Below are 70,324 nucleotides of genomic sequence, written 5' to 3'. Positions count from 1 at the left end.
ATGCATATGTACTGTCAAAAAAAAGTTATAATTATAAAATAAAATAAAAATTAAATTATAAAAAAAAAAAAAGAAATGAACAGCAAGATGACTACAGAGAGGCTTGGAGAGTCTTACATAAACTAATGCTGAGTGAAATGAGCAGAACCAGGAGATCATTATACACTTCAACAATGATACTGTATGAGGATGTATTCTGATGGAAGTGGATATCTTCAACATAGAGAAGAGATAATCCAATTCCAATTGATGAATGATGGACAGAATCAGCTACACCCAGAGAAGGAACACTGGGAAATGAGTGTAAACTATTTGCATTTTTGTTTTTCTTCCCAGGATATTTTTACCTTCTGAATCCATTTCTTCCTTTGCAACAACAAGAACAAAAAAATTCAGTTCTGCACATATATATAGTGTATCTAGGATATACTATAACATATTTAATATGTATGGGAATGCCTGCCATCTAGAGGAGGGGGTGGAGGCAAGGAGGGGAAAATTCGGAACAGAAGGAAGTGCAAGGGATAATGTTGTAAAAAATTACCCATGCATATGTACTGTCAAAAAAAAAATGTTATAATTATAAAATTAATTTTAAAAAATTAAAAAAAAAAAAAAAAAAGAAAATCCCTTGGACAAGTTCATGGGATCACAAAGAGTTGGACTGAATAACAGCAACATTATATTTTTATTTTGTTAAATATTTCCAAATTACATTTTAATTTGGTTCTTACAGGGGGGCTTTTGGGGTGGGCTTGTGGGTGGAAGCAATGAGTCTCTATTATAGATGATTGGGTGGGTGGCACTTAGAAAAGCGAAATATGGTTGAAGTAATGACTTTCTGTGCCAGCCTATGAAAGAGCCACCAGACCAATCTCATTTTCTCCTTTCCCTTCTCTTCCTCCCATCTTCTCTGTTCAGATTATTATGGTGGATGAAAGATGAAATGACTGAGGAAAACAAAGGTTCAATCTTTCAAGTTTATCAGTTTATTAAGTGATATATGACAATTGCTTAACAAAAATCAGGACCAGACCTTCTCAGCTTTGACCTGGACTCCAAATACAGGAGTTAAAAATAATAAAATAAGTTTATTAAAAGGAAACAATGCAACTCTAGGTAATCTGATTTCTAATGGGAAGAAAGATAGGGACTTTTCAAGTTGTGAGGCAGAGTTAACAAGTACAGTTTCCTGAATTCAGAAAAAGAAGTCTCCCACTTAAGCACAGTGACTAAATAAATTAAGGAGCATGAAAATAACTAATAAATCAATATGAGGCTGTGGGCTGCTTGAGATGTACACCTATGAAAAAAAACTCCTTAAATCAATCTTTAGATCTGGATAGGTTTCTCATCAGTGTAACCTAGGTGCTTGGTTAAAGATCTCTAAGCTGAGAGGTAGGTGGTCTAATTTCCTAATGGTGTAGGGCTGGGTTCAAATAATGCAAAAAAGGTTTTCTCCCAGTTCCTACGATTGAATAAGCTTTTCTCACAAGACAGAAATTGGACCAGACCCATAATTGAATCAAACTAAGCTAGCTCCAGAACTGAGTCACAAGAGGAAGTCAGCGTGTTTCACCCAATTCCCACAACTAACCCAGTTGCTGTTCTAATATCCTCAATTCCTTCAGTAAAAACAAAGTGCCCAGAACTGTAGCCTGGAAACAATAGTGTATTATGCCCAGGCATTCTCCTTCCTCCAACGTCTACCTTGGGCACAAGCTTTGGGGATTTACATGCACTTATTCACAGCTTTCTGAACCAAGTTCAGTTACCTTAGACTAGATCTCCCCAGTCCCCGGAAATGGTAACAGCTGAGACAGTAGGAAAAATTCCTTGAAGTGGCTAAGATAGACATATGCTGTCCACAGGACTCGGAAGGAGGGTTCATGGACGATGTTTCTGAATCCCTGTCTCCTGGGTAGAGGAGGAAGGAATTTCCTTAAACGATATCATTCCAGAATCTAACCCAGAAGGCAAGGGAGATTTCAGGGACTGAATCTGTCCTAGGGTTTACCTCAAGGGTAAGTCAAGAGCAATCAGGCACTTACTTCCAAGGAAATAATTCTGGCTAGGAAGTAATGTTTTAACCTACTGTTCTCTGGCTCCAAATAGAACATGAGCAATCTGTACTCCATGACAACCCTTCCTTGGAGGTAACTGTAATGACCCCCGTGAGACTTCTCTTCTTCAGGCTAAGCTTTTTTAGCTTCTTCAGCTAATTCTCATCTGGCTTGAACGTGAGGTCTTCCACCCTACTGATCACCTCCTTTGAATATTGTTTAATTGATCAATTTCCTTTTTAAGCTGTGGCCCGACACTGGACACAGCCCACCAGGTGTGGCCTGGCATAGGACAGAATAGAGAGGGACTGCTGCCTCCCCAGTTCTGGAAACGACACCTCTTTTAATGCAGTCTAAGATTGCATCAGTTTCCTGGCTGCCATATCGCCCTGATGACTCACGTTAAGTTTGTAGTCTCTTGCAGAGGTTAATCCTGTTTATTTGGCCTCAGAGGACAGAGCTAGGACCATGGCATGGAGGTTTCAGAGGCAATTTTCAAGAGGATGTAACAGAAAACTTCTTAACAATAGTTTGTCTCTGGAGGTAGCGAGTTCCCTTTGTTAAAAGTCTTCACAAAGAGATTGGATGAGCAATCAGTTATCATGATATGGAAGAATAAATGGTATCACTTGGGCTACAAGATGTCTAAGATTCCTTATAACTCAGATTGTGTGATTCAGAGAAATAAATTATCTGATACAAATACCATTCCCCGTGTGGTCACAGTGAATAGAGTAGACTCATCTTCATAAGTTCAAATCTGTTCTCAGATGCTCCCTAGCTCTGTGACCCTGGGCAAATCACTTAACCCTGTTTGCCTCAGTTTCCCTCATCTGTAAAATGAGCTGGAGAAGGAAATGGCAAATCACCCCAGTATCTTTGCCAAGAAAACCCCAAATGGGGTCATGAATGTTATGAAAAGACTGAAGAATAACAAAGTGTGGGTTCTCCCTTTCCAAAGTAAATGTCTTTTCTAAGAGCCTCCCTCTAGAGCCAGTTTCTGGAATTAATTTTCTCTCTACTTTTGAGGTATAGAATTTAAAGCAAATATCTCATGAGTGACCCTTTTCCTACCAGAGTACTGCTTCTCTTCCTAACCTAGCATCAACTACATCCCTCAAGCCAAAGCTAAGAGTAAGAGAAACTTTTAAAAATCAACAGATTTACTTTAAAACATGTCCAGCGAGTTATTTATGTAACATGACGGTAGCCAATACATCTTTAATAGACATACACAAATATTTCTTCGATCTTTCTCCACAGGCTTCTATATTCTTCTCCTTTCTATTTCCCTCTCTTGCATATTCTCAGAACTTTTGCTGCCCTTTCTATTTCCTGAATTTATTTCTCAGAACTACAAAGTTCACCGGTACATGTCCTTTCAGTAGGTCTGTTTTATTACTGGCAGAGAGGCCACAATGCTGTTTTTGAGGTCAGAAAGGTTTATATTTAAACTTTTGCTTCTGCTGTATACTATCCTTGTGACATTGGGCAAATTATTTAAACTTCTCTTACTCCCATTTCTGTTCATGTAAAATATCAATAATAATTAAGTCTGCTATTTAACTTTCTAGGGTTGTTGAGAATCTCAGATTAAATAATGTATATTTATTTGTGATTCTGGCTCCCCAAAATTCTGGGCTTACACAGACCAAGTCCAGTCCTGGAGGCTGACCCTCAGAAGGTCAGTGTTTTTCTGCTTATTACCCTCCCCTCCAGTTATACTATAGGGAAATATTCAAAATATAGCTCACTTCTTAGTTTCCCCAAATGTGGTCAAGGCTTTCAGCTTCTGCACAAATACTCAATGTATAATATGGGCATTGGGTATGTGACAGCCTTTATTGCCCACTTCTCTCCCACCCCTAACCCCATAAAAAGGATACAAAAGACCCATAGATGTTCATGAACAGATACTGAAAGATAGTCCCTCTCAGAAGGAAAATACAAGGAACTAGTTTTCATGTGGGACCTGCCCAGAATGAGCGTCTCATTACAGATTGAAAGAGGAGGGAGGGTTAACAAGGTCCAGATCTTCTTTACCTCTGCCCACAATAACATGACAGCAGTCTTCCAAATACAGGGTGATCCTCTTCCTTGTCCAAAAAGAACATTGTGGGAGAGCTCTCTCGGCAGTGCACTGGAATCAAACACATGAACTTCAGAAGTGGGGTTATCTGTGAGACAGTTCCAAAGCTGGTGCTGCCCAGAAAATCTAACCTTTCTCTAGCTCAAAGGCTAGTTTATAGAATGATGGTTATCAGTCCAAGTATTTATTAAGGGCTTACTGTGTATGCTAGATACTCTGCTAAACTCTAGGGATATAAAAAAGGCAAAAACCTAGTCCCTGCTCTTAAGGACCTCATAATTTAATGGGAGAGACAATGTACAAATGATATATACATTTTTATGTGTTTAATATGTGCTTATTCATATTCAGATCCAACAACAATAATAATCCTCCAAATAAATAAAATACAAAGGGCTCAGAGATGTCCACAAATGGATACTAAAACATACTCCTTCCCAGAAGGTAAATGCACCAAGCAAGAATATAAAAATTATATAATTATATGAAAGACATAATTCTGTATATATAATCATAATGTACATTGCCTTCTTAGAGAAGGGAGATTTTGAGTAGATGTAGATAGATCTATATATATATATATATATATATATATATATATATATATATATATCTGTCTCTCTAGCTATCTGATTATGAAGAACAGTTTTCCCTTCCACATTGTGACTTTCCCCATCATGGTTTTGATATCTCACAAATTGGCATAAGAAATTAAATGGGAACTTTGGGGTAGTTTTTTGGAAGGTGTGGACCACACGTGAAGGCCAGCAGATGACACAGAACCTATGCCCAAATACTTAAGCCAAATTTTACAAAAAAGATACTATAAACACCATAAAAGAAAAAGAAAGACTTCTATTATGAGGGGAGGAACAAAAATTTTTACATGGATTTTCCACATTGAAGAAGTGGTAAATGAAATTTCAGAGGAAAGATACTAGCTAGGAAATTAAACCCTCCTTCCATACACAAAGTTAGGATTCAAGAACAATTGAACTCTCTTTTCAGGCCTTGTACAGGGACATTGGTTTGATATGTCTACTGTTAGTTGCTCCTGGGAGTAGGGGAACTATTACAAAGGACTATTTATTCTGCAGCAAGTACCAGGGGGAAGGGATGAAGAAACTGACCAGTTCCTTTTATAGGCCACAGGAAAGGAGGCAGCTCTTCCAAAAAAGAGTCTAATTCTACTTCCCACCCACTCTTAGCTGGCAGTCATGCTGGAGGCAGTCCCTGGGAGCCAATAAGAGGCGTTCGTCTTAGCCAGGTGCCAGTGTGCAAGCTGATCTTCCTGGGAAGTGTGTCCTTTACAAACCTCCCAGACGTGGGGCGATGAATAAAATAAGCATTATGACCCCATCAGATAACAGGTGGCACCAGAATGTACAGAGTACAGGCCCTGGAGTCAGGGAGACAGGCCTCAGACACTTACTAGCTGTGTGACCTAGTTTGCCTCAGTTTCCTCATCTGTAAAATGACCTGGAGAAGGAAATGGCAAACCCCTCCAGCATCTTGGCCAAGAAAACCCCAAAGGGGGGGGGGGCAAATAATCAGCTACAAATGAACGGCAACAAGCATCTCCTCAAAGTGATGGGGAACTCCTTAGTTTGGTCAGAGGTTCCCCCAGTACTTGTTGTTATAGCTTCAGTCCGGTGGGGGAAGGAATGCTTATCGAACCACTTCAGGCTGTTAGCTTGGATGACGGCAGCCATTCAGAGAGAGAGACGCCAGACCCAGCTCTCCACCTCAGCCTGTTGTCAGCTCTATGACTCCCTGCTCTCCTGGGAATAAGCCTGAGTTGTAGCTGGGAACAGCAAAAGGGAAATTAGTGCTCTGCTCCTTCATTAGCGCTAAGGAAGAACATGCCCTCACTATGGAGGTAACAGGACACCTGTTTGGGGCTAACTAGCAGGAGAAAAGAGTAGGAACTTTCTCTGCGATCTACCTGTCCTGGGTTTCTTTCAGGATATTGACGATTAGAAGGGATAAATTCTAATTATGTGGAGAAAATACATTTGTGATTTCACTGGGGGGGGGGGGGAATATAATTGTCCAGTCTCCAAGAAAAACCACTGAGGCAGAGCTCTGAACCAATGGCTTTATATAAATGTCCACAGTCTCGTCTAAGGAAATGGAACGCAGACCCTCTTCATGGTCTAAGATGCTCCTGGTCCCCAGGACTTTGTTTTTTATAGGGCTTGACATCCAAATCTACCAAAGAGACATGGTAAAATGCAGAATTTCACTGCTTGATACACCTTGCTTTTGAAGGCCAAAAATGCCATAGCAGCCAGGAAGGTGGGGAGGGAAGGGGCAGGGAGACTGGAGGCAGGAGTGTCACAGGTTGGATGAAGCATGGAGCATCTCCACTGACTAAGTGGTTCATCTACTCATGTTGGGCAAGAGAATGTTGTCCAGAGGTACAAAAATAAGTTGGGGGAACTTTCCAAAGAATCAAGGCATCCCACCCGTGTTGAGTTTAGACGTGGAATTTGAATAAACTGGGATCTGATATCTTTGTTAGCATTCTTGTAGTTATGCAAATGAGCCTCATAATTTGGTAAGCAAATAGTAAACACTCTCCTGCAAAGTTTGAGGTCTATGAAGGTCAAGTAAGAGAATCTATCTTATCTAATTATCCCTTTATGATTTATATAAAATATCAAACTGATTAATACTGATTAGAATAGAATAAGAATAGACTAGAATACTGACTAAAATTAGAATTAGAATAGAATAGAATTAGAAAAATGACTATCTAACAGGTATATTTATAACTCCCATCTTTCACAACTGTTCAATCACTCATGGATTGGTTGTAAATTCTATGAAGACCACGGCTTAAATGGCTATAATTTTTCTAGCACTTAGCACAGTGATTGGTACACAGTAGGCACTTAATATATGATTGCTAAAGGAATAAAGGAATGACTTGGGGAAAACTTCTTTACCTTATTGCCTCTTCTAGCCCTGACTTTCTGATTATCTCTGTTCTCCAAACTCTTCCATGTTTAACTGTGGTCTGATATGTCAATGCTGTCGTTGGTCCTCAGAGCTTCTAATTCCTTTCCTCCTCCTGCAGGCTTCAAATCCTCTGTGGCAATCCCGGGGTTCCACTACAGTGTCCTCAGGGGGACGGTTCCGCTGCCCATCCTGTAGGCATGAGGTTGTCCTGGACAGACATGGTGTGTATGGACTGCAGCGCAATCTGCTGGTGGAAAACATCATTGACATTTACAAGCAGGAGTCTTCACGGTGAGTCCTAATTTTCTCCCTTAATGTTCTGTAGATTCATATTCAGCACTTACAAAGTACCTACTGTATGCTGATATTTGTGTTAGGTCCTGGGAAAAATACAGTGTTTAAATAAGTCCTGGTATGGACTTCATAGAATCTGGACTAATGGAAAGTTAGCCACAAATATAGATGTCATTATTCATTCATTAAATAAATATTTACTAAAGCACCTACTACATGCCAAGCACTGTACTAGGTTCTGGGGATACAAAAAGGTAAAAACATTACCTATTATCTTTTTAATTTTTTATTAATTTTTATTTATTTAAAATTTTTATTTCCCCCAATTATATGTAGAAATAACTTAATTTTTTTTACATATTTCCTTATGAATCATGTTATGAAAGAAAAATCAGAACAAAAGGGAAAAACCATGAGAGAGAAAAAAAAAAAACAAGAAAATGGAAAAAAAAAAAAGTGAACATAGCATGTGTTGATTTACATTTAAGAACTCCATAGTTCTTTCTCTGCATTTGGATGGCATTTTCTTTCTAAAGTTTATTGGGATCACTGAACTGCTGAGAAAAAATAAATCCATCATAGTTGATCATTGCACAATCTTGCTGTTGCTGTGTACAATCTTTTCCTGGTTTTGCTTGTTTTGCTCAGCATTCATGTAAATCTTTCCAGGTCTTTCTAAAATCAGCCTGTTCATCATTTTTTATAGAACAATAATATTCCATTACTTTAATACACCATAACATATTCAGCTATTCCCCCCAATTGATTGGGCATTTACTCATTTTCCAGTTCTTTGCAAAAAAGGAAAAAGCTGCAACAAACATTTTTGCACATATGGGTCTTTTTCTCTCTGACAGTCCCTATTCTCTTTTTTTTTCTTTTATAGTAAATATTTTTTATTTATAAAACATAGGAATGGGTAATTTTTCAACATTGATCCTTGCAAAACTTTCTGTTCTAAATTACTCCTTCCTTCCTTCCACCCCCTCCCTTAGATAGCAGGTAGTCCAATACATGTTAAATATGCTAAATATATGTTAAACCCAATATATGTGTACATATTTATACTTATCTTGCTGTACAAGAAAAATATGATCTAGAAAGAAAAAAAAAAACCTGAGAAGGAAAACAAAATGCAAGCAAATATCAACAGAAAAAGTGAAAATGCTATGTTGTGTTTCAAAACTGAGTTCCCACAAGCCTCTCTCTGTGTGCATATGACTTTCTTCATCACTGAACAAATGAAACTGGTTTGAATCATCACATTATTGAAGAGAGCCATGTCTATCAAAATTGATCATCATATAATCTTGTTGTTGCTGTGTATCTCCTGGTTCTGCTCATTTCATTTAGCATCAGTTTATGTAAGTCTTGCCAGGCCTCTCTGAAATCATCCGGTTGATCATTTCTTACAGAACAATGATATTCCATAATATTGATATACCATAACTTATTCAGCCATTCTCCAATTGATGGGCATCCATTCAGCTTCCACTTTCTAGCCACTACAAAAGGTGTGCCACAAACATTTTTGCACATATGGATCCCTTTCCCTCCTTTAAGATCTCTTTGGGATATAAGTCCAGTAGAAACACTGCTAGATTAAAAAGTAGGCACAGTTTGATAACTTTTTGAGCATAATTCCAAATTGCTCTCCAGAATGGTTGGATCCATTCACAGTGACAGTCCCCTATTCTCGAGGAGATTACAATCTAGTAGGGGAGAAAATATGCAAGCAAATATATACAAAGCAAACTATATATAAGAAAATAGGAAATAATAGAGGGAAGGCATTTGAATTTTGATGGGAAGGCTTCCTTTAGAAGGTGGGATTTCACTTAGGACTTAAAGGAAGCCCAGGAGGTCAGTAATCAGAGTGGAAGGGAGTGGAGAGAGGTAAAGGGGAAAGCCAGAGAAAATCCCTGGAGCCAAGACATATGAGTTCTTGTTTATAGAATAGTCTAGTGGCTTTTTATTAAAGAGTATATCCAGGAATTAATGTGTAAGAATAATGAAAGGTTAGGAAAGGACTAGGACTTTGAGTGTTAAAGAGAGCATTTTGTATTTTATTTGAGAGGCACCGGGAAACATCTAGAGTTTATTGAGTAGGGGATTGGGATGACATGAATGGACCTGAGTTTTAGGAAAATCACTTTAGTGACTGAGGAAGGCTATCTGCTTTTGCAGGTATAGCCTGCTATTGTAATAATGTGGGTTTAAGGTGTTGAGGGTTTGTAGCAGAATGATGGCATTGTCAGGGGAGAGAAGGGGACATAATGGAGAGACGTTGCAAGGGTAAAATTTGTAACATCTCAGAGATGGTGGAGAATGAGAGAGAATGGCGAATCCATCATGACTTCTAGGTTTCAAGCCTAGTGTTGCCTTCTACAATAACATGGAAGATAGGGAGGGAGGCTGGGGAAGGAAAGACAATAAGTTTGGATTTGGAGTTTAAGATGTCTGATGGATATGTAGTTGAAGATGTCTGGAAGATAGTTGAAGATGTGAATCGGAGGCTATTGTACAGATGGGGAAGGGCAGGTAGAAGGACAGAGGATGAAGACAAGTTTAAATCCAGCCTCAGACACTTAAGAGCTGTGTAGCTCTGGGCAAGTTATTTAACCTGTTGGCTTCAGCTCCTCATTTGCAAAAAAAAAAAAAAAAAAAAAAAAAAAAAAAAATGAACTGGAGAAGGGAATAGCAAATAAGTATTTGCCAAGATGTGACTGAAATGAGTGAACTACAGAGAAATTGTTGCAAGACAGGCAGATTTGAGTCATCAGCATTAAGATGGTACTTAAATGCAGAGGAGCTGATAGTTTATCAAGTGAAGTATAGAAGAACAAAAAAAAAAAAAAAAGAGGGCTTAGAACCTTGAGGAACACTTAAGGTTAGAACGCATGTGATATTCTAAACAATCAGATAGATGAAGAATGTCTATTGAGTTGATGGACAGTTGGATGGACAATCTATAGATCTGATCCATCAGTACTTATATTTGTATGCACTGCATACACTGCATAGACAATAAGCTGGGACCAAAAAGTGAACAAGCTAAAGGAGAGCAGGCTAGAATGCCTTTGGGAAATTGTGCAGTGCCCTTAATGACTCCCAAGTGTCTCCCTAAAAAGGACCCACTGTTTAGTCTCAATATTCTTCTGGCAATCATTCCTGGTGATGACTTGAAGAATACCATATCCTCTGAAGAATTCATTTTGAAGATTACTCAAAGGGTAATGGAGAGAAGTATGGGGAGCCTAACACATTACCATCCCAGAACTAAATGAGAGAATGATATTGTCAGAGATGAAAGGCTAGAAAAGAAGATGGGCCTGACATGTACTAAGAAAGAAAAGGATAAGAGAATATGGAGGAGCTAGGCGGCACAGTGGATAGAGCACCAGCCCTGAAGTCAGGAGGACCTGAGTTCAAATCTGAACTCAGACACTTAACACTTCCTAGCTGTGTGACCCTGGGCAAGTCACTTAACCTCAAAAAAAAAAAAATACACACTATTCCTCCATTGCCAGCAATACAATCAGGGAAAATTAAAAAAAAAAAAAACAAACTTGAGGAAAGAATCCAGTGAGTTTGGTGGATCCCTAAGAAAAGATTGACAGAATTCATGGACAAGAGACACCCAAAGTTGAGGGTGACTTGTGCATCGTTGGAGGGAGTATACAACCAGGAACTTGAGGATCCATTGAAAAAGTGTGCACGATAGAGAGACACTTTTGTGCCCAATGGCACATATTTGCTAGGAGGCTAACTTGAATGATTTAGGAGGTGACCTCAGATTTTAAAACAAGGTGAATACAATTGGCCCATGAGGAGAATGGATTCATGTGGCAATCTCAGCCCTTATTTCTACTCATAACTAGTAGACAAAAAGAGCAGACTTTGCATCCAGGAACACCTAGGTTTAAAGCCCCCTTCTGAATGTCTTCTAGTTACGTGAGCCTGGACAAATCATGCTCTGTTGCAGAAGTTCTAACCTGTACCAGTAGAGAGAATTTTCTCATATGAGAGTTCCCTAAATCAATAAATCACAGATCCAGTACCTAACCTTTTCCTCCTACGCAATCTGTTTGACTCTTTGAAGACCTGGGGAGGGCCATTGTCCATGAATTGTTTAAGAGATTAGACAAAGGTTCGAGACAGATAGCCCAGCTCCCATCTTCTGTTCTGGGTGGTTTCGGCAGTCATTTTTTGACTGCTAGAGGCAACCTCCACTTTCTCATCTGTTCAGACCTGTCTTTGTTCACCCTCGGTTCTCTCCTGATGATCCCTCTGCTACCACCCCCCAGGCCTCTGCATTCTAAAGCAGAGCAGCACCTGATGTGTGAAGAGCACGAGGAGGAGAAGATTAACATCTATTGCCTGAGCTGTGAGGTGCCCACCTGCTCCCTCTGCAAAGTGTTCGGTGCTCATAAGGACTGTGAGGTGGCCCCTCTGCCCAACATCTACAAACGCCAGAAGGTAACAACCCCCATTGTGGGCACAGAGACATGGTCTGAAGGTCCCTATCTTACCCAAACTCCCAGCTATGGAATCCATCCTCTACCCAGCTTCCCACAACTGACACAATTTGGTTCAAAATCCCTCCTTTCATAGCCTCTGAAAACAGCTTCCCTGGGTTAGATTTTCTGAAGTAGTTTCCTAAGGATACCCTCCCCAGGCAAGAACCCTTTCCCTGCTTCTGTTGCTGACCATCATGGCTATCTGTCTAAAGGGTGGGGGAGGGCCTGGAAGTGGGAATACCTAGGTATAGAATCACTTTGCTCCTGACATACGTGGCAGAGTGAGCTGAGCGACGGTATCGCCATGCTGGTGGCTGGAAATGACCGGGTCCAAGCAGTCATTACTCAGATGGAAGAGGTGTGCCAGACTATTGAAGTAAGTGGGAGGCATCTTCAGGGGAAGTGGTGGAAGGAGTGGGGGACTGCTGCTATGGTAAATGGGGAATCTGGTGGGGAAATGGGCAGAGAAAAGCGTTTCTCTGAACTTTCCGTCCAAGGCAAGGCTCAAGACCAGGAATTCCTTTGTGTGTTGGAAGAACTGCATGCTTGTGCCTTTCCCTGGCCCTCTTCAATCTCTCCAGGTCTCCTCCCTCCCTCCCTCCCCCCCTTGGAGGTTAGACTATTAGATGGGACCAATTCTGCATGTGGGTATGTGATACCCCTCAGCTCTGTGACTATCTGTGGTAGCTGACAGGGCAGGGCCCTGACAGCATAGGTTCTAGGAGTCCCTCTGGGCTTTTTCGGAGTGCCTGAGACCCTGGGCCCTCGGAACATCCACCTCCAACATCTCCACCCCAACCTCAGGACAATAGCCGCAGGCAGAAGCAGTTACTGGGGCAGAGGTTTGAGACGCTGTGTGCAGTGCTGGAAGAGAGGAAAGCAGAATTGCTTCAGGTCCTGGCCCGGGAGCAGGAGGAAAAGCTTCAGCGGGTTCGAGGGCTCATCCGTCAATATGGAGACCACTTGGAGGCCTCAAGCAAGCTTGTGGAATCTGCCATTCAGTCCATGGAGGAGCCACAGATGGCTCTCTACCTCCAGGTGGGGCAAGTATAGGAGCAGAAGGTCTTCCTGACTGTTGGAGAGGGAGTGGGGTGGGACATAGGCTGGTAAGAGAGCCAGCTGTTAGCCTCACTTTTGCTTTCCCTTTCCCCCCTGTAGCAGGCCAAGGAGCTGATTAAAAAGTGAGTCTGCTGTGTTGGATTTCACTCTTAACTGGGCTGCAGAGATTGGTAAAGAGGAAGAGGGAGGGAGAGGGTATATGTATATGTGGTGATCTGTGTCTGAGATGTCCTGCCTGGAGCAGGAAGGGATGGGGGTCCATTTTGGGGCCTGGGCTGAAGGATCAGGGCAGGCTCCTTGAGGGCATCTCAGGGTTGAGTCGAGCCCACTGTCGTAGGGTTGGGGACATGGCAAAGGTGGAGTTGGCTGGTCGGCCAGAACCAGGCTATGAAAGCATGGAACAGTTCTCAGTGAGTGTGGAACATGTGGCTGAGATGCTCCGGACAATCGACTTCCAGACTGGTGAGAGACCTGGGAAGAAACGGATGGGCTGAAATGCTTGGACCAAAGGAAAGGGGAGGGGGGTGAATTGGAGGCAATTTACAGAGATATGATCATAGATTTAGAGAGAGAAGGGACCTTTCAGGTCATCTACTCCCACTCTCTTATTTTCCTTTTAGGAAATTGAAACTCAGAGATGTGACTCATCTAAAGTCACACAGATAGAACCAGAATCATAAGATGATAACTCTAGAACTAGAGAGGACCTTAAAGGTCATCTAGTCCAACCCCCTCCCTCGTTTTACACCTGAGGAAACTGAGTCCCAGCAAAGTGAAGTGAATTGTCCAAGAGGCACAAGAAGTAAATTTCAACAATAGGATTTGAACCCAGGCTATCAGATGGTAGGCATCAGATAGATGGATAGTTCTTCTCCCTCTAAATCATGTTGTCCAGTTGGGTTTGGAGCTAATTAAGGGACATGAAGGAGCTGAGGATTCGACATGATAGAGTCCGAGCCTATGTAATTAGAACTTTTATATTTGCCCCAGGGGGTTCTGGGGAGGAAGAAGAAGAGGAGTTGGTGCTGGAAGGGGAAGATGGCAGTGCCGGCGCTGAGGAAGAGAGATTGGAGGCTTCTACTTAGGGTAAGTGAGCCCTAATAGGTTGTGGAAATGCCTTTCGAAAGACTGATTCAGTAAAAATAATAGGAGTTCAGAGCTAAAGCAGGTGGTAGATTGGCCCTTCTCGACTGGTTTCCAGCAGCCATAGAGCTAAAGTATCCGGGGAAGCTAAGGTATCTCACCCTCTGGGATGCAAGTGCCTCTCTTGGGCCCCTAGATTCCTTCCAGAGCCTGAGTTCCTGAAGAATAATGTCCTCTCTATCCTTTCCCTCTCCCGGCCTTTCCCAAAGCGCTGGGTGTAGGAGATGCTGTTCAGGAGCTCAACCAGCGGGGAGGCGCAGTAGCTTCTGGTCTAAGCGGAGTTGGGTGCAGCCTCTGGGGTCCTCTCGGCACCTCTTTAACGCGCCCACCCACCTAGCCTTTCCCTTGAAACAGGTCTGCGCGGAGCGCCTCAAAAAAACCCCGCGGTTCCGGCAGCCACTTAAGGATCACTCGGAAGACACCGGGAGAGGACGAGTCCCCAAGCTGCCCTGAGGCTCAATAAAGGATGTTTGCCTTCTGGGGTCCGAATTCTCTGCTTCTGTCCGCATAGCCCCGTGGCCCGTGCCCAATCCCCAATCGCGCGCTCTCTTTTCCCCATTCCCAGAGATCAACTGTAGCCCCGCCCCCTCTATCCCTTTTTAAGTTGGGGTCTATCGATCACCCAGGGAAGAAGCAAGCTCTCCCCTCAAACCTTAGCTGGAGACGGAGGGAGGGGGCGGCGGGTCACTGTTTACTCAGGTTTGGAGTGGGAAGCAATCAGAGGGAGCGGGCGCGTTTGTAGACTGACTGATAGCCCCGAAACCCTGGGGGTCCGCTTTCCGAAGGGTCTGGGATTGGCAAATGGATTTGTAACCGTTTTCTGAGAGCCCGGAGAAGCCTCTGCCCCCTTACTCTCCCCCTTACTCTAGGCTAGTCGGATGGGGTTCCACAGAAAGGGTTTGGGTCTGGCTCTGCAGAGTGGCTTGATCCAGGATCTCAGCCCGGTGTCCCCTCCGCCCCCCGCCCCTCGCCCCCACCCCAAAGAGGGAGACTCCGACTCTTCAACGCTTTTATTAGAAGACAGAAGCACGGTCCTCAGAAGGGAGCCGAACCCGGCCGCGCCGCGCACAATTCCGGGGGCTTCCAAGACTGGTTCCAAGACCGGTCCCAAGACCCAGGACGGCGCCGCCTCTTCGGTCCCAGAGGGCAGAACGGGGTTGGCCAGCTCGGGTTCACTTGCCCACCGAGTCCAAGATGATCCGGTTCTGCTTGGCTTGCTCCCTCTGGCTCTGCGACCGTGCCTGGGCCAGCAGGGTCCGCATCAGGTGGAAGGTCAGGTCGATGGAAACAGGAGATTCGTCCCGTTTGGGCTTGGACCGATAGCTTAGGGGCGAGAAGAGGGAGCCTGTCCCAGCGGCCAAACGCGGGAAACGTTCGGTCAATAGGAGGAGGGCACGGGCTCCCCCGGCCTGATTCCTGGGACTCCACCGCAAACTCCGGTCCGGACCCTTGTCCCGGGGGGACACCGCCTCTAGAGGCCCCCGGCTGCAGGTGCTCAGGCGCAGCTGGACTAAGAGAAGCAGCAGTACCGCCAACAGAACCGTGCGCCCCGGCCGTCTCATGGTGTTGGTGCCGCCGCTGTCGGTCCCTGGGAGGCACACACACAAGGGGTAGGGCTCGCGGAAGATCGGCTGGTGTGGGGGCTGGGGGGCGGCCTCTGGCCACTTGTACCCCAGCATATTCCCTCCCATCGCAACCTCGGACACCGCGTGCCCTGCCCGACCACGTCCACCACGTGCCCCGATAGCCGCGGAAGCCAGGCGCGCACCCCAGCCACCCTTCGATGGGAGATGAGGTCTGGGACACGTCCCGCGGCGGAACCATCCCACCTCCCAGCCCGCCCGGGAAGGGGACTAGACTACCCAGCAAAGCAGCTGGGAGAGCAAGCAAGGAAGGCTGGTCCGGGAGGGCGCCGAGCGAGGGGTGCGGTGTGCTCCCAATGAGCCACTCACTGGTTTCTCCGGGGATGTTGCCTTGTGGGGGGTGGGTAGCAGAGCTTCGGTCACTGTCCCAATCGAACCGGAGTCTGGGAGCACGGGGCTGGTTGCCAGTGCCTGGGGAAGGCGGGTAGTGTCCCGGGGCTGCTGCCAGATTTATATAGGGACGGGGCAGCTCCGATTGACGTCAGCGAAGGACATGCACTGATTGTAGATGAAGTGACAGAACCGCAGCTCTAAGACCGGCTGGGCGAGGAGTGGACTGCCCCCCTCCTCCTCCCCCGGGGACAAGACCCCCTGAATGGAAATACCGCCTGCTACCTGTAGGGGTAAGCTCTGAGGAAGGGACTTGGTAGTCCATAGGGATAGATGGGTCCGGACGTGGGCAGTCAGGCTTGGACCCAAGGACCCAGGCAGACCTCGCACCGTTTCCAATTTAGTAAACAGCACCTTCCCTTTTCTGCGCCCTCCCTCCAGGGGGAAAACCTCAACTAATAAGGGAGATTTTTCCTTGCCGAGAAGGGGAAACCTAAAAGCAAACTAATAGCAAAATTGTGGAGCTGTCCGTGGTTCTTACTACAGCTTTCTTTCCACCAGTTTCAGCAGAAGAGGAATCTGAATTGTAGACTGAGAGGAGAAAGGGGACAATATAGTTGGCACACAGCTCTGATAGCCCACGCTTCCAGGTCTGCAGCCAGAGACTGGGTCCAAAGGCTGTCCTCATGGACAACAAAGACCAAATTAATTCACTGAGCTGATTCTCTTTTTCCCAAAGACTCCCTACCATTAGTACTTCTCTAGATGCCGAAAAGTCCAGGCTCTTTTAATAGAGGAAATAAAAGCAGATAGTCTTGGACCCCAGGAAATTCCCATACCAAAGGGGGTACCCTGGGAAGATGAAAGTTATACAAAAAGGAATTACTCAGTATCTACCAATTTTTTTTTTTTTAATTTAATTCTTAAACCGGGGAAGAAGGGTGGGAAAAGAATAGTTGCTGAATTCTGCCTTCAGCCTAACAATTTTTCCCCAGGTCAGGGAGGACTAAAGAATAAGATGGAATACTAAACAGCATCACAGGCCTTTGATTAAGTTTCTGTTGGAATCGTATTCTGTGTCCAGAGCCACAAACCTTATCAATTATCTCTGCCATTTAGTTAAGGTAGAGGCATCTGTGAAGGTCTAAGGTGAATCCTCTTGGAGGGGGACGGGTTAGGAAGAGATGAGCAGAGAACCAGACAAAGACTGCACATAATGGTAACAAGGGAAGCAAGATACATTCAATTTTCATTTTCTAAAACTACCTGCAAAGTTGTACCATTTATTTACATTTTACAGGGGGAACTGATTCATTTCAGTGTTCCATCCCAGAAGTTCTTTCTGCCAGTGGTTCATCCTGAAAACTATCTGGGAGTGCTCTGAAGACATCTGAACCCATCCCAGTGTCCCGAAGTACGGCTCCAAGGTGGGGGGCGTGAGAAGAGTCAGGATTGATGTGACTTCCAGGATAGGTAAGTGTTCCAGATAACAGCAACACATTGGACAAAAGCCAACCTGAGGAACAGGAAAAGCATCATTGAAAACAGGAGCAAGGGGGAAGGGGACAGAGATGAAGAAGACAAAGAAAATGGAGGGGAAGAGAGGAAAGTTGGAGAAGAGGGAGAGAAAAAAGCAGAAAATACAAAATTTCTCCCATAGGAAATTGGCAGGATTTATAATCTCCCATCGAAGTCTTTCTCTATCCCTTTCCCTTCTTAAAATAGTAATGACTGTACTGGGTCAGAAGCACAGTTTACCCAAGTCACTGTCTCATGATCTCTCAAATACTACTTTTAAAGGTAGAGAATTGCTTCACTTCTCTCAGTAACCACTTAAAACTGTCATTTAGGCACATATCCAAATGGTGTTTGAATGTTTCTAGTTCCTGCCTGCACCAGCTTTTGGGATAATTCTTTTATTAGCCAGATGTTTGTCATTCTAACATTTCAAAGGGTTTCCCCTCATCCCAACATTTCAGGATTTGGAGAAGTCTATGTTCATCACCATATCCCATGATGTCTATGCATTTAGATTGTCTCCTCTTAGCTTCCTCCTTTCCAGACTAGAGATCCAATTATAAGACTACTTCCCTCCCAATCCCTGCAAATGTTATGCCTTTTTCTGGTTGCCTTATAACCTTTTTGAAGCTTTGAAATTAAATAGTATGATATTCACCAGTTTTATTGAAGGTAGAAAAATGTCTTCTCTTTGACTGAACAGACATATCCTGCCTTGCCTCCTGCCCTATCTGTCTGCCCAACTTAGGTTAGCAGCATCCTGGACTCTGTGCCTCCAGCAATGGCATCAGAAAAAAATCAGATGGAACAAGAAAAAGCACTGTGGAAGTTCAATCTTTTGGGAATTCTATATAAGATTCAGAGGGCAAACGGAAGTGAATTCCGTGAGGGATTCTAAAGCACAAAGGAATATGAAAAGCCCTGATTGGTAGGCAGAATATTTTGGTATGAAGGGTTGAGGGGTTTAAGGACAGAATGAACAAATAGATTTCAGACTTCTATTTTTGGACCTAAAATATTCTGGAAGGTTAGAGATGGGTTTTTTTCCCCTACCTGTAAACAAGGGGGATGAGATAGAAGTTGGCCAACTGCACAGTAGGCCAAATCTGAAAAAAAAAAAAAAAAAAAAAAAAGTATGTATGTATGTATATGTAAAATTATACCACTGTCTTATCTTGTAACAATACTTTCTGATGCCCATTTAAGGAATTTTCACCAGACCCATCCCAACCCCAGGCATGTGAATCCAGTCCAAAATGTAACTTTCTCAGGTCCCAAGTCATTCATTCCCAGCCAAGATCCAATCCAGAAAAGGTCCAAAGACCAGGACTTTCCACAGCCTTAAGGAGAATGACTGATTTGTCTCTTACATAATAGTTGGTGATGAGGGCATCAGGGTAATCCTGAAGAAAAAAGAAAAAGTTAAATCTTATACACCCTACTCTTGACATCATACCCCTTTCCACCTTCTTCCATTAATTCCAAGACAGCAGGGATCAAACTTTAATTATCTGTGACTCTGCCCTAGAACAACTACAGTTCTCTACCCAACAAAAACAATAATAAACTTGATTTTCAATGAGTGGCACTTCTTGGTGCTCAACGAGCATGGCTTCTCCATATAACAACGACCTTTTCCCCTATCACTGGACTAGAATTACCTATTAAGCCTCTGAACTTCCAACATTCCTCATTTGCTTGAGTTCTACTTTATTCCACTGGGGATCCCAAAGATCCACCTATATGCCCAACAAAAACCTCAGACTCAATCTAGTTTGGGTTCCATACTCACCCGTTGCAGTCTGGCCCAGTTGTCTTTGACTGATAATCCATTAAGTGTTCCAATCACTGGGAGCAAACACCCCAAAAAACATGGAGCAAAGCCCCCCTGAGAAAACAGGAAGAGAATGTCAGAGAAGGTTCTTTCTACACACACAGGTTCATATTGTTACAACCTCTTCTGACCCACTGTTCTTTCCTTCTGCTCACCTGATCGATTACCATCTTCTTCAGTGCATCCACTTTGGTGTTGCCAGGGATAAGTCGGTCCAAAATTCTGTACCAGCCACCTACCACAGGGCCCTGACCCAGGGCAAAAGGAGAAGCAAGTAAATAGTAATATTTTCCTCAAAAGTATTGAAATCACATCACACAGGGGAAACAGCTGAGGACAAGGAGAGGGAAACTAGGATTAAAGACTGGGCATTAAGAGTCTGGAGAATACAAGGAAAGATAGAGATGGTTTGGACCATCTAGCCAACTATGGGTGTGACTCACCACAAAGCTGCAGCCTATAAAAGCCATGGTCAGGGTTCTTCGGACCTGGTGCTTCTCTAAACCCCGTTTCTCTATCAGCTGCTGAGAAATGATGTCACCTATCCCCATCAGGGAACCTGGCAGTAGAAGATAGTTAGGTTCCCTCATTGGGAAAGCAAAGTTTTCTAAAAGAAGGAGCAAATCCTGCTAAGTAGAAGATTCTGGCAATCATTGCCTTCACCTCCTTCATCCCTGAGTCTGGGACTGGGGGGGGTAGAGGGGAGGGAGAAGATATCCTATTTTTTGGGAACTATTCTAGATTGAGGGTCTCTCTCAGTTGCTGGAAGCTTACCCTGCTTCCAAGGATCATCACAAGGTTAGTTGTGTCTTTACCAGCTAATCCTTGAGACTCATATCAAGTAGGCTCTATCAAGATACTCCAAATAGGCTAGGAAATTCTTTCTATTTCAAGAGCTTTGAGGTGATCCTGAGGGTAAGCAAAGGACCCACCAGCTGCAGAAATGAGAACCTCAAATTTAGCTTGGATAACAGGACAAGGTACTCCCACTAGGAATCCTGAGTTTGATTCTTGGCTTTGTCCAAAATCCTTCTTTTCTCCAGTTATCACAGTCTTCATGAGAGCAGCAAAGGGCCCTGGCTTTGGTTCAAATCTCATCTCACCTCACCTGCTACCTGTATGCCCTCTGACAAGTCACTCAATTCCTCTAGGCCTCATTTTTCTTAGCTTTAAAATTCAGGAGGTTAAATGCAATGGACTCAAGATCCTAGTAGTCCTAGACCTATGACCTATGATCTGTATGGAAGAGCATGAATAGGTCATTTCCAGAAACACACTGGTGCTACAAAAAAGGGCGGCTAAGCTGGTGAGGGAAATAGAACAGGCCTTGTCTCCTCTGACTTGCAGACAGCCCCAAACAAACCGATGTCTCCTTATCTCATAGCCCCAGCTGGGTTTGGAAAGACACACATTTCCTCCAAGGCCTTGAAGGGAGATTCCAGAAGCAGTGACAAAAGCCAGAGGGAAACGGGTGTCTGTGGTGCCCACTATTGCACAGCCCCACGCAGTCACAGATACCCCCACATAGGTTCTGAGACAGACATCAATAAGGAGTGCTGAGTGGGCTGTGATGGGCTCTAGTGTGGGTGGGTGTGTGTACACATATTTTGAGTGTACAAACATACAGAGGCCTTTGTGTAAAGTGATCAGTATAACTCCAGGTTTTTTCTGTGTCTTGCTGAGTAATGAAAGCACCCGCTTGGAGCCCCTCAACAGCATCCCTATGCCCTCAATTAGAACTAGGCAAACACATCTCTCCATCCCACCGTGTATCCTGGCTGGCTCTGACGTCCATGCTGGCTGCACGATCACCCTTCTGGCTCACATACCCAGTGCGCTCAGCTCTTTTCCCAACTCCCAAGTCGTGGCCTGAGAAGTGGACAAGCAATAGCCAACAGCCAAATTGCTAAGTGCTGGAAGAGGTTAGTCAGCCCTGCTGGCACTCTTAGCCATGAAGCAGCCCCAGGCCCTCTTCCAGGGGAGCCCAGCACAGGCAGCTTGGCCATTGTCTCATTCATCTAAATCCTAAAAGGGTAAAGCTATTCTCCCCACTGTGAGAGCAAAGTAAATTAAACAACCAATTTTCCTTGCAGAAGCCTCTATTCTCTGTCACTCAACAATATCCCTTGGGTTTCTATCAGATCCAAGGATGAAAGTGGAAGATTCTAACTAGTCCAATGGGCTGTGGTACAAAAAAGAGGTGGGACCCCAGAATCTTGTGCAGTTCTATTATGCTGGCCTGTTTCTTTCTACATTCACTCAGAGTGATTATAGCTATAAATATGTAGGAAGGGAAGAAGAATACCCATTACCCAGCTGACAGGGAGGTCATGAGCTCAGGGTACAAAAGACCTTTTTTTTTGACATGGCTAATGCAGAAATTTGTTTTTAGCTATACAAATATGTCACAAGGTTGTTTTTTTTTCTTTTAATGGGGAGGAAAAATGGGATAAAAAAATTAACTAACATATTTTTAAAGGAACAGGAAAAAAAGTAGCATTTATTAAGAAGCAAGTGATTGAGAGGGGGTAGAGTCATGTGTTGTCTTCAAATGGCAGACCACTGAGGGTGAGAAAAAATGCTTTAGGAGGCTCAAGCAGAGTTCAATTTATCAGACCCTGTGGAGCTACATTGTCTCTCACCTGCATCAGCATCTGAGTGACTCTGCTGAGTTCCCACAGGACCACATAAACTTCAGAGACGTTGGCCCAGAATAATAGCTCTTGTGGTATAGGACCCTTTTCAAAAACTTTTACCTTCATCTCACTTGACACCTCATCCTGCCATGACCCTGTAAGATATAGACAGATCTCTTCTTTTTTCCCTCAGGTTTTGTAGAAACTGAGGCAATCTAAAAAACAGGTGATTTACCAAAAGATTATACAGTAGGTTAAAGGAATAGCTGGGGCTACAATTCAAGTCTCTTGGTTTCTAGTCTTCAGCTCTTTTCACTCACTGTACTTTATAATCTAGAGAGTTCAAGAGCCTAACCTCCAGCCTCATTGTCTTGGTAAATGGCCAGCAAGATGCCAAGATGAGGGATAGTGCAAATTTAGCATGTCCATCTGAGAAAGAAACCTGTGAGAGACTCTGGTGATGAGGAGACAGAAAGTTTGGATAAGTCACATTCTCTGAGAGGAAGGGGAAATTCAGAAATACATATGCTGTGGCTTCAAGGTTCCACCTTGATTTTATTTTACCTCATGAACTCTCCTCCTAAACAAAATGATATTGCTAAAATATAGATCTGACCACACCATTCTCCTCTAGTTGCTCTCTATTTAGCCTTTAAGATAAAACACAAACTCCAGTGTGACATTTAAAGTCCTCTGTAATCTGGCTCCCACATCTTTTCAGAGCTATCATCTATCATTGTCCTTCTCCCACTTCCATTTCAAGACTAAATAGCTGATATATTCTTTCCTGTTCACAATATCCCATCTCCAATCTCCATGCTTTTGTACACATCGTCCTCCTGCTTGTAATATCCTCCTTCTCCTCCCCCTCTTAACATGCCTAGCTTCCTTCAGGGAACAGTCCAAGCGCCACTTCCTAGAAGGGACCTTTTCTGATCTCCTAAGTTGTTAGTTCTCTCCTAGAAATCCCTTCATACTTTGTTTGCACACACTCAACAGTTGTGTTAGAGGCAGCATGTTGTAGTAAGCAGAGAAGTCGACTTGAGTCTAGGAAGAGCCGGTACACAGACTGCTTGGGTGACAAGCCACTCAAACTCCATTCTGTGCAGTTCTTTGAACTTTTAGGTTGTAGGAGGAATTGCTGATCTGCCTGGTAAAGAGAGTTCCATGCACCAAGGACAACATAGGTCTGCTCCCAAATCCTTTGTATGTACCGACCTGGGCCCATGCTCTTTCACCCCAGCAAGCTCCCTGAAGGTAGAACTACTAACAGGGAGTTAAGCTGAACTGGCTCACACTTTACAGCTGTCCCAGCTCCCCAGAGTTCTTCAGGACGCATGCCCAGGGGCAGTTCCCAGGGTGATTCTTACCCCCTGACCCAGTTTGACTCTTCTTCTAGAGGTCTAGGCAGGGAGCAGCGGAGGGTGGCACTGGACATCCAACCTGATGACTCTTCATAGGGCTACAGGGCAGCTGGGCAGTGAAGCCCCCAAGTGTCGCTGGGCACTGAGCCCGCTGGGCAGATAGATGGTGCAGGCAATGCCGTCATTCTTCTGGGCTGGGGCCAGGTTCTGATGCTGTCACTCCTCACTAGAGCCAGGATGGGAGCAGGGAGGAAGAATGGAGGAGAGGGGGAAAGGAGAAATCCCAGGGGACTGGCCCATCCACTATCCCCCGTGGTAGCCCCACGTGCTCCCCAGAGAAGCAAGCCAACAGACCCTGGAAAGGGGGAAGCCCGCTTTGCCCCACCTTGGATTGATCACAACCCAGGGGTCAAAAGGGAGTCTGGAAGCAAAATAGTGACATTTTAATGGTGGGTTGGGAGAGAGCATAGATAAAGGTAAATGAGGAAAAGGAGCCTGGGCAGCTCCTCAGAAGGCTGAAAATAGGAAATATGTCCTTGAAAGGCAGGAGCCCTCAGTGGGTCAGAGCCGCCAGTACTGCCGACTCACCCAGCCCCCCCCTTCTCCCCAGGGGCCTCTCAGGAGATTAAAGTGTCAAGGTGGGCGCTTGATCTGGCAAGAAGCCCAGGATGAGCTGGAACCACAGGACAGCAATGACTGGGGAGGGGAGGAAAGGAACAAGATGGGGTTTATCTTCCATGCTTCAGGAAGAAGGGTACCCTTAGAGCTTCAGGGGCCATAGCCTCCTGCTTCAGACACCTGTTGCCCTTCTGAAAAGAAAAGAAGTATTTCTGGGGCAGTGGAAAATGGATAGCTTTGCAGTTTATGATGTACAAGTCCAGACCAGCAGAATCTGGCTCCTTAGATCTGGGGTCTGGATCAGTTCTGGGAGGTTAGGAGGATTCTTAGAAACACAGGACTTATAAACAAGAGTCCTTAAAGGTTTAGAGCAGTGATGGCCGACGGCACACACAGTCAGTAAGCAGCAAAGTCTGGCCCCCAAACTGGAGGACAACTCGTTGGGGGCAGTGGGGACACTGTTCAGCTCTGGAAACTAGTAACCCCAGAATGGAGACTGGGAGAACCAAGGTTCTCTCTGAGTCTAAAAGTCTGTGCCCTCTCGTCTGTCCCAGATAGCTGAGCCCCAAGAACCGCAGAATGGGAAAAGGGAAAGCACGCTAGCTCAACTGGACCTCTCCTTTTACACAACAAGAACATGACATTCGGAGAAGGGGAGACTTTTATAAAACCAGCAAATCAAAGAACTAAGAATAGAACATGGTTCTTTGGAGTACAAGCATCTTCCCACTCCACTTGGCTTTCATCTCTGGGAAAAGTGAGTTAGTTCCAGTGTCCCCAGGGGAATTTAGCACCTATCTGTGGCAGGTCCTGACACAGCCTCTACAGAAGGAAAGGACAAGGCTGACTCAGTTTCTCCAAGATCCACAGGCTTATCCATAATATAATAATAGCTAATCCAGAAGCAAAAACCTTTTCCCTCTAGATTCTCCTGGTCCAGTTTCAAACTCCCTGGAGCTTGATCAAAACAACCATCCTCAGACATGGCAAAAGTCAAACTCGATGCAGATGCCACCCAGGGGAAGGGTTCACTCCTGGTGTGTTCTCCACAGCAGCCCAGCAGGTCAGGGAGAGTGGGGTACAATGAAGAGAATAACAGGGCTGGAATTAGGAGAGATCTGGCTACTTGTGACATTTAGTAACTGGGGAACTCTGATCAAGTCACTAAATCTCTACCTAAGCTTTCTCATTTGCAGAAAAAGGAAACTGAGGGCAGGAGTAATGAGCTCACAATTTTGTAGTGAGGATCAGATGAGAGAATATATGTAAAATGTTCTGAAAAACACACAAGTGCTATGTAAATGTCATCTGCTATCATTAATAATATAAATCGGTTCCAGGTCATTCATGTCCAGAAAAGAAAAGGACAGAGAGGGCTGAGCCCTCTCATCTTGGTCTGTAGTTTGGTCAACTTTGAATACTGGGAATACTGGGAATCCTGAAAGACCTCCTGGAAATCAGGGTCTTCCGGAGAGGATCTAGTAGGTCAGGGTAGACCTCTGGTCCAGTTTGTACTCTAACCCAGAACAAGACTCTCAAGACAGGTCCTGAAACTCAATTGGCTTCTGCAAAAAATATGATTGGGAGAGAGTTTTGGTCCTCAATTCTACCCTCGTCATATGTCCAAGAACCGGGAGCATCTAAGGATGATCTGCTCATTCTACTATATTCTCATCAACTCTCTCCCTAAAACAACTTCAAGCTTCTCATCCATGGTCAGAAAAGACTTTCTAGGCTCGCTCCCAGGGAGCGAGAAAAAAGACAAAAGGGTCATCCCTCTTTTCTCCCCAAGTCCACCCTGGGACCTTCCTCCTGGCAGCTGCCAACTCTGGACAAATGTAGAAGCTAGCCGGGCACAGAGCCCAGCGTGTCAGTTCCCATCATGGCCACACAGTGCAGCATGAGTCACCGCACACACGCAGCCCAGGTGAGTCACTGCCCTGGCGGGCACGCCGAGGACAGGACACGGGTGGTCGGAACACAGTGGGCCGGGTAAGGACCCAGGGGAGTCTGAAGCAGGAGGGCGAGATGGGAAGAACTCAGCTACTCAGGGCCACTGATTTCAGAGTCAGGTCTATGTGGCAGAAGATAGGAAAAAGGTCTTTAGCACCTGTCTGTGTGTGTCTATGGAGAAGTTATCTTTTCTTCATATTGACTGGAGACTTTTACAAGAGACAAGTCCAGTCTTTTCATAACCAGACAGTACTGAGATCTGGGAAGACAGATCTCTAACTTAAGAGTAGCTGGAATCCCAACTCCTCATATCAGCAGCTGGCTACTCTCAGTTGTCTGCTAGCCACTTCTATGCAGGAGCTGACAGGTTTATTGCTCTGTAAACTCACTGTCTGTAACTGGAGATACTAGTCATACTCAGTGGCAGTTCTCCCTAACTGCTCCTAACTTCTACCTGCCACTTCTGCCTCATGGCTTCTTTGCAGCCTTCTACCTTCCCACCTTAAGCTATTGACATCTTTTTATTAAAATCACACAAAAGAGGCAAACTGCCAATACACAAAGCATTTAAGCACAGGCATGAAAAGATAAAAATGATTACCTAATGTGTAATAAAGTTCTAAATAGACACTATTAAGTTAGTTTACATTACATGAAGTCCTGTTTGGTTAGAGAAGGGCCATCTCATTCTGGGAATCAGCTTGAGAAACTTTTACTCCAATCTGGGGACCTTGATTCTTGTGGACAGTTTTAACTCCTTCATTACTCTAAAGAGTAGTGAAAGAAGAAATTGCATGGATACTAACTCCTCCATCCTCTTTCAACAATATCCTCTCTCTGGGCTCATTTTCTTTATGTTGTCTTGGATTGCCCAGAACTGTACCCCAAAGCACACCCAGTAATCTGAACTGTGACCAAGGTCCCTTCAATAAACAAACTTACTTGCATGTGGTCCTTTAAGGGTGCTGTGCCCTAATCTCCAAGGAAAGCTCATTTGTTAAAGAATCATTGATAAAGTAATTATTGACTCTAGTGAATTACTTGACCTTTTTCCAGTTATACATTTGTCTCTACACAAAGGACTGACTACAGGAAATCTCAGACCTCCCCAACAGGTTTGAGTAAATGGTTTTCATGAGTAGGCTGACCTTTCAGGGCTCTTCAAATCACATCTTATGAATGGCTTTTCCTTGTATCCTCACCTCTCTTGAAGACAACCCTGGCCTGTGAGGAATAAGTATTTTGATCAGACAAGTACAAAAGGAAAAAGTATCTATCCCTAGGGGAAGGAAGTAGCAAGTATTGGGGGCTAACAGATGTTATTGCCCTTCTATCCATTAAGGACAGCCATGGCACCAAAGGTCATGGTGAGAATGAACCAGAGGACTCCAAGCACCTTGTTTTTATTATACTTGTAGAACTACCTCATCCTGGTGGATAGGAGTAAGAAGAATTTGTCCTATTGATGCTTCTATGATGGTTACCAAACAGGATTTGAAAGAGGTGGGAGGGATTTTATAGCTTCCTCCCTGTGATAGAGGGACCCCAGAATGGGGTAACAAAACAGTTTGTTTTCCACAGAGAACTAGAATTCAGAAAGTAATGAACAAAGTTGCTTAACACTGGTTGAATCCATTGGTGGACCCAACCAATCAGAAATGGATCCATGTATTCTTTTCAACCATAGTCTTACCACAGATCCCAATCTGACTTAAACTATTTGGAGTCAATGACCTGGCAAAGGGAAATGGAGAATGAGCATGCTTAATAGACTAACTACCTATTAACCTACACACCATGTAGGAGGAGTTTTCACCATCTTTATACATAGGATTCCTTCCAAGGGAAGGAAACATATCTAGGAGGACATGAAGAAGGTGGGGAAGGAGGTGCTATGAGTCAGCAGAATATTAACCAATTGGGAACCTCGCTCTGAGAGGAGACTGGGTGGTACATAGGAGGGGTTTGACTAATAAAAGCACACTCTCTCTTTTGTACCAACTGTGCTTTCCACTATAAGGCTGTCCTTACTTCCTGTAGAAATGTAATACTCCTTCACTCATTAGGGAGACTTTTCCTCATTTTCTTGGTGGGGGGGGGATCTTGGACCCCTGTGTTTGTAACAATCTGGGGACTTGTCCGGGATTCTGAAGCCCACTGGACCAGGGAGGTATTGAAAAATGTTAGGATTAGGAAGGCAGCCATGGAAACTTGGGAATGGAGGTATCCACCCAGTCTAGAGGTAAGAGCCACCAATAGGAATTCCCCAGTGAGGATGCTGAGTGGGACAATAATGATGAAGTTCATAGGAGACATAAAAAACTTGAGGGAATTGATGAAGGAAGGCATTAAAGGCTCAATCCCAAAGTCCCAGAACTTCAATAAGGTATTTGAGGTAGATCAGGAAAAAAAATGAGTCGCCTTTACAGTTCCTAGAGAGAATGAGGAAAAGGATGAGAAAATACTCAGGACTAGATACACAAGACCCAGTAGCACAGAGTATGTTGAAAGCAAATTTGGTGAGCCAAACATGGCTGGACATTAATCAGAAGTTAGAAAATTAGAATGAAAGACCATTGGATGAATTGCCCAGAAAAGCTCAGAAAGAATATGTAAGAAGGGGAAGATGGGAAGCAGAAACAGAAAGCTAAGGTGATCTTGCAGACTTTCAGGGAGGTGGTGAGAAAAACTGGTGCTGGGTCCAATAGAAGGTATGACCCCTCCTGGATTCCACAACCAAGAAGGGAAGATGGATGGAGACTAAGAGAGGGAGCTAGTGGCCCTGGGTAAGTAAAGAGTGAGGTAGCAGGAGAAGAGTAGGTGCTTTTTCTGTGGAAAAGAAGGACATTTTAAAAGAAACTGCCCTGAAGCAAAGAAGAAAAAATGGGTGGTGCTCCTGTTACTATTGAATGAAGAAAACTAGGGGCACCTGGGATTTCTTAAAGATTAGGAAAGCAGGAGAGGAAGTAGTCTTTTTGTTAGATACTGGACCTGAGAGGTCATTGCTCTGTGTTCTCCCCAAAGGATATGGATTATTAAAAGAATAAGTAAGTTAAAGGGGCAAAAGGGGAAGAATTTAAAGTAGCAGTTACTGAAGAGATAGTGATTAGAAAAATGGGAAAAGACACAGAGGGGAATATTAGGATGAAATTATTGTTCATAACAGTGGTAGCCTGGAATTGGGAGTGGAAGTGGTAATAAAATGTACCTCTTCAGTATTGAAAAGGAATTGGACATAGAGCAATTGGAATGGAAAAGGGAACAGGTGAAGACTGAATATTCTGCCCCTTATAATTAAGTTCAAAGATACAGAAGAGATTATCTTAGACAATATCCAATCCCTATGGAAGAAAAGTTGAGCTTTTGGCCTGAAATAGAGAAATTAGTTAAATATGGATTAACCCTGTATATTTCCAATATTGCCTGTAAAGAAGTCAGATGGTCTTACAGCATAGCATAAGATTTGAGAACCATAAATAAAACAGTACAAGTTAGTGATCCTTATATTCTCCTGAGTTAAGTATCATCAGAACACAAATGGTTTAGTGTCACAGATCTAAAAGATGCTTTCTGGCATGTTACTTGGATGTAGGTAGTAGAGAGATTTTTGCTTTTACATGGGCCAAGAGATGCCAATAGTTTCAATGGACAGTTTTGCCCCAAGGGTTTATGGAATCCCTAAACTTGTTTAGGATCAGTACTAAAGGAATTCATAAGGCCCCTTGAATAGTCCTCTTGCAATATGTGGATGACTTGAAACTAAGTAAAAAGAAGAAAAATGAGGTAACTGCAGGGACTATTAGTTTACTTTATTTTCTGGGAAAACAGTGATTAAGGGTATCAAAGAAGTTGTAGTTTGTAGAAAGGTATGTGAAGTACTTGGGACACTTAATTAAGTGAGGGAAAAAGGAAGATTAACCCAGAGAGAATAAGGGGAATACTGGAATTATCAAAGTCAAAAGCAAAGAGGGAACTGAGGAAATTTTGGAGTTTAGTAGGATATTTCCAGGTATGGATCAACTCACATGCTCAATTGGCCAAAGATTTATACAAGAAGCTGGTAGAAGAATAATCGGATAAGGACAGTGGAGGAGGAAAGACAGTTGGAGGAGTTGAAACAGGCCCTGATCAAAGAACTAGTACTAGCTTATCCACAAACCATTTCATCTAACTGCCACAGTAGAAAAAGGTATGGTATTGGGGTGCTGATTCAATCATGGGCTGGACAATGGCAGCCTAGGCATTCCTGTCCCAGCTGCTGGACCCAGTGTCTCAAGGCTGGCCTAAGGGTACCCAAGCAGTAGTGGCTATGGCCCTATTAGTAGGGAATTGACATTTGCAAGAGCTCTCATAGTAAGTACTAATCATCAAATGAGAACCATTTTACATCAGAAAGCAAGGAGGTGGCTTACCAATTCTAGAATTTTAAAATACAAGTCAATACAATGGAGAAGGAGTTGCTAATAGTAGAAATGTGGTCCAGCTTCCTTCCTAAATAGAGGAGATCCTAATCAAACACTAGAACACAATTGCTTAGAGTAATGGATTATCAAACCAAAATAGGACCAGATTTGGAGGGACATAATCTTGGGAGAAAGGGAAAGGTAGTTTACAGACAAATTGTTCTGAGTGATTAATGGAAAAAGGTGCATTGGACAGGGAGTAGTGATGGGAAGAATAGATTAACTTTTAAAGCAGGAGTCTTTCCAAAAGACTGGTCAGCACAAACTGAGAACTGTATGCATTAAATCAGGCCCTGAAAAAATTAAGAGATAAGGGACAATTTATATTGATTCAAAATATGCTTATGGGGTAGTGCATACTTTTGGGAAAAAATGGGAAGACAGACGATTAATGGCTGGTAAGAGGAAAGAACTGACACATGGGGAATTAGTTAAACAAGTATGGGAAAATCAATTAGGACCAATAGAAATGGCAATAGTACATGTGAGAGGACATCAGAGGGGTCCTGAGACCTCTGAGGCCATAGGAAACCACTTGGCAGATGAAGTGGCAAAGAGGGCAGCAAACCAAGAGGAGAATAGAATTTTGGCAGCATCTGAATTCCCCTTTTCAAGATTTTCCCAGTATTTTCTCAGACAGAAGAGGAGCAGATGAGAGAGATTATGGTTAGGAATGAGAGATGAGGGAGGATTTGGTTTGAAAATGTTGAGTAAAGGGATAGCCAGGATGAGATGATCCGGGTGCATAGGGCTATCTACAATAGCCAAAAAGGTCACTGAATGATGCCCAGTGTGCCAGAAGGTGAACTGAAAGGTCATGATAAGGAGGCAGGGAGCCGGGGCTTTGTCCCTTTGAAAGTGTTCAAATAAATTTCACTGAGATCCCTGAAACAGGGAGAGTGAAATAGCTGCTGGTAACTGTAGATATCTGACAGGATGGGTTGAGGCTTGTCCCCTGAGCTCTGCCATTTCAAGTGGAGTGAAGAGGATAGAGCAAATAGGCTGGTGGAAAGGACAGACTCAGACAACAGGACTCTCTTCACTTCAAAGATGCTGCAAGAGACCACGAGGGCTTTGCCATGGAATGGCAACCACTCTTCTCAGGGAAAGTAAAAAGGAAGAGTCAAACACTTAAGAAACATGAGCAAACTGATCACTGAACCTAGATTTCCTTGGACCAAATGTTTGCCCCTGGTCTTAATGAGAATCCATATGGCTTTTAGGGGGGATACGGGGATAACCCTATGAGATGCTATTTGGGTTATCCTACTTAAGAGGGTCAGAGACCAAGAATGAGGTCCTGCATGGTATCATTTCATATCTTAGATGCAAAGGACTATTTGCCCAAAGCCTGCCCTTGGAGTTTGCTGTACAATCCTTCCAAGTGGAAGACTGGATGCTTATTAAACCCTGAAAGGAGGCAAAGCTGCAGTCTAGCTCAGACAGTCCCTGCTAGGTACTCATGGCTACATAAACCATAGACTCTTTAGGAGTGAAGTTGGACTCATTTCACCAGAGTAAAGAGACCAATGAAGCAGGAGGAGTGGATTGTCCAGCCAGGTAATTCTCTATTGAAACTGATCCTCCAGAAAGCTGGACCTGCTGTGGGATAGAGGCTGGAGAGTCATAGTCTCAGGACTTGTATTCCTTCTGTAAACTGAGGAGTATTTTGTGGGCAGTTCTGTGTGTAGAAGGAAGACTACAAGTCCTCAGAATGACTAGACCTAAGGGACTGACTTGGGTTAGTATATTGATGGTTGGAATCGGTAGGATTATATTTTTATGCTTTCGTCCCTGTTCAAACTCAAAATGTGGTTGGGCCCATCGTCATCTGATCTAGGGATTGTGTGATGGTGCAAGGTAAATCCTTGGCTGAGTTAAGAAAAGAGGATAGCGTTTATGGTAATGGTTGGTATACTCTGGGAGAGGGCTCTCCAAGTAAGATTATGATATGAGTTAATTTGATGAAAATAGGATACCCCCACAAATGATTCAAGTAGATGCCAGTCACATAATTGAATGTGGGGACATTGATAACCAAAGAAAGCTGAGAGGTGAGCATAAATACTCTTGTGTGAACAAGAAACCAGCTGAAACTCCAGATGTGGAAGATAGTGGCCTTCCCTTGCCCAGTTTGGGATGGTGTGTGGTGGATCATCCAGTATAGGGGTTGGATTCAAGACTATCATGGAGGCAGCTAGGTGGCGCAGTGGATAGAGTACCAGACTTGAATTCAAGAGTTCAAATCTGGTCTCAGATACTTAACACTTCTAGTGACACGGGCAAGTCACTTAACCTCAGCCTCAGGGGAAAAAAAGAGACTATTGTGAAGGGCCCTCAATAGGAATTAAAAGATAACAACCTTTAGGGGGATGACAGCCCAAGTGTGAGAACTAGAGTGCAATCCCATATCACATAATCACAATCAAAAGGGCAGATAGAAGTATGAACAGGACCTTTGGAATGGGAATGGATGTTAGGAGGCAGGACCCCATGGGTAGATTTAGGGTTCTGGTGCTCAATGGCCTCCTAACCCATTCCAAATCTGGAAGCCAGACCACATACTTCCCTGGGTTCAAGAAACCACCAACTGGAGAAATGCTAAATGTAAAAGACACTTCTACAAATGACCCTAAAAGAGTCAAGGTAGTAGAAATAAAAGACTTAAAGACAATAGAATGAGAGACAGAATATAGGGATACTAGTACCCAGATGGAACAGGTGAAATACACTATTTAGAAGCCTGAATAAGTGACTTATTCATGTCACTTGATTGTATGTGACATGTAGTACTATTTCCCTTAGAGCTGGAGGGTCACTAGGCTAACGTTAAGAGCATCGTATGGCTGTTCCTCAATAGCATTGCAAAAAATTGTACCCCACTTTCCCTCCTGTTTCCACCAGTCAAAAAAGGTGCCACTAAAGGCATTCCCACCATTCTCTCTGGGATCAGCAATCACTCTGCCTGGTTCCAAGACAGGGAGAAGGATTTTGGGACCTAGGCAGAATGGCCCTTTGCCTCCAGCAGTGAAATGTGACTATGGACAAGGATGACAGCTCCCAGGAAAGATTTATGGTGGTTCTGTGGGAGAAAAACAGTGCGACCAACTCTTCCACTCTCCTGGGCAGGTACTTGTGCAATGGTACAATTGGCCATCCCATAAACCCTAGCAGACCCCTGACACAGATGAGGAAGGTCAAAGGAATAAGAGTTAGAAAAGGAAGGTTGAAAGCTCCCACAGTTCATCTGATGACAGAATCTATTTGGGTCCTGGGTAGTTTCACATATTCAAAGCTAGAAATCAAATAGCAGGATTTGAATCTTCCCTTTTTTATTGATCAACCATCAATAAGAATATCTACTATAATCAACAAGGATTCGTTAACTATACAAGAGACACAGTCAAGGGTATAACCAGTCAATTGGATGCAACCAGCAGAATGGCTTGGGAAAATAGGTTAGCAGTAGACATGATTCTAGCCAAACAAGTTGGTGTGTGCAAAATGTTGCCAGAAGGAGTACGCTGTAATTTCATCCCAAACAACACAGCTCCTGATGGAACCATTGCGAAAGCACTCAGGGTTTAACTGCATTAGCCGAAGATTTAGCTGAGAATTCAGAACTAGAGAACCCGATTACAATGTGGCTGGAGTCGTGGTTTGCAAAATGGAAAGAAATAGCAGTGTCCATTCTAACCTCCCTAATAGTGCCGGCTGGGATGCTCCTAGGAGTTTGGTATTATATTTTACCCTGTATAAGGGGATTAGTACAAAGACTGATTGGAACATCAATAAGTAAAGTGACACCATTTGGGATAAGGGCTGGGACTATGAGGATGATATCTAAGGAAACTTGTAATTCACCATATAATTAGGAATGTGAAGTGAAGTTGAGGAAATTTGAGACCAAGAATAATAATAAAACGTGGAAACCAAATTCGTGTTAAAAGAAGGAGGGGGAAATTGTGATAGACAATCCCCAAGATGAGGTAACAAAACAGTTTGTTTTCCAGAGAGCTAGAATCCAAAAAGTAATTAACAAAGTTACTTAACAGGTGGATTCTATGTATCCTTTTCAACCACAGTCTTACCACAGAACCCTATCTGGCTCAAACTAGTCGGGGTCAATGGCCTGGCAAAGGCAAATGGGGAATGAGCATGCTCAGTAGACGAACTGCATATTAACCAACACACCACTAGGAGGAGTTTTCACCATCTTAATCCGTAGGATGCATGACCAAGAGAGGGGAATACATCTAAGAGGGCATGAAGGAGGAGGGAGGGGCTGTGAATTAGCAGAACATTAACCAATTGGGAACTGAGAGGAGACTAGGTGGTACATGGGAGGGGTTTGGTTCATAAAACAAGCTCTCTTCTGTAACAGGTGAGTTCCTCTGCAAGGATGTTCTCACTCTCTGGGAACTTTTCCTCATTTTGGGGGTCTTGGACCCTTTCACATTCCTAACTCTCCCCAAGGATGCAGCCCAATGTACTTCCCCCCGTGCCAGGAAATACTCACCAGCCGTGATAATCTGTACCTTCCATGGGTGAGCAGCCAGTGCTTGCTGGTATGCCCGCCAGAGAATCATGCCTCCTGTCGGGACAGTGGGTCCGGGAGCATAGCTTTAGCACTGGAATGGGTCTGTCATTTTACAGCCGAGAAAACAAAGGCCCACACAGTGATCTGTCCAGTTAGCAAGCTGGAGAGCTGAGATTTGGGCTTGGGGTCTGACTCCACATCCAACATTCTTCCTAGGGAAGTAAGATGCACTCCCTCCTCCCGCGTGACCACAGGCTCCCTAAGCCCCACCATGAAATCCACCCCCCCTCCTCGGGCGGTCCACGAGTGCTAAGGAAGGCTTCCCGTGGGCGACTGGGGCAGGACAACGACCGCATCCCAGGGCCTGCTGGGTGTGGGAGGTGTAACCCATAAACAAGCCTGCTAGGTTCTGAGGGAGGAGAAAAGAAGAGTCGTTCCCCGCCAAGGCGCTCACTTCCCACTAAGTGAGGGGCCAGGCCAAAGAGGGACGGACGGACACCTTCTAGGTTTCTGGAAGGGCATAGATCCCTTAACTCTTAGAGCTAGGAAGGCTTAAGAATGGGACTGGACTTCGGGGACTGGACTGAAATCCATGGAATCGACCCCTTTCATTATACAGATGGGGAAACTGAGGCTCAGGGAGATTAACAGATTTGTTCAAGGTCACAAAGCGAGCCAGTGGCAGAGGCGAGACTCAGACCGGAGCTCTATAGCCCAGCCCGATCCTGGGGGTGTTTCACAGGGAAGAACAGGACTAGAGGAAAACAAACATTCCGCGTCCTCGCGGTCAATGGGAGTGACGTCATGTACACGGATGCGCGTGCGCGCGGGGAGCATCTCGGAAAAACGGGGAAACTCTGCAGCAAACGACTCACCTCAATTAGAGCCCCAGTTCGGGAGTGTGCTCCCTGCTCAGCCACACTACACTTCCGATGCAAGGTCCGCCCCATCCGCTTGGGGGAAAGCTCCGCCCTGGAGCCCCCGGAGTTTCTTTGGCCCTCCCGGAAGCGGGATGGGTCAAGAGCACCGCTGGGCCCCGGACCCCGAGGCCACGCCCCCTCCCCGCAGCCCCAGGGCCACGCTCCTAAGTCTCCTCCTGGATGGGCAGGAACTGCCTGAGAAGGTTTGACTCTGCCTTCTGGTTGAACACAGGCCCAGGTGAACCCAGGATGAGGAATGGATGTGCCCTTGGTCACTAATGGAGTTAACTTTATCCCCCTTTTGTAGAAGAGGAAACCAAGGCCCAGAGAGAGGAAAAATATCACCCCAGCTCACACTCTTTAATCCCGGTAGACTTTCGGCCTCCAGGCCCTGTGACTTTTCCTGCGCCCAGAAGCATTCTGGGCCCTTACCCACACACCACTGCAGGGCCTTCTTAGAGGTAAAACTTTCCAAAGGAAACTTGAGTCACCATGGGAGCTCCTAAAATGCTGTTCAATTCCCCCTTCCTCAGCCTAGGGCAGCCAGGTAGTGCGATGGATAGAGCCGTGATTCAGCAGGACTCACCTTCCTGAGCTGAAATCTAGCCGTGTGACACTGGGCAAGACACTTAAGACATTTGTCGCAATTCTTCATCTGCAAAGTGAGCTAGAGAAGAAAAACTCAAATGGGTCCAGAAAGTCAGACATGATTTATATGGGAGCTAGCACTGTTAACTGACAGACGAGTCTCTGCAACAAGTTTCCCACCTGCTTTATTGCAGCCAAAGCAGTAGTTCTCCAGAACTGGTTTCCATCTCAGCCTCTCAAGAATTAGAGCTGCTCAGATGATGAAATTTCTCTTATTCCCATGGGTAGGCTCCCATTAAACACCCACAATTGGGGGAAAGGGAGGTGTGTGATACAATGAATTAGTGAAGTGGTTTGAGACAGAACCAGGAGAAAGTATCAAAAACCCAGAGAGGAGAGTAAAAAAGAATTAACAGTATCAAATGCTAGAGAGAGATAAAGAATGAGGATTGAAAAAAGACCATTAGAAAAGGTAGAAACTCAGCATAGACCTATGCCTCACACCCCATACCAAAATAAGGCCAAAATGCGTACATGATTTGGACATTAAGGATGATACCACTAATCTATACCACAAATTAGGAAAGGAAGGGATAATTTACCAATCAGATCTTTGGAGAAGGGAGGAATTTATGACCAAAAAACTAGAAAACATTATGAAAGGCAAAATGGACAACTCTGATTAAATAGAAAGTTTTTGCACAAACAAAACCAACAGAAACAAAATTAAAAGGGAAATACAAAGCTGGGAAAAATCTTTATAGCCAGTATTTCCGATAAAGGTCTCATTTATAAAATATATAAAAAACTGTGTCAAATTTATAAGAATTCAAGTTACTCCCCAACTGATAAATGGTCAATAGATATGAACAGATAATTTTCAAATGATGAAATTAAAGCCATCTATAGTTATATGAAAAAAATGCTCTAAATCACTTGATTAGAGAAATGAAAATTAAAGCAACTCTGAGATACCACTTCACACGGGTCAGATTGGCTAAGATGATAGGAAAAGATAATGACAAATGTTGGAGGGGATGAGGGAAAACTGGGACATTAATGCATTGTTGGTGGAGTTGTGAACTGAGCTAATCATTCTGGAGTGCAATCTGGAACTATGCCTGAAGGGCTATAAATCTGTGCATACCTTTTGACTCAGTAGTGCCATTACTGGGTCTGTATCCCAAGGAAATAAAGAAGGAAAAAGGGCCCACATGTGCAAAAATATTTGTGTAGCAAAGAATTGGGAAATGAGTAGATGCTCATCACTTGGGGAATGACTAAATAAGTTGTGGTATGTAAAGAGATAATGGAATATTATTGTTCTATAAAAAATGAACAAATTTATTTTAGAAAAGTCTGAAAAGATTTATATGAACTGACATTGAGTGAAACAAGCAGCATCAGGAATACATTGTATATAGTAACAGCAAGAATATTCGATCAACTATGAAAGACTTGGTTCTTTCAGTCATCCAAAGCAATTCCAATGGACTTTGGACAGAAAACACCATTGTCTCCAGAAAAGGAAATAAGTAGACTGAATGTTTGTAAATCAACACTTGCTACATTCACTTGTTTTTTCTGTTATTTTTTCTCTCATGGTTTTTCCCTCTTGGTGATTTTTCTTTCCCAACATGAGTCATAAAGTAATGTGTATTAAAAATAAATTGAAAGGGGCAGCTAGGTGGCTCAGTGGATAGAGCACCAGCCCTGAATTCAGGAGGACCCGAGTTCAAATTTGATCTCAGACACTTAACACTAGCTGTGTGACCCTGGGCAAGTCACTTAACCCCAGCCTTAGGGAAAAAATAAATAAATAAGTAAATAAATAAAATAAATTGAAAAAATAAAAAGCTAAGAGGCTATTAAAAATGGCCTTTAAGACATATCTTTGAAAAGAGCAGTTTTACACAAAGTCAGATCTAAACAATTGGAAAACTATCAAGTGCTCTTGGATAAGTCAAGCAAATAGAATAAAGATGACAATACTACTTAATCTATTTATTTAGTGCTATACAATCAGACTCCCAAGAAACTATTTTACTGACTTAGAAAAAATAACAACAAAATTCATCTGGAAGAACAAAAGGTCAAGAATTTCAAGGGAACTAATGAAAAAAAAAATCAAACGAAGGTGGCCTAGTTGTACCTGATCTAAAACGGTATTATAAAGCAGCAGTCACCAAAACCATTTGGTATTAGCTAAGAAATAGACTAGGTAGGTTCACAGGACAAAATAGTCAATAACTGTAGCAATCTAGTGTTTGACAAACCCAAAGACCCCAGCTTTTGGGATAAGAATTCACTATTTGACAAAAACTGCTGGGAAAATTTTATTTTATTTTATTTTATTTTTCTGAGGCTGGGGTTAAGTGACTTGCCCAGGGTCACACATCTAGAACTGTTAAATGTCTAAGATCACATTTGAACTCGGGTCCTCCTGAATTCAGGGCTGGTGCTCTATGCATTGCGCCACCTAGTTGCCCCCACAAATTTTAAATTAGTATAGCAGAAACTAGGCATTGACCCACACTTAACACTGTACAAGATCAAAATGGGTTCATGATTTAGGCATAAAGAACGAGATTATAAATAAATTAGAGGAACATAGGATAGTTTACGTCTCAGATCTGTGGAAGAGGAAGGAATTTGTGACCAAAGAAGAATTGAGATCATTATTGATCACAAAATATAAAATTTTGGTTATATCAAATTAAAAAGCTTTTGTACAAACAAAACTAATGCAGACAAGATTAGAAGGGAAGCAATATACTGGGAAAACATTTTTACAATTAAAGGTTCTGATAAAAGCCTCATTTCCAAAATATGTAGAGAATTGACTCTAATTTATAAGTAATCAAACCATTCTACAAATGATAAATGGTCAAAAGATATGAACAATTTTCAGATGATGAAATTGAAACTATTTCTTCTCATATGAAACGGTGTTCCAAATCACTATTGATCAGAGAAATGCAAATTAAGACAACTCTGAGATACCGCTACACACCTGTCAGATTGGCTAAGATGACAGGAAAATACAAGGACAAATGTTGGAGGGGATATGGGAAAATTGGGACACTGAAGTATTGTTGGTGGAGTTATGAATGGATCCAACCATTTGAGAGCAATTTGGAACTATATTCAAAAAGTTATCAAATTGTGCATACCTTTTGATCCAGCAATGTTATTACTGGGCTTATATCCCATAGAAATACTAAAGAAGGGAAAGGGACCTATGTGCAAAAATGTTTGTGTCAGCCTTTTTCATAGTGGCTAGAAATTGGAAATTGAATGGATGCCCATTAATTGGAGAATGGTTGAATAAATTGTGGTATATGAATGTTATGGAATATTATTGTTCTATAAGAAACAACCAGCAGGATGAATATAGAGAGGCTTGAAGAGACATATATGAACTGATGCTAAATGAAATGAGCAGAATTAGGAGATGATTATACACTTCAATAACAACACTACATGATGATAAATTCTGATGGACATGGCCCTCTACATTTCTACTCTTTCTGTTATTGTTTGCTTGCATTTTTGTTTTTTTCTTCTCAGGTTATTTGAATCTTCTTTCAAAATCTGATCTTTCTTATGCAACAAGATAACTGTAGAAATATATATATATATATATATATATATATATACATATATTGTATTTAACATATACTTTCACATATTTAACCTGTATGGGACTACCTGCCATCTGGGGGAGGGGGTGGAGGGAAGGAGGGGAAAAGTTGAAACAAGTTTTTGCAAGAGTCAATGTTGAAAAATTACCCATGCATATGTTTTGTATATAAAAAGGTATAATAAAAAATACTATATGAGAATTAATTCTGATAGAAGTGGCTATCTTTGGTAATGAGAGGATCCAAATCAATTCCAATTGATCAGTGATGAACAGAATCAGCTGCACCCAGAGAAAGAACACTGGGAAATGAGTGTGGACCACAACATAACATTTGCATTCTTTCTGTTGTTGTTTGCTTGCATTTTTGTTTTTCTTCTCAGGTTATTTTTACCTTCTAAATCTGATTTTTCTTGTGCAACAAGATAACTGTATAAATATGTGTATCTATATTGTATTTAACATATATTTTAACATGTTTAACATGTATGGGGCTGCCTGCCATCTAGGGGAGGGGGTGGGGGAAGGAGGGGAAAAGTTGGAACATAAGTTTTTGCAAGGGTCAATGTTGAAAAATTACCCAAGCATATGTTTTGTCAATAAAAAGCTATAATAATAAAAAAAAGAGCATAATAAGTCAAAAATCAGATTGCATTAAGTTTGAGAGGAGGTAAAAGCATTTGAATATGGAGTTTAGCTGAAAAGAGTAGAGATATAATTTTAGGTGAAAGAATTTAGTAAAAGCTTTTAAAGGATGAAACATAGATATACTTTTATTTGGCAGGAGGAAGAAATAGTAGAGGAAGAAATTAAAGATCATATAGAGGGGATGAGTGAGGGACCAATCTGCTGGATAAGATGAGGGAATTCTGGGGTCAAATATAAGTAATTGTTGAGAAGAGCCACTTCATTATTAGACTAAAGGGAAAGAGTGAGGAATGATGATAAGAAATTTTGTGATGAAGGTAAGAAGGGCTCATAGCAAATAGGTTTTTTTTCCCCTCAGTAAAATAAAAATTGAAGCCTTCAGAGTTGCAGAGAAAAATGGAAGAAGTGTGAAGAGAGAAGAAAAGAAAATCTTTGGGGAGTGGGAAAATGAGTTAGGGAGTCATAAAAGCATTGCTACAAGGAAAGCCCAATTGCGTTTGGGTAAATTTGAAGTAGAGCTAGGCAGGTCAATTTTGTTATTTCCTTTTGCTCTGTTGAGCAGCAGATAAGAAGCAAAAGCAGTGAATAGTAGAAAAAATCCAGGATTAGGGTTTGACAAAACATGAGGCAATTATAGGAAAGGGAGCAAGTAACTAAAAACTAAAGGACAATTTGGAAATATAGCTAATTAACTATAGGGTTGATTGGAAAACAAGAGAAATGAAGTCACAATAGGGATAATAGCCTCCAAAACATACTGAGGGAGGAAGGAAAGAACTGGAAGTCAGAAGGATGAATAGGGTTAGAAATAAGATATAGGGAGAGAAGAAATGAAAAATTATGGAGGAATATTCATTTTTGTTCAATGGAATACTTGTGGGTAATAGGAGGTCGAAGGTATGACTATCCCTTTAGGTGGCAGACAAGGAGGAGGTAATGGGATCTGGCTGGTTACTATTAGCATAGGAAACGGAGAGTAGAGGAAAATGGTGAGCCAAATATTAAATTCCTTGAGAAAGGAGGACCTGGGGCCCAATAGATATTTTTCTGTTTTCTTTTTTCCCATTACTAACATACCTACCAACTTCCCATAAAAGTTCTTCTTTTTAACAAATAAGAATTGTCAAGTGAAAATTTCACACATTGGCAATATCTAAAAATGTATTTTTCATTATGCAACTCTAATTTATCTAATTTATACTCCGCCAAGAAGTGGGAAGCATGAAATCATTTTTCTGAAGTCATGATTGGTCAATGATTTGATTAAGGTCCTTGAAGTCTTTCAAAGCTAGTAGATAGATTATTGACCATGAAAATTATCTCTCCTTCAATAAAAGAAAAAAAAAAAAAAAAAAAAAAGGGACCATTTCAATGGTCTGGTTCTAATTCCATCTGAAAAGAATATTAAGGTAGAGGTTACCTTGCTAGGAATTTGAGTATTGGAGGGGATTGGTTAGAAAACCCAGGCAAAGAGAAGGTCCCATGGATGTCTCCAGAAGCCATTAATCCCCAGACTAAGTAGCATTTTTTTTCCATTCTATGGCATAAGAACCTTAAACTTCCTTCTCTCACCACTTTCTTAACTCTTTGGGCACAGCCAAAGCTGTAGCAGATAAGGAAAAATCAGCCAAAGAAACCAACATATTGTTGAAAAGAATAGTTACAGATCAGTCTCTATTACTCCTTTTCCCTAAGGAAATCTTAGTCATTTTGGTACTGCTTTTTCTGTGTTATAAGTACAAAGGTAGATATACTATCTTCATCTCTATATAACCTTCTGTAATTGAGCCCTTGATATCTTACAGTCCACACCGTGTTGTTAAAGTATGTGTAGCAATGTTTGGTCTTTATGAGCTAATACCACCCATGTGGTTGTTCTGTTGATTTAACACTAAAGATCTACCAAAAAATGTTTGAACTGTGTTCCTCACAGCTCTGGATACAGATTCAACCTGTGAGGAAGCCCATGGAAGGTTCTTATCATAGCTGCTCAAAGCACAAGCACACAAAATAAGAGTCCAAAACACTCAGCACCTTTACTCAGTTCTGCCTCCAAGTACAACAGGCTCAATATGAGCAGTTTGACACCAAACCCCATGTCTTGCATAGGGCTGCTTCTGCAGCATTTGCTGAGAAGACTAGAGTTCACATCTGGACACCCCCTGCCAGCAGGGGGGGCAGTGATTGTGGAGAACAGGATCAGTCTGTAGAGTCCTGAGGATTCAGTCCTTATAGCCTAACAGGATTGTAGATTTAGAGCTGGAAGGAACCTCCAAGGTCTAATCCAACTCCTTCATATTATGGATGAGAAAACTGAGGCCCCAGTGATTTTCTCATGATTACATACACCATAACTGGATGAATCAGCATTCAAACCTAAGTCCTCTGACTATAAATTCTACTGTACCATTCCAAAGATGAGACATGGGTAAGTTTGCAGTTTGGGGAAGTTTCCATTTTGCTTGGCTCAGAGCTGTAAATGTCATGTAGCTACTAAGTAGCATCAGGGTCAAGGGATCCTGAATCCCCAGGTCTTCATGTTTAATAAACTATGGGTTGGGCAGCAGGTGGTAGTTGGTTGAGGGAAAGCTGGGCCCTTGAGGTGGGGAAGGTGGCCGGAACATGGCGCTGAAGTGGGCTCTGCTCTCCAGCTGCATCCGGTGGCCCAAGGGGGAGGTAAGGCCACGAACACAATGTACCCTCACCAGTCCTGACTGGCCCCCAGAAATCAGCCAACCATAGGTATCCAAGTTTGGGCTGAAACGTACCTGTGAGAGAGAAAGAAAATATATAAAGGCTTCTGAATTCATATGGAACAGACCACTATGGGCAAAGGATTCAGGAGAGATTAAGTTATTTAAACACTTGTTCTTATTATTGACTACAGGCCTCAGGAATAAGATAAGAAACCAAAGTTTGGACAGAAGAATATAAGAGAGAGCAAAAGAGACTATGTATGTGTGTTTTGGGAGGGAGGAAGAAAGAAAGAGAGAAAAGGGATGAGGGTGGGAAAGGAGAGATAGATTATCTTTGAGCCTCAATTTATTAGGAATTTAGACTAAATGACTTCTAAATTCCTTTCATCTCTAAAATGATGATCCTATGATCATACCTTGTGAACTGCTTCCAGCTGCAGCCTATCCAAACAGAGCTGAGAGCGTCCTTCTCCTTCTTGCATTCGAAGTACTGGTTCCCTTTGAAGCAAATCTTGGAATCCACGCTATGGTTAAGCAGTGTTAAATTCAGTCTTAGGACACTGCCTTCATACTAAGGGCCTTTTGGGGCCTCGTAGTTATTCCCTACCCCATAGGAATCCCCTCCTCTTCCTGATTTTTTGGCTACCACTGGCCACAACTTACTAGGTCTGTGTCTCTGAAGAGCAGGTAGTGATGCTCAACTGTTTCAGCATACGTTCTGGCCTTGGGAGGTCCAGGGACCAAAGGTGAGGCAGCATGGTGATCTTGTTCTTCAGAACCCTCCCAGTAAGGCAGCAAATCTGCCTTGTATATGGGCTGTAGAGAGAGATTAAAGAAGTGACATCTCAAAATACTAGAGACAGAATAAGGAAAAAAGGAAAAACAAACTATAGTTCTAGTAAGATTCATGGGCCTCTGAGGATAGGGTAGGAAAGGTTTGTAGCAATAAAGAAAATACAGATAAAGTGAAAAGAATCAATTTAGGTCATAAGTTTGAACTGAACCTAAAACTCACTGACAGAAACTGAAAATGAAAAATAAGCTGGCGGTTAAGAACTGGGATTTAAACCTCCTATCTAGCACATTCCCAATGCATCACACTAAAGATAAATGATCTGCCCAAAGTCACACAAATACTAAACCAGAGTTTTACATTCCAAATCACCGAACTAATACTAGTCTCAAAAAAGGCCTGTATTAATTTCTGCTCAAACAGGCTGGAAAAGTGGATAGACTGGGAGAACCAGTGGATGGCATTTTTTGTCAGATGCCAAGATACTCACAAATCTGCGCTCAGCTGGACGTTTGACATTCATCGGGTTGAGGGCCATGTCAGGTAGCACAGCAGCAATGAGCTCCCCCGACATGTCTCCTGCAGCCACTGCCCCAAGCCAGTCTGAGCCTGACAGACTCTACAATGAGACATGGGCATCAGAGTCCTAAATGGTTATATGAATATTATATGTACAATACACTCTTCTTCCCTCTCAGAGATTGCTATTCATCTCGCTTCTTGCTCTGTATGGTAACAAAGGAGTTCAAGAGCAAGAATTTTTAATCTTTTTTGTGTCAAGGGCTCTTTTTTCAGTTTAGTGAAAGCTATTCAGAATAGTGTTTTTAAATGCATAAAATAAAATACATAATACTATTAAGGAAATCAATTAAAATACAATCACCAAAATGTTTTTTAAAGCAAGATCATGGACCCTAAGTTAGGAACCTACACTTTGAGTAATAAAAGGTAAGAAAAAACTCACCCAGACAGTGCCTTTTCGAGGGGCTGTAAAATAGGCCTTGAAACCAAGGAAACCAGCATCAATGTAGTGAATTCCACAAAGCCCATAGCTTTGAGAGAGAGAAGGGTATCAATCCTTATAGAGTTTGAGATCAGATTCAGCCCTCGGAATCTCAATCACATTTGGCCAAAACACCCAGCACCCTTGGCACCCCCACTGGACCTAGCCCTTCTAATCCCAATTTCTCATTTTTTCCCCTGCCCTACATACGAGGCGTAGCAGTTGTCCTGGGCCACAGTAACTCCACTGTAAGGCAGCAGCCACGCCAACTCTGTACTTAAGAAACGTTTGATGCAGTTGATAGGTTCATAGGGTCGTCTTAAGTCCCAGAATTTGATCTTCCGGTCACTTCCAGCAGAGACTAGAAAGTTACTATGGAAAGATTGAAAAATGGGGCATCACTCAACTGATCCCATGAATGTTGACCTGTGCCATCGTTCACCTTCTTTATCTCCTCTGTTCCCCCTGTTCTGTACCTATTAGCTTTGCACCACTGAAGGCAACGCACAGCTTGGTCATGGGCTGGGAGGCAGTGAAAGGGATAGAGTTTCAAGGAGCCATCTGGGAGTCGAACACGCTGCAATAATGATGTAGTGGGTAGGTTCCAGATTGCTATTGTGCCTAAGGTAGAGACAGATAGTAATCTGAATGCAATGCAAAAGACCAGGACCCCATTCCTCACCACTATTTTTCATCCTAGGGCCCTTAGACTCTTTCCCTTAGCTTGAACACCATCAGAAAAGAGTGAGAAATCCTAAATAACCACATTAATTCTCCCACCAGAGTTACCACCTACTCAGACTGCCCCCCCCCATCCTCAAAAGAATAGCTCCATTCACACACCCACAAAATTGGCAAAGGAAAATGACAAATGCTGGAGATGCTGTGGAAAAACAGTTACATTAATGCATTGTTGATGGAGCTGTGAAATGGAATCACCATTCTGGGAAAAAAAAAAAAACTGAAAGTATGACACAAAAGCTATTAAACTATATATATACTTTGACTCCAAAGATACTATTACAAGGTAGTATTACTACCTAGCAGTACTACCCCAAAAGAGGTCAAAGAAAGCAGAAAAGCTTTCATATATACAAAAACAAAACAGTTCTTTTTTTGTGTGATGGCAGAAAATTAGAAATTGATGATAATAGCTGAACAAGTTATGCTACATTTATGAGACAAAATACTGTTGTGTTATAAGAAATTATGAAGGGAAGGGTTTCAAAGAAATTTGGGAAGACTGAGATGAACTGTTACTGAGTGAAGGGAAGAGAAACAGAAGAACAATTACACAATACCATTATTGTAAAAACAAACAACCTTTAAAGACTTAGAAACTTCAATCAATCAATGACCAGTCAAGTTCCAGAGGCCTCAAGATGAAACATAACTGCCCACCTCCCAAAAGAGAGGTAATGGACTCAAATATAGACTGAAACAGTTTTTCGGACATGAGAGAAAGGAGTGCAAGCAAGAAAATGCAGATATGAAAATAAAATAAAATTTAATTTTAAAAAGTTATTGTTATGCTCACTCACCATCATAAAACCCAGCTGCCAGATGCTGATGGGGCCGAGTTGGCATCCAGGCAAGGGTGAAACATTGACCACACTCAGAGGGCTCCCCTGCTTGTACTGAGCCCACTTGAAGAGAGGCCACACACTGTACCTGTAAGGTTAAAGAAGTATGGGACTTAGTAACACCTTAGTAACAGAAGACATTCAGAGCAAGCTTTAGTCAAGAACCCTTCCAGTAGGGCAGCAAAACTGCCTTGTATATGGGGAAAGAATAAAATAGGCAGCAGATGGCAAGAAGACCAATTTGAAGGAAGATATGAGGGCAAATGGAGTATCACCTAGAAAGAAACAGATTTCCCCACTCACCTTATAGATTGGAGGCTTGAGAGCATCTGTGAGGAAAGAGAGACAACATTTAAGGAGATAAGAGCTTTCCAGGAGTTCTCCATAACCTAAGACCTCTGTTTTTATTCCTTATCTCCTGACAGCTGTTTCAACTGAAACTTAGGAACCCTTCTTTCCTTTATCTTCCTCTCCTCCTTTTACATGAGGGTAAAATAGCAAAAAAGGAGGGAAAAGCAGAAAGGGACCTAAAGTTTGAGGGGAGGAAATAGGAAGCTAGAGAAAATGTGGGACAGGAGCCCAGAGCATCCCATTCAGCATCAGCAACTCTGGTAGATCTTTATGAATTCTTTCAGCTTAGAAAATTGCTAGCAGGGGCTCTTTCCATCAGTGTAGACTGTTTTGCCATTTTAGTCTGGGCTAAGTGGGGCATTGAAAAGTGACTTGTCCAGGGTCACCCAACCAATATGTGAGAAAGGAAGGACACTCTCAAGCCATATCTTCCCAGTAGATGTTTTACACAACTGATTAACCATATAAGTGAGAGAAGGAAGACAATGTGAAAGTAGACAGTAGATTATATTCATACACAGAATATATAGCCAATTACCAAGACAGTTAACATATATGCAGTGGCAGATATATACATATATATTAGTATGTATGAATGATTGTTAACAGTGTATAAAAGAGCACTGGCAATATGTGAGCCCTTACCAAGAACCATGGTTTCCTGTGCTTTGACTAGTACCTCCCCAAGGGCCCTGAAATCCTTATTGTTCCCCTTACCTTGAGGTTGAAGAGCCAGCAGTTCTTCAGGGTGGGGTAGACTAAGCAGTAGCACCTTCCCATCTGAACAGGCCAGAGCCAGGAGACCCAGCCGGGGCAGGAAAGGAGCCTATTGGATAAGGCCAAGGCAAGAGCCAAATCTTCAGACTCCTACTACCATTTCTGCTTTTATTTCTCTCTTGGAAAATATTTGTTTCTTGGCTGGCCTCCCACAGAATACAGACACCACTATTCTCCTAAGTCTTCTTTCATTTCTACTGCCTACTACTACACAACTCTGAGAACTTTCAGGGCTTCTCTAAGAGACATTTAAATTAGACTTCTCTTAGGTCTAAACTTTGAGTCTAAATTCTATCCCCATTTCCCCCACAATTCAGAAAGTACCTTTCTTGAGGTGTTAGGCAACTCCCAGCCTCCACTAGGGCAGAACTTGAGGTCCCAGATGCACCCGTGATCACAAGCAATGCCATAGGCAAGGTGGGCTTTATTGCTTGGGCTGGAAGAAGAAGAAATAGGGAGAATGAATGGGAAATATTCTTGCAGATATATTATGTTTAATGTAACAGAAATTTATCTTTTATGAGAGGCTTCTTCCCCAATCCTGCTAACACAGTTTTCTGGAGGTTTCCCAGTCCTGCTATACTCTATCCCCACTCTAGTCTGCTCTCCTCTTGCAGGGTTCCCAGCCCCACCTCACCAGCTTTCTTCCTGCAGTGTTCCAAGGTTCCAGAGTTGTAGAAGCCCAGGGCCTTCATGAGGCCGGCTCAGTGAATGGGTTTCATTCATGCTAGGACTGCAGAATAGTGCCACGTACTGGGAAGTAACTGCACCTTCAGGTACTGGGCACCATTCTAGTGCCCAGAGTGGTCCTCCTGTGAAGAAGGACACATCCCATCGCTCTGGGTGGGGTGCTAGTGAGCTAAACCTATAGAAAAAGACAAGATTGAGTCTTTAAGATAGCACATAACTGAACATATTCAGCAAAGGTTAGGGAAAAAAGGGATATGGGCTAGTTCTGATTCAAACTGTGGTCATCAAAATTAGGATTATTAGTTAAGAAATGAAAAAGTCTAACATGAAATTAAAAAATAAAGCACATATACACATTCATCCAACATCTTATTTCTCCTACTTCCCAATTCTAACCATGTTCTAATCTATCATCAGTAACAAATCTTGATCCTATCATGGCTGGAGATGATCTGATCTAGTTCCTATAACTCTTGAATTAATGTAAAGCACTGAATGTTTGGTTTTCCAGGTATTCAAAGAACAAACCCTAACTTATGCTGGCCCTTGCACCACACCACTCTCCTACAATCTTGGGACCATATATGATCACTGGTGGTCAGGGAACCCACACCCTTAGTGACCTTTCCTGAGGAGAAAAAGGAGACCAAATTGTCATCTATTTCTATTTGCTACTTTAGAGTGCTATGGGCACTCTAAAGTTTCTTACCTATTTATCCTATAGAGAGTGCTGTCCTCAGGCAGACCTTCCCGTTGCACAGAGAAAAGAGGAGACCTCAACTCCTGAGGCAAGTATGATGCTGCTTCACTAGAGGAAAACAAAAGGAACAACGAGCCTTCCTCACTGATTTGAACCCTCCCATTTTTTTTCTGAAATTTCCTAGCCTTTCTTTTTCTTCCAGTGACTTCCTTAGCTTAAAGGATACCAGTAGGACTCACCTTTCAGATAGTAACTGCCACTTCAAGGCTGAAGGGATCCATTCAGGGAACTCCCAGTGTGAATGGTTTTGCTCTCGGCTAAAAAGAGGAAAAGGGGGTTACCTGTCAGTCACTGCTGTCATTATAATCTCACTTAAGTGTTAGCTTTTCTTCACTTCCTCATGGTTCAGTTTCTATTTTAAATCTCTCAACTTCCCACTCTAAAATACTCCCTTTCCTACATACTGCCCCCTTGCCATCCTCAGGGTCTCACAGGGTCTTGGTGAGGCTGAGGCTTTTCCAAACAGGAGCCATGATAGAATTTGGAAGCCCATTGGGAGCCAGTCCCCGGCATTGTGGTTTCTGTTTCTGAAAGATAAAGGAAGGGAGATATTTTCATATGCCTCAATTTCCTGGGAACCTCCTTTTCTCATTGGGCCCACCCAGCTTCCTACCTGCCACCCAGCCCCCTATTTATCCGGCCTGCTGGCCTGTGCCCTAACCCCATGATTTTTGGTGAAAGCATCTTTCTGGGAGCATGCGGCCCTCGGGCACCCGGATAGCCCTGACTCAGTTACCCCTGAGGCGGCCCCACGAACGCCACTGCCCCGCAGTGCGGTGAGCTCCAGGTCGGAGGAGCTCTCACTCGGGGCTTCGCTCTCCTCTCCCCCTTCCTCGATCTCAGCCTGCAGCACGAAGTCTGCGTCCCGGGCCGGATCGTCTTCTTCCTCCTCTCCGTGCCAGGCTGCTCGACGACGGCCCTGACCCCGTTTAGCTTGGCCACCCACCTCGGGGTTTTCGGGACAAGAGACTGGGGCAGGCAGTGCTGAGGAGAGCTCCTCAGCCAGTTCCTGAAGGTACAGAAGTGCCCTGTGGGACAGAATCCAGTCAGGGGTCATGGAAGAGGATCAGAGATCCCAACAGGGGAAGAAGCCAAAAGAGGGAGGAAGAAAGGGAGAGACAGGAACTAGGAGAGCTACGGGTCAGGGGCAATCTGTACAACCAAAACAATGTTTCCACCCAGATCAAGACATGGAGGAGCTTTAGTGAAATGTAGTTAGAAGTTAAAAGAAAAGGAACTGCCTTGTCCACAAGACAGTAATAAGGGGATAGCCATATACTTGCTGAACAAAGGGAATCTCAACCCTTAAACTCCCACCTTTAGTCTGACATCTCTGACTCAGAAGCTTACCCAAATCCTTTTTGGTCTTCTGATATTACCCAGAAATAGCCTATTTTAAATGAGATAATAATTGTAAAGTGCTTAGCATAGCACCTAGCACACGGTAAACATTACCTGTTATTATCCTTTCCCACATCAGGCAAATTATTCCTACTGTATCCCATTATTCCTCCCAACTCAATCCCACAATTCTCACACTCTAGCAGCCCGCCGGCGGGGTCGTGCCCCTGGTGGAGCCTCAGGGTTCTCAGAAGGACTTTGTGGAGGTGGGGGTTCAGGCTGCTCTAGCCCCTTTGATAATTTCATCAACAGCAGCTCAGCTTTTGACTTTCGACCTCGCTTCTTAGGGACAGTAGGAGGAGGAGGGCCAGATGGATCCAAGGGACTAGGTTCCATGGTCCCTGGTGGAGGGTTGCCTTGTTGTAAGGTAGACGGGGAGTCATCCTTAGCTCCCACTCCACCCTTCCTTGGGCCTCTTCGAGTCCGAACACCTTTCTTCCTGCTAGTCTTTGGAGCCTTCACCTTTGAGATCCCTGGAATCCCTGAAGGAGCATCTACCAAAAAAAAAAAAGGAGAGGGTATAGGCAAGGAGCCAAGGCTCGGAGCCTCTCCATCCATGCTCAGGCCTTGATCCTGGTAGACTTTCCATGAGATAAAAAGAGGAAAGGGGGAGAAAAACATATTCCATGTCTATATGAGGTCTTAAATTTAATTGTCTTTCACTCTTGAGGTAAGGAAATGGAGGAGCTCCATACCTTGCTCTTCTGGTTTGGAAACACTTTCCTGGTCTTGGTGAGAATCTGGGTGGCTTTCTTTACTGGACGGATCCTCGAGTCCAAGAGAGATTGAAGGCATCATTATGGAACTATCCCCACAAGCTGTCTGAGTCTCAGATGCTGGGGCCTCAGGGCCAAGCTGGTCAGGTACTTCTTTTCTAGGAGACTCCGTTATAGTAGTTTCCCCCATGGGACTGGTCCCTCCCAGTGTAACACAGCTGACCCCAAGGGCATCCATCAGCATTACTCTTCAGTGGCTACACCTGCACATATAATTGTGTCTGATAAGTCAACCAAAGAATCCAACTTTTTGATTATTCTATTAGCTTTGACACCTTCATTCTATGTCTACACATTCTCTCTCTCCTCCACCTCCCACTTCTTATAGCCACGCTTCTTCATTTATCACCAGTCAGCAGTTTTTCTGGGAAAGACTAACATTTTGTGAAATAACATTTCACCCCAGAATGAATTCCACAGGATATAGTGTGACATCGCTATCAGTGTCTACTGCCAATCTAGACCTTGGATTTGGAAGGCATTTATGTCAGGTTTGTTATTATTTGCCAATACCCCACCACCCAAAGGATATTTATGGGTTCTGAGTGAAGGACCACCAGTTCCTGATGAGGAGGAAGAGTTTTGATTGCTTATTCCTATAAACATCACAGATGACCCCATGCACCTTTCTATGCCTGTACTCAAAATGTATTTGTCCACCAAACATACAAGAGGGTCCAGGGCCAGGAAATATCGCACCTACTATTTGCCAAATATTGTGCTAAAATCTGGGGATTCAAAGACAAAAGTGAGGTATCCCTGTCCTCAAGAAATATACATTTGTGGGAGACCGTGACATAAACAAGTGAACTAAGAATATATGTAAAATAGAAATCTCCCTCACAGCCAACTCACTGTCTCCACTCGCGCTACAACCACTCTAATTCTGGCCCTCATCACCTCACGCGGACTACAGGTAACCTGACTGCTCTCCCTGGTCCGGGCTTGCCCACACGAATTCAAACTGATACTCATAAAACACATATTTGATCATCTGACAGAACCTAGTTCAAATAGCTTCAGGGGCTACCTCTTGCTCTAGGGATAGAATACATATTCTTTTTCTTTTCTGAGGCTGGGGTTAAGTGACTTGCCCAGGGTCACACAGCCAGGAAGAGTTAAGTGTCTGAGACCAGATTTGAACTCGGGTCCTCCTGAATTCAAGGCTGGTGCTCTATCCACTGCGCCACCTAGCTGCCCCTAGCTGCCCTCTAGAATACATATTCTTAACATTTAAAGATCACAGTTTGGCTCCAGCTCATCTTTTCAGCCTAATTATATATGATTTCCTTTTGGAAACTGTACATTTCAGCCAAACTAGGCTACCTGATACTCCCAAACTGTGCCAATTCACGCACCACCTTCAAGCTTTTGCACAGTTGTCTCCCATACTCGGAATACTCTTCCTCCTTATTCTGCCTTTTGGAAATCCTAGCTTCCTTCAAAATTCAACTATAACTTCTTTCAAAAAGCCTTTCCTGATTGTTTCCCCAATTACTCTGTCTTTACTTGGTAAATATTTTACCTGTCTGTATACATCCTGTACATTCAGTCCCAACCCCTCCTGGCCCACCAGGATTGTGAACTTCTTAAGGACAAGAGCCGTTTCATTAAGGCGCTAGAGGACAACAAACAGGCCGGGCCAAATCTGGCTTTAGAAGCTCACTAGCTTCGAGCCCTCGGACAAATCACTCCCGCAGTCTCCGACAGTACAAGTGGGGCTCATAATAGCAAATACCTTTCAGGGATGTTGTGGAGAAATGCCACACCCGTAAAGCCCCCGTGCTAACAGATTCGTGGAAGCCGTAGCTGTCATTGTATCTGGCACCCTGCAGTAGCGCTGCACTGGGCCCTACAATCAGCCCCACCCCCAAAGGGGATCACACACACACCAAACAGACCTGCCTCACCGCCAGCTCCCGGTGCCCACTCCTACCACAACAGCCTCGCTCCGGCCTCATCACGTCACCCGGACTTCAGGCAGCCTGACTGACCCCCTGTACTCCCACTCTCCCCACTCAAACCCATTTTCCAGTCACCAAAGCACAGATTGGATTACGTCACATTACTTCCCTACTTGGAGTAGCTCCGGTAGTTTCCTATTGCTTTGAGAAACGTTTATTCATCTGTGAAATGGGGGCAGTGCTCCGCAGGTTTGTTGTGAAATAATATATATCTATAAATTGCTCTCAGTGCCATATACGTGCGCGTGCATGTGTGTGCACATATGTGTACACACACACACACACACACACACACACATAAGGCAGCTACTGTTAGCATACATAATGGCTCCTGGAGAAATTGCTGAAGATGAGGGACACGGGGACTATCCCATTCTAAGACCGAGCAAAGTTAGGCCAGGGTCCACAGCCAACTTGCTGCGGGTCTCCAGAAAAGTCACTTTCCCTTCCTGGGCCTTAGTTTCCTCCTCTACATAACGAACAAGGGGACTAGATGACCTCTTAGGGCTCTGAAAGTATCAATCTAGGATCCTGGTACGTCTCGTCTCCACTCTGGACCTCGGTCACCCCATTTGTCAAAAGGGCGGGTAGGAAGAGACGAATCCTGGGGCTCCGTGACTCCGGCTACCTCCGAGGGAGGAGCGAGGCCCGCAAGCCACCCCTCGGATCGGCCCGGGCCCCTGCGGGACACAGGAGGGGAGGCACGTCACGGGTCAAGGGTCAGGGGCCGCACATCACATCAAGGCACCTGAGGGCCGGACGCGCGCCGCCTGGGACGAAGGGTGGGGATGCGCGCGCCGCAGTGGAGTTACTACTGATGGAGCAGAGGGAGGGAGAGGCGGCGCCGCAGGGGCAGGGAGAGGGAAAGGACGATGTTATTTCTGGCAAGCAGAGCAGGGGAAAGCCGTCATTCCCCCACTACAAGGGGAAGGCGGGAAGTAAGAGGCGCTGTCCTCGGGCAGCGCGGAGGCTGATGCCATACACTCACCAACCACCGAAGCCCGACCGGAAGTCCAAGTTCGAAGATGGCGCGGCCTGGACCACTTCGGTCGCAGACGGATGACGTAAAGAAGGCCGCCACGTCTCGTTACTACTGATACTTCGGGACACTTCGGATTCTGCCGTACAGTCCCGGCGCTCCGACATTTGATTGGCTGTTACAGGAAAGAGGTGGGGTCAACCTCAGACCGAAGAGCGTGACTTGTATCCTGGAGTCCTACCGATTCCATTAGGGAATGCGGCTATCTGTCCTTTGCCTCTTGGCCTCGTTTTGAAAGGTCATCTGGGAGCTGTAGTCTTTTGCGTAGGTGAATGGGTGGGAAAGCAAAGCGCATGCGCACCACTAGACTTCAGAGAATTGTACTAAGTGCTTATTTTTTCTTCCCCTTTTACTTGATTAAATAGAGCAGGCCTCCCCTAAGCGAACGTTTTTCCAATCCAGATACAGTGAGGCAGGGAATGGCGGTTGGTGGGGCCAGAACTAAGTCAGGAGGAGGAAGGAAGTTGCACAGAAGGGAGCTCCAGGCTCGGATTTAATGAGAAACCACAGAAAGCCTTAGAAGGCGGGAACAGCTGCTGAAAGATAAGCCCTCCCAAGGACTTGCCTGCTGGGGGGGGCGGGGGGAGTCTGGCCAGTATATCGCGGAGTGGGCGGGGAGAACGAGGAGACCCCCCCTCATGCAGGGGGAGGGGGGCGGAGAAAGGGAGCGTCCCACATCCGCAGCCGTGGGGCTGGCTTCTGCTCTGCCTCTCTCGGGGAGCCCGTAATCCCTCCGGCCTCCTGACAAAGTTAGTTCCCCTTACAGACTCCCCGATCTTTACTTGTTACTCACAATTTATAACTTAGAAACAAAACAATCTCCAAGTCTGACTATTGTGTATAACCGGGAATGGTGTAATAGAGCAATGACTTTGAGGTTCCCTGATTTTGGGGGGGGGGACTTCTAACAATATATCAGCGATCCTAAAGGCTTTGGAGTCTGCCTCGGGACTTCCCACACTCCCAGTCTATCTGATTCTGAACAGACCACTCCCCAACTCACTGCTGCCTGAGGGTCCGGGCAGTGAGAACCAGGTCCAGCCCGCTCACGGCCTCCGCCCTCAGCACTGCGCTAGTTCCTTTCCGAGCTCAGCCCACTCCGTTGGCATTATAAACGCGATAAAGTTTGGCGCCTGGGCTAGGAGTTGGGCTCAAGCCTGCAAATTAACTTTTGAGACAACTCAGGACTCTGGTCTGTGACCCGCAAACTTTTGGGGCCCTCTTCCCAGACTCAACAGAAAGACATGGGGATTTACATCACTAAGGTTTTTAAAGTTAGCTTACGGGTTTGTAAGAACAAACTGGAGGTTTATTGCAACGTATATAAGGGATGTGCTTATTAGGTGTTTTCATGAGCACTCCAAAAAGAATGAGAGAGAAACACCTCCCATAGGTTACCCCAGGTAGGCAGGAGGGAGAAGCAGGGAATGGGGTCTATCGCTATTTTCCAACCCCAGAAAACTAGAGTTTAAAAGAAGGGGAGGGAACTGGCCGGGCAGCGCTGCCCCTGCAAAGGGACGGGAAGGAATTCCCTTATCGAACAAAGATCACTTCTGCTTTGCTCAACAGTGCCAACCTATGGTTTATCAGCTTCTGCCACTATTGTCAGGAGCTTGACATTTTTTTTACAGGTTTATTTTTATGGAGGCATGTGCAGTGGTGACTATCTACTTGGCAAGCTTTTTATTTGTTTCTGACATTTTTATATTTGAGCATCAGAATGTTTATGCACTTTCTTTCTGAATTTTTCAAAGAAATTACTTAGTTTCTATCTTTAATTTAGGTTTTGATATTTTATTTTTGGTTTTGCTATTTTAAATTCCATTTTTCCTTTTCAGTACTGCTTTTGGTGATCTAATAAGCAATCAAATGCATTTATAAACTGCTTATAAATTCAAAGAACCTATTTCTGTGCTTTTATTGCATTAAAGATATTCCGATGATAATGTGTATTGCAACAGCTTTTGATTTATTAGATATATATCTTACTGTTGGTATATCTATTGTTGGTTTATGATTCAAGTTGCTATTGATATATTACTACTAATTTGCACATTTGTTTTCTCTTTATTTTCTAAATGTTATTCACAGCATTGCCTTATAATATATTTCATCTTTAATACTTGAGCATTATCGATTTGTTGAACTTTACCATCCTAAATCAATCTGTCAAACAGATAAGATTTTATTTGATCAAAATATGTTGTCATGTTAAAGAAATTGAGAAGCAAAGGAGTTTACCCAGAATGTAAAAGCATAGACATTGTAAAATCATTGAAAAGAAGTGTGAAGAGTTGAGAAAGGGTGATTTGCAAAGTTAGGATTGGGACATCACTTAATACTCCAAATTATCTGATCCATTCAGTCATTTTAAAAGACCTTAATGTTTTAACAGGGGAAAACAGCAACTAATCTCCAAAATTCCTCCTGAAAAGGGGTAGGAGTTGATCTGGAGAGCTGAGGCCCCATTGAACAAAGGGATGTGACAGAAAGGGAAATGAGAAGAGCACTTAAACCAGAAATCAAAAGCTCTCCTGTAATCTGGACCAAAAAAGAGATATTTTGTGATAGAGAAGCCTAACCCATGGGGAAGGCAGAAGCTAGAATATCTGTAAGCCAGAAAGAACTGGTAAGCTAAAGGTAGAGCCAAAGTTGGCAATCTTATAACAGGATGTTGATGGCCTGTAAGTAATCTTTTTTGGAGAGGAACTATATCCATTTGGGGAATAAAGCTGGAAAGCTTAGATCACCAGTGTGTCAGGATCATTACAGGATTGGCAAGAATATGAGTTAGAAAAGAGAAACAAGGCTGGCTTTTGAATTATATAAGGCAATAAACCTGGAATCATAAAGTAAACCTGTTTGCAAAAATTAGAGAAGTGTATTGGTAGTAAGACATCATTGCAAGTATTTGCCACATTCATTAAATATACAACTGATCAAAGAGGGCTCAGAGTTTCTATTTTAACCAGATTTTATCCACTTTGTGGAAACACTCTGCAAGATGAAGCATAAGTGTAAAGCTAATAGGATATGCACTGGGAAAACTAAGCCTTGTGCATCTTTTTGTAGATGAGACACAGAAGCAAAGCAAGGGTGCTATACTACAAATTCAACAGCATGTCCTCCTAAGAAATTTAGTGGCAAGTGTTAGCTCCAGCAGCACATATACAAAAGCTGGAATGATACTGAAAAGATTAGCATGGCCCCTGTGCAAGGATAACATGCAAATTCATGAAACATTCCCTGTTTTTATTCAGCCAATGATAAGCACTTCTTGGAATACAAAATTCAAAATGGGGCATCAGGCACTTGTTTCATCTATACCTGAGATATGGACCAAGTAGAAAAGCATTTGTTGAATTTGAATCAAAATATAAAATCATATTGCCACTGAAAAAAAGCAGAGAAAGTATGGGACATAGATGTGTTGAAATATATTCAAGTTAAAGAATGTTGAAATGTATTGGGTATTGAAACATATTAGTACAAATAGTCTTGGTACTGTCGATTTGTATGTGTCAAAGAAGTCCTCTATGATTGTAGCAAGGAAGAAATAATTTGGTTTTTTTCAGGGTTAGAAATTGTACCAAATGGGATAAAGTTGCCAGTGGACTTTCAAGGAAGGCCTTCATGCAGTTTGCTTCACAGGAAATAGCTGAAAAGGCTTTAAATAAACACAAGGACGTTGGGTACATGTACATTGAAACCTTCAAAAGCTGTTGGGAAAAAGCTCCTACTAATTGTGATCCTCCTTGAAAGCTAATGGCTCATTCTCCAATTGATAAATGGTCAAAGGATATGAACAGACAATTTTCAGATGATGAAATTGAAACTATTTCCACTCATATGAAAGAGTGTTCCAAATCACTACTGATCAGAGAAATACAAATTAAGACAACTCTGAGATACCACTACACACCTGTCAGATTGGCTAAAATGACAGGAACAAATAATGATGAATGTTGGAGAGGATGTGGGAAAACTGGGACACTGATGTATTGTTGGTGGAATTGTGAACAGATCCAACCATTCTGGAGAGCAATCTGGAATTATGCCCAAAAAGTTATCAAACTGTACATACCCTTTGATCCAGCAGTGCTACTACTGGGCTTATGTCCCAAAGAAATACTAAAGAAGGGAAAGGGACCTGTATGTGCCAAAATGTTTGTGGCAGCTCTTCTTGTAGTGGCTAGAAACTGGAAAATGAATGGATGCCCATCAATTGGAGAATGGTTGGGTAAATTATGGTATATGAATGTTATGGAATATTATTGTTCTGTAAGAAATGACCAGCAGGATGAATACAGAGAGGCTTGGAGAGACTTACATGAATTACTGAGTAAAATGAGCAGAACCAGGAGATTATTATACACTTCAGCAACAATATGGCATGAGGATGTATTCTGATGGAAGTGGATATCTTTGACAAAGAGAAAATATAATTCAGTTCCAATTGATCAAAGATGGACAGAATCAGCTGCACCCAGAGAAGGATCACTGGGAAATGAGTATAAACTGTTTGCATTTTTGTTTTTCTTCTCAGGTTATTTTTACCTTCTGAATCCAATTCTCCCTGTGCAACAAGAGAACTATTCGGTTCTGCATACATATATTGTATCTAGGACATACTATAACATATTTAACATGCATGAGACTGTCTGCCATCTAGGGAAGGGGGTGGAGGGAAGGAAGTGAAAAATCAGAACAGAAGTGAGTACAAGGGATAATGTTGTAAAAAATCCATGCATATGTACTGTCAAAAAAAATTATAAAGTAAAAAAAATTAAATTAAAAAAAAAACTACCTGCCTTATGACAAGTTCTCTAGGAACTTTGCCTGCCTTATGGTATCTATCTTCTTATGGATAGTTCTTTCTTTAGCAACTTTGCTGCTTATTAAGCATCATAATGGTGAGTTTATTAGAAACTTAGTCTGTTTTATGGCATCAGCTTATTACTCCCATCTTTTTCTCTTATTATGGCACCTTATAACATCTTCCCCCTTAACTGTGAGTTCCTCTAGTTAATTGCTAACTCCTTTTTCTGAAGTTAGCCTGTCAATCAATGGCATAAAAAAATCTTTACCTCTTGATTTGGACATGGTCTAAGCCTACTAATTTTTAAAATTTTATTTATTTTTTATTTACAAAGCATATGCATGGGTAATTTTTCCAAACATTGACCCTTGCAAAATCTTCTGTTCCAAATTTTCCCCTCCTTACCCCCACCTCCTCCCCTAGCTAGCAGGTCACCTAACACATGTTAAATATGTTGAAATACATGTTAGATCCAATATATGCATACATATTTATACAGTTATCTTGCTGCACAAGAAAAATCTGATCAAGAAGGAAGGAAAAGAAAAACTGAGAAAACAAAATTCAAGCAAACAAAAGAGAGTGAGAATGCTATGTTGTATTGCTCACTTTATCACTGAACAAGTGGAACTGGTTTGTATCATCTCATAGTTGAAGAGAGCCCTGTCTATCAGAATTGACCGTCATATAGTCTTCTTGTTGCCATATACAATGATCTCCTGGTTCTGCTCATTTCACTCAGCATCACTCAGTTGGATCAAAGGGTATGCACAGTTTGATAATTTTTTGAGCATAATTCCAAACTGCTCTCCAGAATGGTTGGATCCGTTCACAGTTCTACCAACAATGTATCAAATAGTAAATTCTTATCCCAAGAGCTGGGGCCTTTAGGTTTGTCAAATACTAGATTGCTATAGTCATTGACTATTTTGTTTTGTGAACCTAACCTATTGCACTGATCAACTTCTCTATTTCTTAGCCAGTACCAAATGGTTAAGCCTAATAATTCTTTTGAGACACCTTGTGACCCTGACTTAAAACCTCAATATATTTTGGGGATCAATCCTACACTCCATCAGAAGGGACTACAAATTTTGCCTGTGTGACCTTGGGCAAGTCACTTAACCCCCTTTAACTTAGTTCATCTGTAAAATGGGGATACACTGAAGAATAAAATGGCATACAACTCCAGTGTTTTGCCAAGAAAAGCCCATAGACAAAGTCCTTGAGGAAGAATCAAACACAACTGAACAACTGAATAAAACAAAATACAAAGTTGAAGGATGTACATTCTAATAGAGGAGAAAAAAACAAATGTCTCCTCAGAATCCTAATATTGTCAAGATCATAGAGGGAATTAAATAACTCAGATATTTTAAGAATTAGGTTTTTGGTGATCTTAAGAGAGGAAAAGAAGGAAGAGAAATAGGAATACACTAGAGAAGAAATGAATTTGGAAGGGAATAGAACTTAATATCATATAACCAGAATGTGCAAGAAGACTAAAAACATGAGGAAAAGATTGGAGTGGGAACATTTGAACCTCATTTTCATTAAATTATGGAGAAAGTGCTGGGTTTATATCCCAAAGAGATCTTAAAGAAGGGAAAGGGACCTGTATGTGCAAGAATGTTTGTGGCAGCCCTCTTTGTAGTGGCCAGAAACTGGAAACTATGTGGATGCCCATCAATTGGAGAATGACTGAATAAATTGTGGTATATGAATATTATGGAATATTATTGTTCTGTAACAAATGACCAGCAGGATGATTTCAGAAAGGCCTGGAGAGACTTACATGAACTGATGCTGAGTGAAATGAGCAGGACCAGGAGATCATTATATACTTCAACAACAATACTATATGATGATTTATTCTGATGGATGTGACCATCTTCAACAATGAGATGAACCAAATCAATTCCAATAGGGCAATAATGAACTGAACCAGCTACACCCAGCGAAAGAACTCTGGGAGATGACTGAACCATTACATAGAATTCCCAATCCCTCTAATTTTGTCCGTCTGAATTTTTGATTTCCTTCACAGGCTAATTATACACTATTTCAAAGTCTGATTCTTTTTGTACAGCAAAATAACTGTTTGGACATGCATAGATATTTTGTATTTAATTTATACTTTAACATATTTAACATGTATTGCTCAACCTGCCATGGGGTAGGAGAGGAGGGGAAAAATTAGAACAAAAGGTTTGGCAATTGTCAGTGCAGTAAAATTACCCATGCATATATCTGGTAAATAAAAACTATAAAAATAAATAAATATTATGGAGAAAGTATAGGAGAGTAAAATAGACACAGTTTAGTGTAGAAACACATTTCAATGGAGAAATTGTAGGCAACTGGTAAGGGGAGGGAGGGAACAAGGAGAAGGATAGTTCAGAGAGAAGCTACTCACAGGCAAAACAAAATCCCACCTCACTGAGTGGATCATGAAATGGAAGGAAGTTTAAAAGAAAAGGTTTAAGAATCTGGTCTGTGGTTAAGGAGAAAAGAAGGGCTAGGAGCAGAAGCATATTGCATCAAGTACAGATCACTTGATGAACATACATGTTTTAATGCTTTTATTTTCTGTAATTTGTGTTGAATTATGGGAAAATGCTTAATATTTCTGCTTTTTTCCATGTTTGTAAAATCTATCTCTAATGAATAATCACTTTTTGAGAAAGTGTGATGCATTGCTGAGAAATATTTATGACCCAAGGAAATACTAAAGAAGGGAAAGGGACCTACCTGTATGTGCCAAAATAGTTTGTGGCAGTCCTTTTTGTAGTGGCTAGAAACTGGAAAATGAATGGATGCCCATATGAGCATGTATTCTGATGGAAGTGGATATCTTCAACATAGAGAAGAGCTAATCCAATTCCAATTGATAAATGATGGACAGAATCAGCTATACCCAGAGAAGGAACACTAGGAAATAAGTGTAAACTGTTAGCATTTTTTGTTTTTCTCCCCAGGTTATTTTTACCTTCCAAATCCAATTCTTCCTTTGCAACAACAACAACAAAATCCAGTTCTGCACATATATATTGTACCTAGGATATACTATAACATATTTAATATGTATGGGAATGCCTGCCATTTAGGGGAGAGGGTGGAGTGAAGGAGAGGAAAAATTCGGAACAGAAGGGAGTACAAGGGATAATGTTGTAAAAAATTACCTATGTTATATGTACTGTCAAAAAATGTTATAATTATAAAATTAATAAAAAGAAATATTTATGATCCTTTTTTACTGAGACATTAATATTCAGAGATTTATCATATCTAACTTTTCTAAAATTTGGATTATGTCTTCCTTTTCTTAAATTTGAGTTAGATATATCTAGATCAGAAGGGGATACACAGAGGTTTCTAAGTGCTATATATAATTTTATTATTTGTTTTGCCTTGTAAATAGTTTAATTTTTCCTTTAAGTATTTAGATATTATGCATTTGGAATGTACATGTTAGTTGACATTAATTCCACCTGTGGGGCCTTGTAAAATGCATTTTCCCTATTTCTTTTAATCAAGTCTATGTTTACCGTTACCTTTTCTGAAAACATGATTGTTATGCCTACTTTTTTAAATTCATCTGAAACAAAAGACTACAGGTGAATCTATTTCTTGCAAACAATATATTGTTGGACTCTTGTGTTTTAATCTATGATGCTCTTTTCATTCTAAAAGTGAGTTCACTTCATTCTTCACATTCATTGCTATTTGTATAATCTTTGGTTTCCTTTCCTTGTACTGTTTGCCTCCCACTCCGTTTTTACTGAGGTATGTTCCACTAATCTAGTGGCCTTTCCAGTAAGAGTATAAATAAAGCAAAAATGCCCATTATGATAGATATCTTTTTTGATATAGTGCTTTAAAAACTAACTATAGCAATTAAAAAGAAATTTAGGGAATTAACAAGCAAAAACAGCAACCAACTTGATTTTTGACGATATGATCACATAAAGAACTCTTAGAAAATTAAAATTGGCTGACATTATTAACTTCAGCACAAAACTAATAGCAGATAAACAAAACAATCCCACTAGCCTTTCTGCATATAGGCACACAACATTCAGAATTAAATGAACATAATAGCATAATGCTTAATAATTCCAAAGACCCTCAATTACTGGAGCAAACACTCATTATTGAACAAAAACTATTAGAAAAACTGGAAGACAGGTCTGGCAGAAATTATCTTTAGACCCAAGGTCATGTACCTTAAACCAAAATAACTTTAAAATGAGTATACTCATATACTCATGAGTATACAAAAGGTCACATAAACAGAGAAATAAAGTAATTTATACACAAACATACATAGATATACAGACACATATTTGAAGATTTCATGACCAAACAAAATAGAAACACAGAAAACAAAATGAATAATTTTTGACTTAAAATGGAAAAGTTTTTGCATAAACAAATTTAATGAAGCTAAATTTAGGTGGCAAGATTAAATGGCAAGAACTTGCAATGAGTTTTTGATACATTATGTAACAGAAGTCATTCTCTGATACACAAAAAGCTAAACAATATGAGTAGGCAATATTCAAAGGAAAAAGTCAAAGGTATCAACAGCCATATGGAAAATGTGCCAAATTACTAATAGAGAAGTACAGATTGAAAACAACTTTGAAGCCCCATATTATAACCATGAAATATAAAAAGTGACCAAAATCACAAATGACAGTTGTTGAGAAGGCTGTGAGAAAAAAGAGACACTAATGCACTAATTTTTAAATTTTTATTTTCAATTTATGGAACAAAACAATCATTTTCATAAAAAGTTCAATGAATAAGATAATTGTACACGAAACTGCAAATCTACCTCCTACAACTTGCTATTCTCTCCAAATATACAAAAAAGTTATTATATAAATTTTTTATTCCCTCCAATGTTTTCACTGATTCTTGATGTCTCATTGAGTCATTCACTTCCATTTGTTCAATTCTAATTTTTATGAGTTAATTAGCTTTTTTACCTCCTTTTCCATTTGGCCAATTGGACTTTTAAAGGAGTTGTTTTGTTCATTGGATTTTTTTTTCCATTTCATCAATTCTATTTTTTAGGTAATTATTTTCTTTTTCTATTTCCCCTTGTTTTTCAAGGAATTATTTTCTTTTTCCATTTTGCCAAATCTATTTTTAAGGTGTTGTTTTCAATTTCTGTTTCCTTTTCCAAACTCTCTTGCAAAGCTCTTGTTTTCTTTCTTTCTTTGTTTTCTTCTCTTTTATAAGATCTTTTTTAATTCTTCTGAGAATTTTTGAATTGGAGACCAACTCATATCACTCTTTGAGGCTTAATTTGGAAGCATTTTATCTTTTAGTGTCCTCAGGGTTTGAGTTATCTATAGTAATCATTCTTTTTGCTTTTTTGCTCATTTTAAAAAGTTGAAGTCTGCTCCTAGGGCAAAGGGGAGATTGCCCTGAGTTTCCTCTACAACTACAGGGATTTTATGATACTCTGGGGCCATTGCTGCCAGCTTTCTTCCTGGGCTGGTTGAGTTAGGGTAAGTGCCGCTTGTTATGCTGGGGTTCAGGGGCTCACTCTTTGCCTGCTGTAGTTGAGCTGGAGGTCTTACATGTGCCTGTGTTGAGTCATGTGCTTCCCTGCCCAATTAAGACAGACCTTTCCTGAACTCCTTCTAAGATATCTTCTGCTGGAAATTTGATACACTCCAAATATTTGTAAGTTCTGTCACTCCTAATTCCATTCAGAGGTTTGATCTGGTGTTGATTCTGAAGGAATCCAGGAGGAGCTCAGGCAAAATCCTGTCTACTCCCTGCCATCTTGGCTCTGCCTCTTGACAAGATTTTAAAGAAAAATAAAATTGAAAGACTTAAGAATTCTGCTCAATGTCCAACCATAATTCCAGAAAACTACTAAGGAAACACTATTCACATCCTGATGGAGAGATGATGATGAAAGGTCAAAAATTAGACATACCTTTTCAAGTATGGCCAACTTGAGTTTGTTTTGCTTGACTCTTCATATTTGATACAAGATTTTTGTTTTTATTTCAATTTGAGAAGGTAAAAAGAGTTAGGGGAGGAAGGGACCTAGCAATGAAGTTGCCAAATAAAAAAGAAACTAATTAAGATAAGAAAAGATTATAATTATGATAGGCTTAACTCTTATCAACAATTCAGTGATTCAGCTATTCCAATAAACTTCAGATGGAAAATGCTCTCCACATCCAAAGAGAGAAGTATGGATACTAAACACAAATCAAAGCATAATATTTTCACCTTTTTTGTTCCCTTCTGTTTTTTTTTTTTTCCTTTCTTGTGATTTTCCCCCTTTGTTTTGATTTTTCTCTCCCAACATGACTTGTATGGAAATATGTAAAAAAATAAATGTACATGTATAATCTAAAAAAAATTTTTTTAAGTAAAAAGAAAAGACAATTAAAGCTATTTTAAATGCACGGAAAAGAGCAGAAGGAAAGTCAGCAAGATAGAGGAACATTATTTGAGCAGGATATTTTCAGAAAAACCTGAGACTTCCATGAACTCATGCAAAATGAAATGAGCAGAACCAGGAGAACATTGTATTTGGTAACAGTAATATTATATATTGATCAACTGTGAATGACTTAGCTATTTTTAGCAATACAAAGATCCAAGACAATCCCAAAGAACCCATGATGAAAATTGCTACCCACCTCCAGAGAGAGAACTGATGATGTCTGAATGCAGATCAAAGCACATTTTTTCTTTACTTTTCTTTGTAGTGTTCTGGTTGGTTTTCTGGAGGTCTCTGGACCAGCCTTCATTTCAGAAAAGTAATCATCACACAGATAGCTAGGTGTTAAAGTCCAAATGTCTCCTTGCCTGGGGCCCGGGCTAGCTTGGTTTCAGTGGAGGAAATCCAGGAGAACAGGGAGTCACCAAGGTGGTGTGAGAGGGAGTGAATCTGTCTAACTGAGTATAATCATTATATCAGTAATGGTGTTAATGAGGGAAAGGAAAGGGGGAACCCCATTTCTCGGTGCATAGATAGTAAGATAATCCCATGAGGCACAGTGTCCCCTGTAAATGAATTCACAGGCCCGAAAACCTAGATTAATAAATAAAAGGTTTATTGTAGAAATTTGGAAGTAAAGCTCAGTTAGAAAGACGCCAGGGCCAGAGGTGGCCTCTGGGCAGAAAGGAACCCTTACATGGCTGGAAGGATACCATGTGTTGGCTGGGAGGGCTCCTGCAAAGAGAGAGCTCTGTCTCGTTTCTTTTATACATAGACGATGATGGGCAGTACCCCTAAATTCTTGGCCGGCTTTTCAGTTAGCTCAGATCAGGTGAGGGCTGGGGGAAGCTGAGCTGATGGTGGGGCTGGACCCGGACATTCAAAGGGTGCCTTTGACCAGGATTTGTGAATCAAGGACAGCCATGGGTTGGGCAATTAGAAAGGAATCTTAAAAGGGACCTCAACCCCCATCAGTGTGATTAAGTAATCATACCATTATTTGTTGTAAGATTAAATCAATCATACTTAACTAAAGAACTATTAATCACCATGCTAAATTAGATAACCATTGTCTTATCAATTCCACTTAGTGAGCACTTTATAAGAATTCTTGTTTCTAGTACAGTGTACTGGCCCATAACATTTCTTTTGTTGTTTTTTAATCTGTGTTTTCTTTCACAACTAGACTAACAAGGAAATATGCTTTGCATGACTGCCCATATAACAAATTGCTTCCCTTCTCAATGGGGAGAGAGGGGAAAGAAAGGAAGACATTGAGGGAAAGGAATTGGAACTCATAATTTCTTAAAAGCAAATGTTAAAAAAAATTTTTTCCACATAATTGGGGGCAATCAAATTTGAAATTTAAATAAAAATAAAAAAGTAGGATATAGCTAAGTAGGACAGTTTTGAAAATACTATAATTTATCATAAACTTAAAAAGGAGAGGAAGGTAATTAATGGTTTTATATGCAATATTTTTTCTATTCTACTTTGTATGTAGAAATATTTGTCTTATTTGGTCTTAAGGTCAGAATAAAAACATTTTTAAAAGAACTATATTGTCATTGCTACCTGACCTCATTTATGTATTGCATAAGTGAAAGAGGCACAGAACCAGGAAGACAAGAACAATAGAATTGCTTTAAAACCTACAAAACCAGTTCAGGATTAATGGACAAATGTGAACAAACATTCAAAAAAATGGTCATCTTCCTGACACATGCAGCAATGCTAGCTTATGCAGGCCCCAGCAAGTCAATTCATTTGCCTGGAAGATTTAGGAGTGGTTCTGAACCAAGAGAGTAGTGATCATTGGATACCAGGTTCATTTGCCTTAAAGAACTTAGTCACAGTGGGACTCCATACCCCATATACAAACTGAACTCTTGGCTTTGAAATGGCTTTTTTCAGTGTGCTGTCATTAAAATGTTCAGTGGTAAAAAAAGGGACAAGCATTTTGGCCACTTCCAAATTTGGATGCTGTTTACCAGTGATATGATATCGTAGCACTAGCCAACTATAACGTATGCAGACATTACCAGTTAGGAAAGACCGGGATGGACATATGTGCTATCTTCCAAAAGCTGTGTGATGGCTGTGCTGTAAGAGATTCTCAAAGGAATGAAACCTGTATGTGACACCCAGGCTTTTGGACATGAATTAAGCATCTTTCTAGCAATATTTTTATATCAAGTGGAAGTACATCTGAAAGTTTTCAGTTTCCCATTATTCATGCTAACAATATATATGAACTTTATCTTATGGAACCAACTTTCCCTTCCTCAGTCATCTGTGGGTGAGAACTGTTATTCCAGTATCTTTGCAAAAAAAAAAAAAAAAAAATAGCCAAATGGCTTCACAAAGATGTAACTGAACAACAGTAAGCATTTTCAAGCAGTAGCTAACCTCATCCTCCATATTCATATGCACTTATTTATATATATACATATGTATGTATGTTTTTATTCTTTTTGTAAACAGATATTTCTCCCTCTCTCCAGTAGAATGTAAATTCCCTGAGGGCAGGGAGTGGCTCACTTTTGTATTTTTATTCCCAATGATATGTTCTCAAGAAATGTTATTCACAAGATGCTCCAAATTGATCAGAGAAATGAAAATTAAGACAGCTCTGAGATACTACTACATCCCTCTCAGATTGGCTAAGATGGCAGGAAAAGATAGTGAGGAATGTTGGAAGGGTTGTGGGAAAACTGGGACACTGATACATTGTTGGTGGAACTGTGAATGGATCCAACCATTCTGGAGAGCAATTTGGAACTATGCCAAAAAAGTCATCAAATTGTGCATATCCTTTGACCTAACAGTGTTACTACTGGGTTTATATCCCAAAGAGATCTTAAAGGAGGGAAAGGGACCCATATGTGCAAGTGATGAAGTCTAGAATTGGGGGTACCCAAATGAAATTAGGGTTTAATTGAGGTTGAGTGGCAGGTTCAGGGTACAGGGAGTCAAATAGAGCTCCCCTGAAACCCCTTTGGATTCAATGCAAGGATACGGATTTAAATGAGGTCTAGAAGCAGTGCAGAGTCCCTTGTAAAGGAGTTTACAGACATGAAAACCTACATTGATGGGGTTTGGAAGTAAGGTTAAAGTCTAGTTAAGGAAATAGGTGAAGGTAGAGATAAGAGGGCACTGGAAACAGGATTTCAGTGGGCAGAGAGTCCTTGGTGCCAGGCATGGTGCCGGCATGTTTACACCCTCTGCAAAGAGAGGGCTTCCAGCTTGGTTCTTTTATAATGAGAGATTTAGCTAAAGAGGCCTGTGGGTGAAGTCCCAAGTTGGTTCCTGGCTGGGTTTCAGTGAGGGCTAGAATTTGCTTCATGGGAGTTGGTAAACCTGAGCAGATCATTAGAATGGGGGATGGGACAGCCCATGTTGAACTTTTACCTGGTTCATCCACTCTTTTTAAGATTCCCCTCATTGATAGTGCCTGTGAATCTACCAGCCTCTTGTGTCAGATGTAAGGACAGAAACTGAGCTTTGGATTCTCAGTCTGGGTTTGCATTCTTGCAGAAGCCACCCCACTATGTGTGCTTGTTCACTGAAAGACCACAGAGACTCACACTTGAATATCCATTAGTAATAAACTGCCTTGACTTGTACAATTCACTGAAGGCTTGTTTTCCTTTTCAGTGCATTATTTACAATCTCCTCAGTCCAGTCTTCCTAAGATTATGATGATCCATGGGTATTCATGAAGAAATTTACAAACACATTTTAACAGGATTAAACAGCCATAATTAAATAGACAAAAGTCAGGGCTAGAACAAAAGCTGCCCATTCTTCTTGTCTTTTTTCTTTCATGTTTCTGCTATAAGCATATCCATTTAGAATTTTTAATTTAGGAGTCAAAACTCTTGGTCTTAAAGTCAGAAACTGTAGATGTTTCAGACACTGCCTGATAGTTAACCTGTTGCCACCTGTCCCCTTTTTTCTTTATTTTCTTTGGAAAATTCCTCAAAAATCAACTGCCTTATAAAAAACAGGCAAGACTTCAGTTTCCTTATCTGAGTACTTATCTAACAGCCACAAAAGAATAAGAACAGTAATAATAATTGGATTTTATGTAGCATCAAACTTGTGGCAAGCACTATTCTAAGTGCTTTGCAAATATTTTCTCATTTGAGTTGGTGTTAGTTTCTTTTATTTACAAATTGGGAAGATGTTTGTAACTTCCAAGGTTCATTTGACCAAAGCCCTGTCTGAGGTTTTTATATAAACCTCCTCAAGGCAATTTCTGGCCTCAGATAACTACATTTGAATAAAAAGGAGTGGAGAGGGTGCCCAATGTGAGCCAAACAGTTGTGGAGAAAATGAAAAAACCTACAGAGTTAGGTTTG

General features: G+C 42.1%; 4 protein-coding genes and 1 non-coding gene across 8 annotated transcripts; 2 read left to right on the top strand and 3 right to left on the bottom strand.

Moving 5' to 3' along the window:
- Positions 1-6,025: 6,025 nt before the first annotated feature.
- TRIM54 (tripartite motif containing 54) lies at positions 6,026-14,618 on the top strand. The gene is made up of 9 exons (XM_074284749.1): positions 6,026-6,031; positions 7,208-7,407; positions 11,718-11,889; positions 12,211-12,306; positions 12,735-12,968; positions 13,089-13,111; positions 13,327-13,451; positions 13,980-14,075; positions 14,487-14,618. The coding sequence occupies exons 1-8, from the start codon at positions 6,026-6,028 to the stop codon at positions 14,072-14,074; spliced, it is 951 nt and encodes a 316-aa protein (XP_074140850.1). The 3' UTR covers position 14,075; positions 14,487-14,618.
- Positions 14,619-15,197: 579 nt separating this feature from the next.
- On the bottom strand, positions 15,198-16,252 carry UCN (urocortin). The gene is made up of 2 exons (XM_074288354.1): positions 16,085-16,252; positions 15,198-15,720 (listed from the first exon to the last, which is right to left on the bottom strand). Exon 2 carries the CDS (start codon positions 15,692-15,694, stop codon positions 15,305-15,307), a length of 390 nt encoding a protein of 129 aa, XP_074144455.1. The 5' UTR covers positions 15,695-15,720; positions 16,085-16,252; the 3' UTR covers positions 15,198-15,304.
- A 1,105-nt stretch (positions 16,253-17,357) lies between these two features.
- On the bottom strand, positions 17,358-36,043 carry MPV17 (mitochondrial inner membrane protein MPV17). Of its 4 annotated transcripts, none has more exons than XM_074288352.1 (9): positions 35,907-35,959; positions 35,011-35,133; positions 22,100-22,248; positions 19,901-20,016; positions 19,613-19,705; positions 19,416-19,511; positions 18,994-19,026; positions 18,677-18,729; positions 17,358-17,621 (listed from the first exon to the last, which is right to left on the bottom strand). In XM_074288352.1, exons 4-9 carry the CDS (start codon positions 20,006-20,008, stop codon positions 17,552-17,554), a joined length of 453 nt encoding a protein of 150 aa, XP_074144453.1. In that variant the 5' UTR covers positions 20,009-20,016; positions 22,100-22,248; positions 35,011-35,133; positions 35,907-35,959; the 3' UTR covers positions 17,358-17,551. The 4 variants fall into 4 exon arrangements, with proteins under 4 accessions (XP_074144453.1, XP_074144454.1, XP_074144450.1 ...); XM_074288353.1 differs by lacking the exon at positions 22,100-22,248 and adding an exon at positions 27,177-27,252 and having other exon boundaries at positions 35,907-35,958; XM_074288349.1 differs by lacking the exon at positions 22,100-22,248 and having other exon boundaries at positions 35,907-36,043.
- A 6,798-nt stretch (positions 36,044-42,841) lies between these two features.
- Positions 42,842-54,718, bottom strand: GTF3C2 (general transcription factor IIIC subunit 2). Its single transcript, XM_074288348.1, has 19 exons — positions 54,613-54,718; positions 51,580-51,863; positions 51,021-51,378; positions 50,220-50,511; positions 49,916-50,010; positions 49,663-49,740; positions 49,433-49,531; positions 48,671-48,898; positions 48,358-48,469; positions 47,974-48,082; positions 47,209-47,234; positions 46,864-46,993; positions 45,799-45,943; positions 45,533-45,694; positions 45,284-45,371; positions 44,810-44,938; positions 44,190-44,342; positions 43,943-44,050; positions 42,842-43,598 (listed from the first exon to the last, which is right to left on the bottom strand). The coding sequence occupies exons 2-19, from the start codon at positions 51,842-51,844 to the stop codon at positions 43,380-43,382; spliced, it is 2,796 nt and encodes a 931-aa protein (XP_074144449.1). The 5' UTR covers positions 51,845-51,863; positions 54,613-54,718; the 3' UTR covers positions 42,842-43,379.
- Positions 54,719-57,810: 3,092 nt separating this feature from the next.
- On the top strand, positions 57,811-57,917 carry LOC141559331 (U6 spliceosomal RNA). The gene has a single exon (XR_012487379.1). It is a non-coding gene; the product is annotated as a U6 spliceosomal RNA (small nuclear RNA).
- The last annotated feature ends 12,407 nt before the right edge of the window (positions 57,918-70,324 follow it).

The sequence above is a fragment of the Sminthopsis crassicaudata genome, chromosome 2 (assembly GCF_048593235.1).
Source record: "Sminthopsis crassicaudata isolate SCR6 chromosome 2, ASM4859323v1, whole genome shotgun sequence".
Taxonomy (NCBI): domain Eukaryota; kingdom Metazoa; phylum Chordata; class Mammalia; order Dasyuromorphia; family Dasyuridae; genus Sminthopsis; species Sminthopsis crassicaudata.
Note: the sequence above shows the minus strand (reverse complement) of the source record. Positions and strands in the feature narration are given on the sequence as shown.

Bases quoted from the DNA above. Each gene is read 5' to 3' on its own strand.
- UCN (XM_074288354.1), bottom strand. From the start codon at position 15,694: ATGAGACGGCCGGGGCGCACGGTTCTGTTGGCGGTACTGCTGCTTCTC.
- MPV17 (XM_074288349.1), bottom strand. From the start codon at position 35,080: ATGATTCTCTGGCGGGCATACCAGCAAGCACTGGCTGCTCACCCATGG. The intron at 19,512-19,612 runs GTGAGCAGAAGG...CTGTTTTCTCAG, and splicing joins AGAAGATGGTAATCGATCAG to GGGGGCTTTGCTCCATGTTT. The intron at 18,730-18,993 runs GTAAGAGACAAA...TTTTTTTTTCAG, and splicing joins CCCTCATCACCAACTATTAT to ATTTGGCCTACTGTGCAGTT.
- GTF3C2 (XM_074288348.1), bottom strand. From the start codon at position 51,844: ATGCTGATGGATGCCCTTGGGGTCAGCTGTGTTACACTGGGAGGGACC. The intron at 49,741-49,915 runs GTGAGACCCTGA...TCCTCTTTTTAG, and splicing joins CTCAGCCTCACCAAGACCCT to CCGAGAGCAAAACCATTCAC. The intron at 46,994-47,208 runs GTGAGTGGGGAA...TTAACCTTACAG, and splicing joins TCAAGCCTCCAATCTATAAG to GTACAGTGTGTGGCCTCTCT.
- TRIM54 (XM_074284749.1), top strand. The intron at 12,969-13,088 runs GTGGGGCAAGTA...TCCCCCCTGTAG, and splicing joins AGATGGCTCTCTACCTCCAG to CAGGCCAAGGAGCTGATTAA. The intron at 13,452-13,979 runs GTGAGAGACCTG...TATTTGCCCCAG, and splicing joins GACAATCGACTTCCAGACTG to GGGGTTCTGGGGAGGAAGAA.